The sequence below is a fragment of the Amblyomma maculatum genome, chromosome 2 (assembly GCF_055883805.1).
Source record: "Amblyomma maculatum isolate TAMU_Amacu chromosome 2, ASM5588380v1, whole genome shotgun sequence".
Taxonomy (NCBI): domain Eukaryota; kingdom Metazoa; phylum Arthropoda; class Arachnida; order Ixodida; family Ixodidae; genus Amblyomma; species Amblyomma maculatum.
This window is the reverse complement of record NC_139345.1, coordinates 134,370,002-134,442,090: the sequence shown is the minus strand read 5'-3', so window position 1 is coordinate 134,442,090 and position 72,089 is coordinate 134,370,002. Positions and strand designations below refer to the sequence as shown.

At 44.5% G+C, this 72,089-nt stretch overlaps 1 protein-coding gene across 1 annotated transcript; it reads left to right on the top strand.

The window, feature by feature from the left end:
* The first annotated feature begins 18,840 nt into the window (after positions 1-18,840).
* LOC146199930 (carbohydrate sulfotransferase 5-like) lies at positions 18,841-41,687 on the top strand. The gene is made up of 4 exons (XM_084592831.1): positions 18,841-18,937; positions 33,278-33,378; positions 37,350-37,882; positions 41,111-41,687. The coding sequence occupies exons 1-4, from the start codon at positions 18,897-18,899 to the stop codon at positions 41,669-41,671; spliced, it is 1,236 nt and encodes a 411-aa protein (XP_084448957.1). The 5' UTR covers positions 18,841-18,896; the 3' UTR covers positions 41,672-41,687.
* Positions 41,688-72,089: the final 30,402 nt, after the last annotated feature.

The window sequence follows — 72,089 nt, the reverse complement described above, 5'->3', positions numbered from 1 at the left end:
ATTATTTTTCTTTACGAATGAAGCAACCAAAAACTTTTGCATTCGAAGACTCTGCCTGCTGGAATGTAGTTGCTGCATATGGTAACTTGACGAAACCTTTAGGCGTAAATCCCGCATAAGGGATTAAAACTGACTACTGTATTCAGGGTGGAGATGTACTTCACTCCGTAGTTGTGCTTGACTCCATCGGGCCGAATAACGCTTTAAAATACGTAAATAATACGTAAATAATATTCATTCTTATCTTTTATATAGCACTTGCAGATTAGCTGTACTGCCATGTTGGCAATCATTAGCTTTATCCCGCACTCACGGACGGGGAACGTGTTGACGGCCAATGCGGAAACCATCCTCCTCACTTTCAGGTGCTCTGTTTTGCCACCTCTACGCACTGGTACCGCAAATCAGGTCGTTCCCAACATCAACGGAGTTTCTAAGCGGCTCTCCCCTGTCGCTGTCATCAACCAGGTTCCTGCTTCTTTCCTGGAAGGGATTATGAGGACTGCCCTCTTATCGTGGATGGCTTGGTGCTGTTCTCCTCTGGTCACGCGACTGCTGTCCTTGTTGCCCCGGGGTTGAATGGTTTTCGTTCCTCTAGGCTGAAGTTCCCTGGCAGCTTTACCGCCGAGGCACTCACCAGTCTCCATCTGGTGAATGACGTCTTTGGAGACCATCGCTGCACATGGACCATTTGTGGTTCTGTGTGACTATAGGCCTGCTTTTCAGCTTTAGGTTGACCCTCATTCCTCTCAGCTGTCGGTACTGCTCCTTCGAGCTCGCTTTCACTCAGTGAAGGATGCAGGCTTCCAGCTGTCGATGCTCTGGATACCAGGACACTCACCTATTCTAAGAAATGATGAAGTCAACTCCTTAGAAAAGGCGGCTCATAACAGTGGGTTGCCTGTACTGATAAGTTGACATCTTTTTTGCAAACTCAGCCTTCAAGATGGCAGCCAAGGCCTACCATCCAAACCGATGCAATAATGCCAGCCAAGCCTTCCGCTGCTTCTAGTAAAATATCCCCCATCGAGCTGGAACCATCCTCCTGCGCCTCCGTTGAGGCAGCCTTGGATTCCCTCTCGGAAAGTTCATTCTAGGCCTCGCCCCCTCTTCTTGCCCCTCATCCAGCGAGAAGGGCGCCTTGGACTACTTCTGGTGTGCTGATCAGATGCTTGACTGCCATCGCTGATATCACCAGACCGGGTATGTAGTTCACGAGCTTCCTGTTGTTACGGACGGTCATTTGCTCTTCCCTACCAGAAATCACTAATCCGCCCACAGTCCCTTGCTGATGTCCTTGAAGGAGACAGGCCTCTGCGCCATTCACTAGGCCTACTTTTACCGGGTCGGGTCATGCGGCAGATTGCTTTAAAAGCGACTACACAGCACACTAACATCCCATCACATTGCTATGGATGCCAAGGTTAATGTCATCACTACTGGCCGGCATAAAAAGCGCCCCCCCCCCCAAGTACAACCCACCAAAATATTTTACGGCTACAAATTAGCAACAGCTGTCAGGTGTCAATGAAAAATTCCTGTTTCTTGCAGGAGGCAACTTGGTTATAGTGAAGTCCGGATTTTGCACGTTTTCTTCGTTTTCTCCACTTCATGAGTGGCACACTGGTGAATACCAAGTTCGCAGGTTCTAAAATGGTCAGTTTGAAAAACTGAGCGTAATAAAGCTGCTCATTAGTAGGTGTGCGCTGACATCAAAAACATTTTCGAGGTTGCGAAGTTGTGACCAGCTAACCGCATGCGCACAATGTGCTTTGAAGACTTTTCCTTCCACCCAGTACACAAAACGAAGGGTCTGTGTGGTCGTTTTTATATTTATTTATTTATTCCGGTTACCCCTAAAGGCACTCCAAAGGAGGGTATTACATAGGGGGGGGGATATAATTGTAAAAAACACGATGCAATTAGCAACAATTACGATAGGAAACATTAGATATAACATCAATAGAGGAAAGAAAAACAACAGAAAAATATATCCTACACATTTCCGTCACAGCAAAGTAGCTCTTGGAACTTTTTATGTTAGTTTCTCTAGCGATGTGCGATGACAAGTCATTCCATTCAATGATAGTGCGAGGTATGAATGAATCGGCATAAGATGATAAATGACACTTTGCGCGTCTAACTTTGAAGACATGATCAGGTCGTGAAAAAATGACATAAAGCGACTGAAACAAATCACTGCGCAGTAGTGGATGGTGATAAAGCTTCTGGAAAGTATTAACCGAGCGTGTTTACGACTACATGAAACGTCTTCCTGTTCAGCACGTTGTTTTAATGCTCTGATGCTAGTGAGAGCTAAGTAGTCTGAAAGAATAAAACGCGCAGCACGGTTCTGCAAGGATTCAATGTTGGTCATAACATAGGTTTGATCAGGGTCCCAGATAGCCGCGACATTTTCAATTTTAGGGCGTATTAGAGTGATATAAGTAAGTTTTTTACCATGGATAGGAGCGTGTTTGAGAGTACATTTAAGAAGACCAAGTGAACGGTAAGCAGCAGCTAGGGTGAGGTCGATATGGTGATGCCATGTTAGATCAAACTGAAGGTGCACGCCGAGGTATTTGTAAGTGTTTGTTAGTTCAAATGCATTGTCATTGAGCATGTAAGTGGTTGAAATGCGATCTGTAAGACAAGTGAAAGATATCTGTTTAGCTTTAGAAACGTTTAAAGTCATTAACCAGGATGAGCACCATGAGCTTACTGCGTTCAGGTCAGATTGTAAGAATTGGCGGTCTCTGTCATTAATAATGTTACGGTAAATTACGCAGTCATCTGCGAAAAGACGAACTCTAGATGTTGCACAGGCAAGTAAATCATTAATATAGATTAGAAAAAGCAAAGGACCAAGCTCGTTTTCTTGGAGTACACCAGATGTCACATAAGTCGAAGAAGAGTTGGAATTATTAACTGAAGTATACTGAGATTTAGAAGAAAGTCCTTAATCCAGGCAAGCACATTAGGGTGGATATTAAGCTATGCTAGTTTTAGTAAAAGTCTATGATGAGGGACCCAATCGAATGCTTTTGAAAAATTCAGAAAAACTGCATCGACCTGAAAGCCTGCGTTAAGTGATGACTGTAAGTCATAAACAAAGCCAGCTACTTGAGTGTCACATGAAAACCCCTTGCGAAAACCGTGCTGATATTTGAAAATATTTTTATGATCTTCGAGGTAGTTAATGACTTGGCTATGAATGATATGCTCTAGAAGTTTGAAAAGGTTGCTGGTTAACGAGATGGGTCAATAGCTAAGTGGGGATAAAGGTTCACCTGATTTGAATACAGGTATTACCTTTGCTACACGCCAGTCATTAGGAATTAGTCCGTTCGATAACGACTGCGAGAATAAACAGGACAAGATAGCGGAGATGCTTCTGGATATATTTTCAGCACCTTATAGTTAAAGCCAAGGTGATCCGAGCTACTTGTATTTTGAGGTTGTTTAATAAAGCTTAAATACTTGCTTCGTTAATAACTATGTCAGGCATGCAGATGTCATGAAATGTATTTAAGATTGGAGATGAGCTAATGTCTTCGTTGGTAAAAACTGATGAGAAGCACAATCGAATTCATTGATTATGACGCCGCTACTGTCGGAAAGTAAAATGTCAGGATGAAAGGTAGGATTTATGATGCGCCAAAATTTACGAGGGTTATTGGTTAACAGACAGGACAAGTCATGATTGAAAATTTGCTGTCGAGTGGATTTTATTACTTACTGGTATTCTCGGTCGCATTTCTTATACTTTTGCCACGTGCCTAAACTACAATTTTTTGGCCTGCCGGTAAAGTCGCTTTTTTTGTTATTCATACGCCGCAGCTTGTGATTAAACCATGGTGTATTGCTGCTACATCTAATGGACGTAAGAGACACAAGGTTGTCGATAACGTTACTTAGGGTAGTTTTGAATAAATCCCAATTTTGCTCAACAGTGCGCAATAAATATTGATTTTTGAACTGGACAACGAAATAATCTAATTCAGTGTTAATTCTTTCATAATTATAGCTCTGCTGTAACATCTGATTTGTTTAACAGTAGTTCTCTTTTCGTTAAAGGAACCGGTAATGCCGTTAAATAAATTATGTCTGAACAAATATCAGGATTATTTGCTAGTAATAAATCAAGAATGTTGGTGGTGCTCGATGTGCGACGTGTGGGATTGGTGATAAGTTGCGACAGCAAAAAATCAAAACGTGATTAAAGAAACATATGAGCTTCGGTTTCACTCGCTGTGACGGATTGTGTAAACCAGTTTATGCTATTGAAGTTGAAGTCTCCAAATATGAGCAGTGTAGAGTTAGGAAAACGCGTACAAATTTCCCACAGGATTCGATTATATTCAGCAGAAAATCAAACAGTCATATTCGGAGGGCGGTAGATAGCACCAATTATTATATCAATTGAAAAGCACTTTAAGCAAAGATACACATACACGTTCAAGAAAAGAACTAACCATCACAGGTACAACCAACAAATCGTCTTTTACCGCCAAGAGTACATCACCTCCTCTACGATTTTATCTGTCATTTCGAAAAATACTTAAACGTGTTTCGGTGACAAAAATGCTGTTATCAGGAGCTAAGTCAGTGAGCCATATTTCAGTTAGTGCTATTACTGATGCGGAGCATGAGTAGATCAGCGAAGATATTTCAAAAACCCGCGATAGAACACTTGTGATGTTAGGGTAAAAAAAGAAATGGTTTCATTGTTATTACATGATGAGCTCTGTGAAGAATGGGAAGCTGGTGCTTTATATGGGATAACAGAAAAACGTCACTCTTCCGTGGATTGGCGAAAAACGCAGACTACGCTGGCAGCCTGAGTGTCCCACACATAGACGCCATTACTGATGTGCAGCTTATTAAAAGCGAGACGAATGCGGTCACCTTTCTTTTTTACAGATTTGGCGTACTGTCAGAGATTACGGCGCTTTTGTCGGACGGCCTCAGAGTAATCACAAGAGATGCTGTAATCAGTGTCCTTCAACTTGGAACTGTTGCTCAGCACCAATTCTACGTCTTTATCGTTATACAAGTTAGCAATGATAGGTCGCGTCTTTTGTGTCGAAAAACGACCTAAACGACGTGCTCTCACCATAAGAGTTGGCACCACACCAAGCTTAATCGAGCAGAATTCACCTATGAGTTGCTCCGAAGTAGCCCTCCTTTCATCGTATCTTCGGTGCCGTAAAAAAGAACATTTGACCGCCAAGATCGGTTTTCGAAGTCATAAATTTTGTCTTGCATTCTAGATATTTTTTAGGGGCTAACGAGGACAGTGCAGACGGCACCAGTTCGATTTTGTATTCCAAATCAACCACACGCTTTTTTAGTGCATCCAAGTCATTCTTCAGGCTGATGTGAATGTTAAGGACTTTATTTAAAGATTCCAAGGTAGTATGGCTAGTTTGCATACGTTGGATCGCAAGAGCAACGTTGTTAAACTTTTCTTCTCGTGCTTTATTCATGGGCCCAGTGTTGGGTTCAACGTCGCCACCAATAAGTAAGAGGCGCCAAAGGTACATCAATGCAGCACGAGCACTTTTGAAGCAATTGGGTGGCCACGACACGGCGAAAAGACAAACAGCATCGCTACGGCAACGGTATGTTTTGTACTAACCTGGAAGAACATCAGCGGTGAGCGTGACATCGTAACTGCGGTGCCGTCGCTCGGTGCATCCGAGAAATGTGCGCGTTTTTCAGCTGTTTGGTCAGCTGACGCCGTTCCAGGTTGCCGGACTTCAAACGCCGTAGCGTCCAGACATGGCGGCGGCAGTAAAGGAGGCGATGATGCGGTGCACTTGACAGACGATTCGGTCGCACAATTCCTTGATGCATCAGGTCACCAGAAGGGTTGTGGCTTGACCAGTCGTAGTGGTGCCAGGTGACAGGTGACAGCTGGCCCAAGAACGAAAGCAGCAGCACCTGGAAGAACATCAGCAGTGAGCGTGACATCGTAACTGCGGTGCCGGGGCCTATGGCTATGCAGTGCATGTTCAGTGACACCGTTCATTACAAACTGCGCAAATATGACAAACGCAGACGCCACAAAGAGCAATAGTAGTAACGCCCCGCCGTGTTGTCATGGTTATCCCTCTTCGGGAAGGAATCACGATTGTTCCGCTTTGCCGGGGCATATCTACAAAGGCTCCAATTCTTTCTTGATATTTCGTGTTTCTAGAAATTGGTTCACAGGAAGGGAAAGGCGCAGTATCTGTCACACTTGCTCTTTGGATACGTGAACCGTGCCGTAAGGGAAGGGAGGAAGGTGGGAGTGAAAGTGGAAAGAGAAATATTGTCTATTCTAGAAAAAGAGCGCTCTTCGGCACTTTCGTCAAAGCCCCTATTTTGGAGTCCAGGAGGCGTATTACTATTCCCTGAAAACTGCACCAACGGATATGTGATAACAACTTTATTTTCCTACCAGATAAGGAGGCCCCCAATCCCAGCCCAGGCACGCAGGCCCAGACCTCCGCGATCAGAAGCTGGCAAAGAGGTAGTAGTTGTAGTAGTAGTAGTAGTAGTAGTAGTAGTAGTAGTAGTAGTAGTAGTAGTAGTAGTAGTAGTAGTAGTAGTAGTAGTAAAAAATCATTTATCTTGGCTCTTCGCGGCTTCTTTCGCCAGGCGGATGGCTGGTTGCTGTTGAGCAGGGACCTCGCTCCGTAGCAGGGCTTCCCAGGCTTCTCTACAATTTATATTTGGTTTATCCCTGGGGAGCTAGCACATGCCCAGATTATATGGTCAAGGTCCCTCTCTCCCCACAGTGCTTGCATTTATCGTTTTTTCTATCGTTCATCTGGACATAATATGCCCAGATCGGGTTTACAAAGTTCCCAGCTTGCGACAGCCTCCCTGGTGTTTAAACTTTTATCCGGTGGTGGCACCAGTCTTGTGCTTAGCCTGTAATTTTGAAGAATCTCTATGAAATCGCGTAGACGTTCATCCCTGTTGCGGCAGTTGGGTGGCTCCACAGTTACCCGGAAGTTCCTGGCAACGAAGCTGCAGCAATGAGTGTTGTCACTAAAAAATAAAACGCAAGAAAAAGGAAGTAAAAAAAGCTATGCGTTTTTTAGTATACATTGGACTGCGTTAACTAAAATGCATACGCAATAAAATTGTTTGCTGGATGAGAATTGCTTGTAGTAATCCTCTGATCATGCAAGTTGCGCCACTTGCGCCATCTTTAGAGCGTTGAATCAAAATACATAAGCTGCACGCTACTAGCCACAGTGGTCGCAGGTACTGGTCCGCAACTGAACTCGAATTAACAGCCATCGACGAGGTCCTTAAACACTGCACCAAAGGAACAGATCGTTTCATCCACATCTACACCGACAGTCAAGAGGCTATAAAAACCCTGCAAGCCCGTTCTTACAAGGCCTCAGTACAACACAGCATAAAGAGCGCTGCCGATACCTGCGAGAGACCTCACAAGTCTCGGTACGAATTCATTGGACACCTGGACATCACGCACAAGGAACTGGGAACAGATTGGCCCACGAGGCCGCTGGCGCGCAGCTAGAGGAAGACCGCCGGCATAGCCTTGATGTGGGCCCGTCCAACTCGGACCACCCTTACTGTTCTCCCGTCTCCTTCATCATACCGGACTCTGTCATCACGCGGCTTAAATATGAGAGGAGGGGTTTGTTGCGGGACCTTGTCCCCGGTATTACTCCTCGCATCCCTTCCGGCCTCTCTTGTCCAGCCCAAGTTCTAACTCACAAGGCGCGAGCCGGTACAGCGTACACACCGGACATCTTGAGTCAATGGCGCCGAACCAAGATCAGCTGCCCCAACTGCCCTGCTGACTCCGTTGACCTGCAGCACTTGGTCTGGACCTGTCCTGGCGCGGCTGACCTCCGCGCACGCTGCACATCTGCTCACCACATTCAGAGTTACGAAGACTGGATAGCCCCCAATACCAACGCCAAGCGCAAGCTTAGTGCCCTGCTAGACTTCATGTCGGAGTCTGGCGCCCTCAACCTCACCTAACCCACCCCCTTCCCCTCTAGGCCTCAGGTCATACTCATGAATAAAGGTTTACGAATGATGAATAAAGACCGCACGATGCTCCGCGCACGCTACAGATCTGCTCACCACATAAGACTTACTAAGAATGGACAGCCCCAATATCAACGCCAAGCGCAAGCTTAGTGCCCTGCTAGACTTCATGTCGGAGTCTGGCGCCCTCAAATTCACCTAACCCACCCCTTCCCCTCTAGGCCTTAGGTCATCCTTATGAATAAAGGTTTATGAAGGAATGAGTAAGACTGGACTACCCGTCGCTTCTGTGGCGCAATGGATTTTTTTCCAGCATTGTATTTATTATACGCCTTTAAAAATGGATTCAGACCACGTACTTGATTGTAAGACATGTGTTTGATTCCTGTAGGTCCAATTTGTTCTTTTTTTATTCACAAAATTCCAACAAATTAAGACCATATTTTTTGTGGCATATTCTTTTTTAGGTTGCATAATAAAAGGCCTTTTATTCTTAACAGCACCAAAACACGCCACGAACGCAGTCAGGGTGTGACGGTATGAAGACGCTTACACTAGAAAATTAGCGTCACAGTAATCACTTCCTCTTTCCAATGAGTGTGTGTTACCTATAGGTTGCTTTCAGAGACAGCTCTCAGCAACAATCGCCTTTTAATATGCTATAAACGTTTTCTAACGGATTTACGCCGCGGCGAGTTTTCAGGCTGGCTTATTCAATGTCGCAAAGATGGCGTTACGGACGCCACCGATGTAATACGCTCTTTCCAGTAAGTAATTTTAATCCATAAAGTCATTTTATTAATAATTCATATAAGTTTCCGTACTGCGCTTCATGCTCCAGCAAAATGTAAGGTTGTGTTTTATTTTTGAGTGATGCACCCGCCTCTTCCGTTGCTGCAGTTTTCGGGGAACAACTATACGGAAATAATAGTGTCGAGGGGCAGACAAACATACTTATACATGATATCTGCATACTTACTCCGGACGTTTCCTGCTATCCACTTATGTGCGAGATCTTTGATTATATTTTTATCCGAAAGATCCACAGGCAATATCAGTTGGTACCATATTAGCATAGATGGGAGCGCAGATTTGTTCACTCTCAGCGCTGTCATCATTAGGCAGCTGTGGCACTTCACCATACTCTGGAGCATGACCAGCGAACGCCACTAGTAGAACTAACCCCCTCGGGAAAAGCACATTCCCGGTGCTTTAATTCTATATTAGTGATATAGAACGTGAATTATAGGGCTTGATACGGGACACATGCACAGTTTCGGAGGATGGCACTACGGACGAGGACTTCGGATGCACAGGTTCAACTTCGTATCTGACATCGGTTACAGGGCGCAAACACAGTACAAAGGTGTTTGAAATGCAAAAGTAACGGGGCAAAAGTTTTTCGCATAACCCCTCTGGACGGCACGGGAGCCACAGCAAGACGGGAGTGCAGGAGTAAAGTACACATCACTGTGGTCACTGTTGTACTACCATTTCTGAAAGTCTCGGGATTCAGAGAGCCTGGCATGAGCAATACGGCGGGCATCATGAGCGCGGATGACGGTATCGCTGGCGTAAGTACTGGTGGCGTCTGCCACAGGCAGTGCGGTATCGAACGAATAGCAGGTAAAATGGAGAGTATCCAGCAGTAGAATGGAGAGACGAGTTGTAGGCGAACGTCAGAAAGGGTAGATGTACGTCCCAATCTTGGTGGTCGTCAGAGACATACATGAACAGCATGTCTGTAAGTATAGGATTTAGACGTTCCGTGAGGCCATTGGCCTGGAGGTGATAAGCGGTAGTAAAGTTATGGGGAATGGAGCACGAACGAAGAATTTAATCGACTACTCGTTACAGGAAGCAGCGACCCAGGGCAGTTAGTTGTTTACAAGGGGCGAATCACGTTTTCTAGAAGGTAGTCAGCAAGGTCTTGCGCAGCTGGTTGGGATGGCTCGGGTAATAGCGTAGTGCGTAGCGTAATTGGGGGCGACGGCGATCCATTTGTTCCCCGAGGTGGGCACTGTAAAGTGCCGAAGAAGGTCAACACCACCACGAAAAACGGGTCAGTCGGTATGGGGATCGGTTGCAAGTGATCTGAAGGCAAAATTGTAGGTTTCTTCAGATGCTGACACAGCTCACATGTGGCAGCGTAGTGATGGACGGAGCGGTAGAGCCCTGGTCAGTAGAAACGTTGGCGCAGGATGTCGTATGTGAGGGAGACATGCAGGTATCCAGCCATAGGAGTATCATGGAACTGTTCCAGAATGATAGAACGGAGATCTTAGGGAGCGACAAGCAAAAGCTCTGCGCCATCTGGTCGCATATTACCATCGGTATAAGGTGTTCCCATGGAGTACAAATAAGGCGACGGATGGATCACGGCGGTCGGAGGTAAGCCAGAGGATAAGGGAATGTAGCGACGAATCCAGGTGCTGTTCGTCAACATTACTAGAAAAGGCCGATACAGGCAAGACACAGGCGTCATAGTCGAAGTCGGAAGGGCTAGGAGAGTCGACGGGATGACGGGATAAGCAGTGTGCATCTTGATGAAGCCGACTGGACTTGTAGATGACAAAAATGTATTTTGTCTGCAATCGGAGCGCCCAGCGTCTAAAACGGCCAGTAGGATGTTTGAGGAAGGAAAGCCCACACAGTGCATGATGGTCTGTTACAACAGTAAAGAGGCGGCCAGACACTCTCGTTCTGTGATGGAATAATTTTGTTCGGGGTAGATAGGAGGCGGCTGGCATACGCAATCACTCTTGTGCAACCGTGTTGCTGAGCGTATATATATATATATATATATATATATATATATATATGGCCACTTGCTTCGCTGCGTAGTTCAGTAGCGGCATATGGGTTGAAATAGTCCAATACGGGTGGATTAGTGAGAGCCGCAGTAAGCTCCGAGCAAGCTGCAACTTGATCCGGCCCCAAGAAGATGAAACCTCTTTCTTCGGGAGGTGAGTTATAGGACAAGCAAGGCCTGCGAAGTTCAGTAGGAATCGTCGGAAATAGGAACATAGCATATAAAGCTTCAGATATCGCTGGATGAACGCAGAGTCAGAAAATCTCTGACAGCGTGAATCTTGTCACTGTCACGCTGAAGGCCGACAGCATAAACGAAGTGACCAAGGTCATTGATTTCTCGGCCACCGAAGCTGCACTTCTTGGAGTTTAGTTAAAGTCAGGCTCGACTAAAAAGCTCGATAATTGCAGAATGGAGATGATGGTGGCAGCTAAATGCAGAGGAGAAAACAGTTACGTCCTGAACATACCACAAGCAAGCGGTGCACTTGAAGCCTCGGATCGAAGAGCCCGTTATGCATTCGAAGTTTGCTATTGCCTTGCAAAAGGCCAAAAAGTGTGACATTAAATTGGTAGAGGCCGTCAGGTGTTATGAGCGCTATTTTTCCGTGGTCCCTTTCGTCAACACAGATCTGCCAATAGCCGGAATGAAGGTCGGTGGATGAGATGTAGCTGGCTTCGTGAAATCCATCGCACGTCGTGGATACACGGAAAAGAATACAGATCTTTTTTGGTTATCGTATTCAAACAGCGGTAGTCAGCCCATAATCCCCAACTGTTATCTTTCTTCCTGACCAAAATCCTCGCCGGGGTGGCGCAGTGGTAAGACGCTCGACTATTGTGCCGGAGTACCCGGGTTCGAACCCGACCTCGGCGGCTACGTTTCGATGGAGGCGAAACGAAGTGACGTCCGTGTGCTGTGCGATGTCAGCGCACGTTAAAGATCCCCAGGTGGTCGAAATTACTCCGTAGCCCTCCCTATGGCTCCCTTTTCTCTCTTTCCACTTACACTCCCACCTTCCTCCCTTCCCTTACGGCGCGGTTCAGGTGTCCACCGAGCAAGTGTGACAGATACTGCGCCTTTCCCTGCCTGTGAACCAACCAACCAACCAACCAATCCTGACCAAAACGACAGTGGATGCCCAGGGGCTACTGGAGGGCTTAATTATGTTAAAAGCTTCTCGACATCTATTTTAATGAGCTTAAAACGATAGGGCCACCTGTGAATGAGACTGGCGTCAGTGGTGTCAATGAAGTGAGTAACAACTGTAGTGTGACTGCGTGGGCGGGTACCGAAATCAAAAAGGTAACTATAGATGAGCAATAGCTTATGTAACTCCATGGCGAATTGAGGTTGAAGATCAGCTGATTCATGCTGTTTGCAGGATGCGGACGCGATGTGGTGGATGAGGGACGGGCTGCAGGGACGGCAGTTGAGTGATCTGTAGTCAGAGCTGAAATGACACAATAGGTCAGCGGGGGCAGCGAAGGTTGTGAAATGCCCTCAGCCAGGGTGAGTGGTCCGATTCTGAGAGATCTGCACAGTTTGATGAAGCAGGTTGACATGGCGCTGCAGGATGACATCAGTAACTGGATATGCGAGATAGCAGCCATCTGGGGCGGGTGGGAATGGTGACATAGGAATGTAAACGGCAGCTTCAAGAGGAAGGCGGCAGAACGGTTCTAAACAAAATTGAGGTCAGCAAGCGGATCAGAGGATCAGCTTCAATATTCTGTAAATTCTAAATTAACTGTGGCTCACTGGAATATGTATACCTGTACTGCAAAAAATATTTGGTCAGTAATATAACTTTATATGACAGCGTCTGATGTTTCTTGTGTGTAGATTTTGTGCGTATGCTTTTCTGATACTACTTGAATAGTATTTTAATTGTCGCTACATGCTGCTCTGATATCTTATGTTCACTGCTGTCATCGTTTATGGAAGGTGGTGCATGTGAAGTTACGCAATTGTGGGCTTTTCCCCGAAACCTTACCACCGTCTTTTGCATTTTAAAAGATTACAAAATAGTGCGTAACTACATGATTGTAATAAATATATACCGATCCAATGCAATGCATTAGCGGTGGGGCATGTCCTGCACTAAGTCAAGAAAGGTTTATAGTAGTCGGCATAGCTCTCGTTTAATTTTGTCATTTAACTTCTTTCATGAGACTCGGAATTAACCTAAACCATTCTCGAATAAAGCAGTAGCAGCTGCCAGCGCCAATAACTTTTATGTTAATTTTACCCCATCGGTCGCGAACAACCCATTGGCTATTGCGCTTGCCGAGTGCTTTAAAAGCAGACAGAGTAAGGTTGCACTTGCTTGTGCAAAATTTCTGTTCGTAAATAAGAATCCAAGGTATGCTTCATAATTGAAGAACATATAGCCACAGTATACACCAGCCAGAAATTCATTAGCATGCATCACAAACAGTTACAAGGCAGAGGATATGCACCCTCACAAAACGACACCACGCTTATTGCGGTTTCAGTGGCGCCACATGCCCACCTTATGAAGAGCGTTGAACTTATTCGATACGAGTGGCTCATGTGAAAAGATTGTACTGTCTAGTTCGTTCATTTGATGAAGTTTTTGCAAGTTTGCATGACGCTGCGTCAGGTTTCTGGAATATTTCGGCGGCAGATTGTTGTCTGAACCTGACTATGCCAGCTGGCTTACGCTGTCGGTCGCGACGCAGTAGATTGCCTTTTCATGGTCAATGCATTCTTAATCCTTAATAGTAGGCAGGCAAGCCGTCTGGCTCCTGGTCTAAGCTTGAGTAGGCGGCAATGCTGAGGCTCACTTCTTCAGTGAACTTTGGGATCGCGGCGTAAAGCGTGAATGGCACTCTGGATGGTGGAGGAGCAATAGCTTTTTTTATTTTTTATTTGATGGACCTTCTATGTGGCATGACTGGGGCTTTTTACTTAACATAATTCGTATATTTTATTGTCATTGATAAACCAGAGCAGGCTCCAGCTCTTAATGTTGTCCATTAGCCACAAGTGAAGGTCTTGCTCCCTTGTAGCCGAGAATCCGAGTTCATATAGTCGCCTTGTTCTTGACGGCTGCATTCCTGGGCATGTCCATAACATGTGGCGAAGCTCCACCTCGGCGGCCGGCCTTGAACACATAACACATGTGCTCGGCACTGCGTCTTCTTCAGAATCCCATCGATACGTCGCTGATGGGGTAAGGGCCACCAAAGCCCTAATCCTTGTAAGGGGCTCATCCTCAATGCTCGTTAGCTTATGAGGGAGGGGTATGGGAGAATCAGGGCGCGCGCATTTTTCTTTACAGGAGATGCCGATAGGGAATTGGGGATTAAGTGGGGAGCCTTGTGGGTGCAGAACCTATGTTAGGAGCTTGGTGTTTTAAGATTGTCTGTATTTCATAATCAATGTTCTTAGTGTCATCTTGTATCCAATGTACCTAAATGCGTGTAGTTTTTCATATTTATACCATGTATCTTCTGAGGGATTCTTAGGCATTTTGTAACTGTCGTGTTATTTAACAGCTTTACAGAGTCGGTGTAAATGTGAGCTTGGCTTATAAGCGGTATGAAATTTATAGCCTTCATTGCATCACCTATAGCATACAGCTCCATTCCAATTGAGCCTGGTGGTCCGTTAGGTACTACTGATATGTGAATAACTCATCATGTGTGGGGTTATGCCGTTCTTCCACCACTTTGAATAACTGATGCATCTGCATAAGCTATAGATATTCCAGGACTTATATCAACCACCGCACGTGTTGTCGCTTGAGCTTTAGGATGGAGCTTAGTAATTTTGTTCGTCATGTTTTGTAGGTCCACTATTTATTTTCGCTGTCTGCGCTGTCACATCCCTGTATATGGCTGCAACAGGCGCAACATATTTTACTTTAAATTTCTTGTTTCTTATCCCTGTTGAATAATTTCCGTCAGAAGATTCAACTATGCATATTCCTGAAGTATAAAAATGGGTGTATATTTTGGGAAACCCGTGTTAGTGCACAATGTGTTTTTTTTATTGTTTCTTGCTCCGCGCACTCTTGATTCGTCCGTGTATGAAACTGAACTTGGTGCACTATCCTAGGTTCAAGTGCTGAACATGCAAGTTATCTAGCTGTATCTGTTTTGACCTCCTCTCCTCTAGAAAAAGATTCCTTTGACCAAATGTAACTTAGTTCCTGCTGCCTTTTTCGTACTATGTTCCACTGTACTACGTGATATTTACTCTGTACTATGTTTTGTAGTTCCTTTGCCAGACTTATATGTGTTTAGCCCAAGGACCCTCATCCGGTTCATTTCCTATATAGTGTAGTTACGAATATTCAATGTCAAGTTATTATCTTGAAATTTCTTTCTCCTCTTCTGGTTTCCCACTAGATGTACCTGGACTTTTGGCGGGATATTTCCTGGTCTGCTTCTCGTACTTACCCATCCAAAGTCTTTAAAGCCGTTTTTTGAATGAACGTTCTGTTTCTAGATGTTCATGAGTTGACCATATTGATATGAGGCAACAAGCGAGCAGAAGGCACAACATGGTTACGCGGTGATGATTTATTGGCTAACCTATAGCATGAGGGCTCCTTGCGCCACTGCCGATCTTCTTCCAACAATCTCCGCGGCCACACAGCGGTCGTCCGGATCGGTTTGTTGAAGTCAATGAGGTGACGGCGAGGATGTTCAAGGAAAGACAGAACAGTATGATTTGGTTGCCACCGCGATATCTGATGCTTGGATGATCCCCCTCTCCTGCAGCTTTTCATCCATCCCCCAGCAAAGCAACCGCGGGGGCGATGGCTTGATGTCGCGTCGGGCGGCTTGGAAAGAGGTTGCGTGTTTCTGTTCTTCGGTTCCTTCGGGTATCTGATCCGGTCTAGTCTCTGGTGGTTTGGTCTGTGCCACTTGCCTTGAAATAAGGGCTGGAGGCGGAACATTGGTGGTTGAAGCTGGTTAGTTCTGAGCAGAAAGTGCTGGAGCTGAGCTGCGTGGCGTCATCTGCGGTCTCTTTGTCGATGGCTCCTGCGTACGGATAGCGTCGAAGCTTCAAGGTGAAGATGTGGATGACATACAACAGCACCTCCCAGCAAAACGATAAGCGCAGAAAAACGAGAAGACGGCGCAACATGGCAACATGGTGAATGATGATTTAATGTCTGCCCTAAAGCACAAGGGCTTCTCTCCCGCCTCTGCCGATCTTCGAAACATTTCCCGGGGACACCGAGCAATCGTCCCGATCAGTAACGTAGGTTCGGTGTAACGTAATCAGCATAAAATAAGACCTCTATATTTTGTTTTTCACCTAGTTCACAAGCCAGTGGTATAAAGTCTAAATTAACCAATAAAGCGGCTTTTTGGAACTGCGCGATTTGATGTGTAATTAGCGACTTGTTCTCCATTGTGCCTAACGGAGAATGTCCGGTCTTGAAGCAAGTTACGTACAACGTTTGTAATGTGCAAACGAAATCCCAAATTTTCCATCTCCTTAGTTCTCTTAGAGTACGACACATTGTCATGTGCATTTTAACATCTGTAGCCACCACCCTGCGTAGAAGGTGGCTTTGAGGTGACATCTGTAGAACCTCTTCAGCTTGTACTGACAACCAGATTTTTGTGTCAAGGTTTGATTTAGTCCAATTTACCGTGGAGAACACTTTAGCCATCAACCATCTCTTCTAATTTTTACACATTGTTGGAGTTAAATATATAGGGCGCAATGACTGTATGCTGGTTGGAGGATTTCCGGCCTTTTTAATCACAACGAGGACCGAACGTTTCCATTCTTTTCAAATTTCTCCGTTCTTTTCAGACGTCGTTTATGACAGCCAAAATGGCAACAAGATGTTCGGCTAAGTTTTTAAGCTTTTCGTATGGGATCTCGTCATATCCTGGCGATGTTGTTTCGCTCGAATCTTCTATGTCAGAAATAATCTGCAATATAATCAATGAAATTGCTAACTCTGAATTATCTACCATGTCTTTTGTAGGCAGTAGGGTGGAAGACTGCGCATGATTTAAAAAAAAACAGAGGAGTGCCGCCTGATCGGCAAACACCTTCAGAGTTATCTTTAGGGCAAGTCGGACACTTTCACATTGATCTTTAATCTGCTTCTCTGTTTCTACTACTCTGATAGGCCTTCGGAGCGCTCTGTTGTCCTTTTCTTGTGGCGAAACTACTGTACCAGTAATTCATCTTTCATGTGATCGTATTTGCAGTTCGCGAAGCTTTTGAGGCCGGAGAACATATCTACACGTGAGGCTTTTTCTTCACAAATAACAAAATGGGCTTTTCTGGAAGTACTCTCCGAGTTTGATAATCACATTTATTGCTTAAAGTGAACATTTAGTAATTAAGAAAAGAGAACGTTATTACCTAATAATTTTTTGCAGAAAACTTTCTTGCAGTGTGCAGGAATGCTGACAGTTTTATGCAACTTATTTTAATGGCCAACCTCAAATATTTAGTTTTAACCGTTGGCTCACATCAGATGCAACAGCCGGTGCTATGTTCGAGTGTTTTGAACTACTATTTTTAGGCCGGAGGCACGTTTGTTTATAGCCCTGTGCTTCAAAGTCTCTCTGCAACATCAAAAAGAAAAAAAACAATACCTTCCCCTTGCCTAGCACATAGCTGAGATGGAAACAGCGTAGAAAGCACTTCTTCCCTGTGAATCCATTATTATGCTCTTTTTGCAGTAGCCCATTGCACAAAATATTCATAACGGGGGATCAAACAGCTTAACGCACTTGAAGTTCAAGAGAATGAGCGGGTCGGACCGGTACATTAAAGTACCCCTTTAGGCTGAGTTGGTGATTACAAAACCAACTGTCCCTTCTGAACGTATGTCTACTAAACACATGACCTAACCGAGCACTCAAGTCTCTTGCGGGACTTCTGCAAGGCTGTTCAAGAAGACATGTGTCTGTTTAGGCACGACAATCCTACTTGCTTCGAATTATACTTTCAACAAAAGAGGACTATATCAGTGTTGCAGTATATTATTGCTTACGCACGTCTCGTGATTATAGCACGCGTGCCGTTTGTCCGTAGAAACGCCAGGAGAATGGGAGGATAGTACCGGCCGCTAAGCAACGTGCTGTCTTTAGTGGCACACACCAGTGTCCGCTATATCACCGCAGCACGGACGCACCGACGGAGTGCTATTCTTTCTGCTACCGTGGTTTGGAACTCGGTGTCTGGCCTTTTCGTTCTCAGCGCCTGTCAGGGCTTGGATATAGAGCACGCTGTGCGACCCTCCGAGACCCTTGGATTGGAGACGTTTTCGTACAGATTTTTTAAGCTGGGCTTTTATCTATGTCGGATTGTCTTTAAAATAATGCGGTAGCTTAGGACTCTACGTCACAATAAGATGAATGAGATGATAAAGGCAAATATTTGGGGATTACTTACAAGGCGACGTGTAGAGTGCATACATTCTAACGAGATTACGCAAAGGAAGTGCGAACTTGATGCTTTACCGCCCGCTGTTGGGCCATACACCTAATGGCGGAGCCAAAGTGTCACCTAGTATATCTCATTTGCTGGTCTTGCTTGAAACACGTAGTGCTGTCCACTAAAATATACCCTAACGCGCTCAAGAGCAATAGATGACGTACTGTTGCAGTTCGGTTTCTTAAGCACCACGGACAGCTACAAATAATGATAACATTGAATAGTGTTGAGTGATGGTATATAGAGTTTCAAATACACTGCTGGTGTAAGGAGCGCCAAGTGGAGCTTTTTGAGCCTAAACAAGGGTATAATTCACAAACTGACAAAATATGAGTTCCACTTCCGTTGAGTGCTCAGTCACGGCGTGCATGTTCCGTACGGTGCTTTTCTCCTTTTTATCTCGAGCGCAAGATAACGGAATACATCATACTGCCCCCGTCTACTCCTCAGACTCCTCGGAACACACTGGGTCTGTGTGTCGTAGCAATATTATCGCTGTCCGATAATGCAACAAGAAGGCCACTCGACGAGCAGTCTAGCATTTAGTATGTGCGTTTCAGGGATGTAGCTCACACAAGCATCGTATGTTACGAGTGAGGGAAGCACCGGATAAATGCACCACATTGGCAGTCATGCGTTTTCGAGGAACGCCAGGTAAGCATGTGATTCTCTGTAAGCTTTCTGCTTTGCGGACTTTCTTACACTAAAGTCCTCGCAATCAGTGATTAACTCACTGTTATCTTAATAGAATGATAGTTTCGAAACGGCTGCTGCCTAGTCACTGAGAATTTTGATTTTAAAAAGAAGGGAAAAAAAACCCTGATGTGTACTTGCCACGGGCTCCCGCGCACATTGTTCATTCCTTTAAATACGTCCCTCGATACTAATATGAATTTCTTGATACCAAGCGTGCTTAAATTTGAAGGCGTTGCATTCTTGGCTATTCTTCACTCGGAGTATGATTCGTCGAATGTAAAGAAATAAAAGGGGAACAAAAAATATTCGAGATCTCCAGCGATCTGTTCGAAGCTACCGCCATCGGTGGGGTCGCAAAATTATGCAATGAGGATGAAAAATTTCAGCGAATTTGTCAGGCACTCTGAGGTCATGACTGATATCGCAAATAGGAATTTACTATTTTGAATGAACATCTCCAGAACGAACGGAAATGATTCCATAGAAGGCGTGGTGATTTTCAACAACGACTGATTAAAACAACGAGAGAAAGGGAAAATTGCAGTGCAGAAAATGCGTTGTACAAAACTATGTAGGTTATAGCTGAGATAACAGCAGTACTATGCAGCAGTTAAAAAAATTCTACGCAACAGAAACTCGCAGGGTAACTGAATTAAATTGATAATAGAAACGTATGCTGTGGAAAGACGACGGGCAAACAGCAGTTGAGTAAACGCATTGACCTTGTTAGACTGGCAATCAACCATAGATAATTCACGTGGGGCATGCGAAAAGCACCTTATGTGTAAAAAGCAAGCATGTGGCTCTTAAAAATAACAGAGTGCACTAAGTGAAAAAAAAGCAACGCAATATAGGCGCGTGAAAGATCAGGTGTTCAACCGGTTAGACGGAGAACTAGCGGGATCATGGTTTAGCAGATTCTTTCGAATATACTGTTTTGGTGCCAAAGAAAGGTGTCTGTTTTCTGCTACGAATGTCACCGACTTCATCAAGTTGACACTGATAATATTGTGAGGCTTTCAAGTGGGATGCTCTTCGCACGAGAAAGCGGAGAAAAGCTGTCAGGTTCACGACAGTAATAACGGTATCTGGCTTAAACCTGTACCGCATGCTTTCGACGTTCTGGCCTGACAGCCTCTGAGACTAGCCAGAGGCAATTATGCATACAGCGAGTTAGGTTTTGTTAGCGCCAGCCCTGCACATTCTACTCTGGCATACCTACGGGTGCCTTATTCTGCAATAAATGCACACAAATGCACAGCTCAGGAATACCATGAAAGGTACCGTAGGAAAGACGGGATCACTTAGATTTTGGGAGGCAGAATAGCAAAGTGCAACTTTACTATGAGGGTATATAACAATATTGGCTAATTTCGACTTTCTGCGCTAAGCAGATCGAAAATGGAAAAAAAAAAATTATTCTGGATATTTAAATAGCCAAGGTTCGTGCTTTACAAAATTTTAGAAATCGGAAAACCGAAAACGTGCGCCTCGATGGCATTGATAAATCTCTGCAGTCTTAATCGCTTTCCGTATTTGTAAAGCATGCGACAATCTGGCGTATGAAAGTACTTCATGTGACAATTTCAGACTGGTTAGCGCCGTCAATGAACGAAGAAGGTTACATACAATAAGCTACATATTACTCAAAGCAGTGATTTCTGAACGACAACATAATAAATTTTCGCTTGGAAAAGTGTGACTGAATCAGATGCCCCCCCCGGTACGTGAGAAATCTATTTTCTTCCATAACCGCCGCCACAAAGAAACTTCATAAAAAAAACGCGTCTTCAGGGAACCTGTTTATTTAGCAGTTAAGCGATGGCTTTAGTTGGGATGCTGGTGATGATTCTGGGTTTCTTAATGGTAGAAGTGTACACAAAGCCCGCAAATTACCACATTAAATAGGAAGCTGAAAGAGGCGAATGATACTCTTAATCATGGCTGTATACTGGCAAAAGGTCTGCACCTTCGCGAAGATAAATGTTCCGAGGAAGATAAGTTTACGCTTTTAAGATGACGAGAAACTGATCAGGCCGTGTCAAAAAGTCACCAATACTGCAGTAGTGATTCGACATTACGCTCTTCAAGCGAGCGTGCACACTGTCGTGAATTGCTTATATAACTTACGTTACCTTGACACACAAGGTCCTAATGTAATTATTATTTTTATTACTAATTATGAAACTGCAATACAATAGCTTGATAGACAATGGCTTGATAGGCTTCAAAGTCATTGCGATTTATATATGGGAAATATGCCAGGAAGGATTCGCTGTCCTCAATAACGTTACAAAATAGAATAGACACTGGAACTACGCAGAAAAAATATTCGTCTTGTACTGCTACCCCCCCCCCCCCCCCCCCCATACTACTCCTTCTGACAAAAATAACATGAAGCTACCAGCATCCGTATGTCGGCCTTCTACGAGGACAAAATGACACAGTCATGAGTACTTGCTTGCACAGATCTTCGCGAAAACAATCGCTTAAAAGTGCAGGTTTTTCCCTCGAACGGTGAACGAGTGGAACTCACTTCCCATTGGTGTATTTCTGTCCAACGATTTCATGGTTGAATTGCAAAAACCTTTTTGTTCAAGTTCGCGATGTTAACATTTCATTTGTCCTTCTTTTTGTACTTTATGTTCATTTCATGTTACAATTTATAAGTTTTTTTTGCCTTCTTTTTGTTTGTGAAGACCCCCTCCTGCTTGAGCCAACGTATTGGCCTGCAGTATGACTAAATAAAAAGTTGCACGTCGGGACAACATTTAAGCCGTGAAACCTACAGCATTTTTAATGCAAACCGTGGCTGTCTGCCCATCCGCTTTTTGCAACAGAACGTAACGAAAATGCGTTTAATAAACTTTAGATAGAAAAGAGAAAAAAGCTTAAGCTTTTCTCGTCAGCTGGAAAGCTAAAGTTAAAAATTATCTCTATCCCCTAAGATTTAAAACTTGACTGAATATAAATTTCAGTTTCGGGATGGTTTCCGCTGAGTCACATAAATCATTTTATAATTCAAATATGACTTTTTCCAGCACATGTGGGTGACAAAGTGATTAATGCGATGAAAACTCCTAAATATTCCGTTGCGTGTGCGCAAAATTGTTCACACACTTAGGACGTCGTGCATTACCTACATATTCACACACTATCACGGATTCGGGGAGGCTCGTGTGGGGAGAAAATGCAGTAATATCTTATTGCTAGGTGATTGTATAAACTATTTTATATATAACGTTTGCTGTTGCCGGGTTTAGCTTATTCCCCCTCCCCCCCCCCCCCCCCAATGTCATTGTTATACATAGCTCTGCATGACATTCTGTTTAGGCACTATTCCTGCGGGTGCTTAAGCTTCGAGTTCCGGGTATTGCTTGGTGTAGCTTAGGAAATGAAAATACCTACAACTGCAAACATTTAATAGCTAATAGTAGACACACAAAGGCCACAAACATTCCCCTCCTAGCCATTTTGTTAGGTACTGAGAAATACCGCCAGTAACACGCTGCTTTCCTAATTAAAGGCGCTCACTCTTGCGAATAAATGGAACCTGGACACAATATAGAAAAAAATTTAAACAATAAATGAAAGACGCTTAACGTCTGTTATCAAGGGTATAACACATCATCGTTTCTTTGTGCCGCGGCTACCCTTGCCAATCATGTTTGCTAGCATCCAGTGTTCTACCGGCTTCATTACTAATCCTTGACTCCAGCAGCTATATCTAACCCATCTCATTAGTACACAACCTTAAGACACCATACCATGAGAAATACCAAACCGCAAATATAGACGACGACTAGGCGGAGGCGGTTTCCTGCTCGTACATACCGCTTTGTCATCTTCAGCATCAAATTTTGGCCACGACTATATTGAATATCTTTGTTTTAGGGAGGTCTTGCCTGATTCGACCACATCCTGTGAGGCCACTTTATCACCCACCAAATTCTGACTTGAGAGTTCAAAGTTCTTGTGCGACATACTTTTCGAGGAATCTGCTCACACGTTGCTACTTGGGAGTGATTTTAATCTTCCCGATTTGCTTTGGCACGATGGCTGATGCGTTAATGGAGCTGGGGGCGTGTTATCTCTGATATGAAAATAATAAATGGTACGTTGGGACTGCTGCAGTATGTAGATAAAAAAATACCCATGATAACCGTATCCTAGATCTTATGTTCTGCAATTAATATTGTTGCTCTGTGGACGTTATTCCGGGCATAAGTGACCACCTTGCTGTCGCCGCGAATATCAATTCTGAAGCGCACCACCAGAAAGCGTGTGCGCTTTCTTTCATCTTTTCGAAAGAGGTGATTATGTTAGTATGTCTGAAGAGCTCGTTCACTTGCATTCCTTTCTGAGGAAAATGATGCGCACGAGTTATGGCTTATGTTAAAAAAAAAGAAACATTACTCGAGGTCACAGATATATGTTTGCGCAAACATGAAATCCTCAAATTAAGGAAAGATAAATCCACACCCATGTTGACCGCACGAATCCTAAAGCTTATTCAAAAGAGAAGGCATGCACTCCCAGCATTCAAGAAAATAAAATCAGTTCTCCACCTTTCAGTACTTTTTTAGATTACAAATGAATACAAAGGGAGCCTAAAAGCGGCGAAAGATGAATACTTTTGCAGGCTAAATGCTAACAGGAAAGAAAACACCAAATTATTTTTGAAATATATTAGAGGGCAAGGATCTGAATCGTTAGGAATCTATGAATTAGTTCACAGAGGTTAGGTTCTCAACGATGATGAGCGTAAACTAACGCATCTAAATAACTACTTTCACTTTGTCTATTCACCTAACCCGACTTGAACTCTGTACCATCATTCAGCAATTCCCCTACTCTACAGCCAGTATATATTAGTGGAGGCGGTATTTAGTGGACAGCTGGAAAACGTCAATGAAATTAAAGCCATTGGGCCAGACGGTCTTTCACTACATATTTTAAAAAGATGTCTGGTACCAATTTCTCGTTATCTATATTTTATTTATAGTACACATTTAGCAGATGACAGTTTACCAGATGACTGGAAAATTGCACATGTAACTGCTATTCACAAGGGAGGTCCCAAAAAGATGCCAGTAATATAGAGTTATATTAGTAACACAAATTGCATGTCAAATCCTTGAACATTTTTTGCATACAGCGATTTGAGATACATTACCGAGAATAATTTGCTAATTTTAAAACAGCACGGATTCCGCAATGAGCTTATTTTGCACCACCCAACTGGTCGAATTCTTTCAAGACTTGGCATCCGGTGTCGATGAAGAAGAGCAAATTGACTGCACTTTTTTGGATTTTCAAAAACCTTTTGATACAGTTTCACACTCGCTCATTTTCAACAAGGTCCAAGAAATAAACATTCACTTCTCTATAAAAAGGATAGAAAATTGCTTGTTTCAGCGGCGATAGTGCGTTGCAATAATTGTGAAAAGCACAGGGTACATCAATGTTTCTTCAGGCGTAGCGCAAGGCTCGGTTTTGGGGCCACTCATGTTCTTGGCTTATATAAACAATATCTCTCAATGCATTGCATCCTCAGTTCAGTTATTTGCCAGCGACTGTGTTGTGTATCGAACAATTATCATGAGACAATAATGTTGTAAATTTACAACCAGATTTACCACGAATGCAGTCCTGGTGTTCCACTTGGAATATAAATTTAAATGCCAAAAAGTGCGTTCATGTCAGTTTTACCAAAAAGAAAAAAACGCTTACTGACTTCTGGTATGTGGCGAATGATGATCTAATGCGTAAGGAAGCTGCATATTAGTATTTAGGAGTAACGCTCTCATCGGATTGTTCATGGAAAGCACATGTTCACCACTCTGTACATAGGGCTATTAGGGCACCAAATTTTATTCAAAGGAATTTGAGATTTTCTCATACCAATTTAAGAAATAAGGCATATATGAGTTGCATAAAGCCTATTTTGGAGTACGCTTGTGCAATTTGGGACCCTTCGAAGAAGGCGCTCATTGAGCACATTGAAGAAATTCCAAACCGCGCAGTCAGATTCGTCTTGGGATGATTCGGAAGAAAGGACACAGTAAGTGCCATCAAGAATGAGCTCAGATGAGACCTGCTTGCCTCCGGAAGAACATTAAGGCTTAAACCGTTGTGTATGATTTACAACAATAACATCGACATTAAGGAAGAGATCTTTTTTATAGGGCCACACTATGTCACCAGGCGCGTAGATCACACTTATCAAATTTGAGAATATTAATCCCTGACTGGTACTTGCGCAAATGTATTTTTGTTGCATCTATTAGAGAGTGGAATCGCCTAACTGAAATGCAAGTCTGCTGTGTGAATGAAGGTGTCCTTTTTTCTATGCTGCAAACCTCCATCCTGTAACGTGTTGGGGCGCTGCGGGGTAGTCTCTGAGAAAAGGGTAAAGGATAACGCGCGACATATGAATAAATTTCTGCTTTATCTAAGCTGAACAAACAGCCTGCTTGACCTAGAAGTAGCACTATTGATTCTTGATGATAACGCTTGGCAGGTTCATGCCAGATCTGAATTGAGTCAAGTGAGTTGGCTGTTACAGCAATCTTACGCGGTCTCTTGACGTCGTAAATTGCCTTGTGCCGACACTGTGCGGCCTTAACATTGGCCAAGTAACACTTGCGAGATTGGTACTCTTAATGTTCCGTTAACAATCCTTACGTGGACGAAAGAGTGATTTCTAAAACAAAGGCGCCTCTCACGCTGCCCCATTAAAAATGATCGAGGCAGATATCACTATTATTTTTGTATGCGGACACTGATATTGGGACATCTTTTAAGCATCACCGTCACATCTTTATAAAATATCACGCTCAAGAGCACTTAAATTGCTCAGAGACCATTTTGCTATCAGTAAAGCTTTGGCATTCTACCAGTGTATAATAAGAGAAAGTGGCGCTCACACACTGAAAAAACGTTGCATACATGAGAACTCATTCTTGAAATAAGCAAAGAGAAGACTAAAAGCGCCGTCCTGCGCTGAGGCGTGCGCTGCTTCGGTCATGTTTCTGGATAAGCCTGGTGAATTCCAGGCTCGAAAAGGTAGCTCTCTTTAACACACCACTCACAGTATCTCTTCTAAACAAGAAATAGTCAACAGCGAATAAATTGAATGGTCCTTTTAACCGTTTTTTTTTTTCTAGTCATGAACATTTATGCGCCGCTTTGAGCCAAGTGTATTTTCACGATATATAAAAGCTGTGCAGAGCCGCTTAGTCGACTCTCCACTTAGTCTCTAGAGTTGTTTGCAGATAAAGACGTACTGCGAGATGGCGAAAGTTGAGATAGCGGCAAAACATGACAAGAGCCGTCCATATTCTGAGGAACCGCCACTTGCGTTCGTGCTTGGTTTAAGGCTGACGGATAACGTCGAGATATCGCACGACGAAGAACTGCTGACGCTTTTCAGCATTGTAGAGACAGTCGTGCGTAGCCAAATCTTTCCGAACAAATGTGGTCGCCTCTCACTGCACAAAATCATAAGGATGCGTGCAAGGGGTTTCAAGCAGAGCAAGCACCGCAGAGGGATGTCGCCAATAGTTCCTCCAAAATAAGTATAATTGAATGATGGAAACAAAATTCGGGGTAGGAGACATTGAAGCACAGACTTTCAGAGTTGGATGGGACAACCTTAATAGATCCCGTCTGCCGGGTGTCATAGTGGATCGTGATTCACGTACGAGTATTTCTGTACTCATTTTATATCGCCGTAATGTTTAGGCGCTCAATCCAGGATTGCCCGTCGTAGCCTTTGTTGGCGTAAAATTTCACCAGCCATTCGTGAGAGGTTTGCGCAGGTCAAAATTATTGGGACACTTCAACACCATCTCGACGCTATGGCGAAATAGAGGTTTTGGAGTTCTCTGAGCTTCATCGGTATGGAAACATCGTCGAAGACGGTCCACGCCACTTTTAAACGTAGAGCCCGGAGGCGTCACCTGTCACGGCAACAACATATCAGGTGTCTATGTAATTCCGATGGCCGCCGAATGGCGCCACCCTAAAATTTTTCCGTGGGTTTGTTTAGGCAATATCTTAATTCTTAGTTACGGCGACGGATAGAAGGGAAGCCTCAGTTTCCAAGCGCAGCCAACGTTTCGACAAGTGGACTTGTCTTCATCTGGACCCAGACAAAGACGTGTCCACTTGTCGAAACTTTGGCTGGGCTTGCAAACCGAGGCTCCCTCTACCCTTGTTCAATGCTATTTTATATGGTGCAGGCATTACCATTAATCGTTCTACCTTGGATTCTAAACACTACAAGCAACAAACTTCGCCAATATCCCGCTTTTTTATAACCAAAATGATCCACCGCCGTAAAAGTGGTTTATGAAAATTGGATTACGTCACCGCATCGTCACCGCATAGGATGACATCACCGCATGGCAACCTGTTTGCCGTTATCGAGACAACACACACTTTGGGATTTTGCGAAGCGATCGCTCATGTTCATAGTGTGCAATGCGATTTTCGGCAATAATTATTTGGAGGAGCATTCAAGATGATGTAAAGCAGTCGCTGTGACAGAAGACGACCAATGATCTTGATTCAGTGTTTGTACTGCAGTACATATTTTGGGGGAGTGGGCTGCAGTATTCTTGGACTAAAATGCGATCCTCTGAAAGTTTTGTCTCAACGACATTGAACAAAACAAAAACCCGTCATTAAATCTCCATATTGGTGGCATCTTGAGTCGTACATGACAGTTGCTTTTGGTTACTTCAGTCATGAGTTAGCCTGTTCAAAGCATATCGGTAGCAGAAGACAAAGGATGCCAAATGCCTGTTTTTATCTTCAAGAAAGCTATCGTCACGCCATTTGTAGCCTGTTTCTATTTGATGTTTGATGGCACCGAACGCGTGGTGAATGCGGCCATACTGCCCATCGTCGACGACATCGATACTGTGGAAGTGAAACAGCCCTCTTAAAACCAGCAGGGTGGGTCTGCAAACAATTCCTGAATATGGCTCCAGGCACGCACTATACCTTGCGGAGATTCATTTCTCGCGTGTGAAGTGCGCAGTCGAGTGAATTCGAGTCCTTCAACATACCCGAAAATAATCAACGATCTATCAGGAACATTTTCAGACCTCATTCTTAAGCTTAACATGACAGCCACCATTTCCTGGGCACCTGCGCACGCAAGCATTGAAAACAACAAATCGGCCAACGTTGAGACTCGAACAGCTGCACGCAAAACACCAGCCGCACCGAACAAACCTTGCACCATTTCGGGTAACAAAACCTTCTTGTTGGTTCCCTCCGCCTTCAAAGATATCACGAGGTAGCGAAACCGCTAAGCACTTAAGAACCTCCGCACTGGAAGAGTGAAACGCACCGAGCCGAAGAATAGGTACGCCCTTTTCGCCCTATGCCAGAGCAGCTATAAAGGCCCCATAGAGGTAAACCCGCCGGCTCACGATCAACACTGCATCAATATCTTGTTTTTATTAGGACACAAGTCATTCATCAAAGACCGCGACGAAGAGATGCGCCGGATCACAGCGATTGCTACCCATGTCGTATACTAATGTCAATATTATTCTGATATTCGATAAAGGTCTCTCGCAGAAATAATCGTTGCCATCCCTCTGGCCGACTACATCGTCTAAGTACTCCCACTGTCATTCGATGGAGCGGCCGTCACTAGGTTATGGGAAAAGCTAGAGGAGTTTGTCAATGCAGGCACAAAAGCCAGGCCTACGGCAGTCTACCTCATATGAACCAGCTCCTGTCTCGGTCGCCGTGATTGTGGTAGTTACAGGTGCACGCAGAGATACTTAAAGCAAAAGTGCGTACTAAGAGCTTCAAATACAAGACGAGTTTCAATCAGTAAGTCACTCAATTAATTAATCAATCAATCTACTCGTTTATTGCGTTTACTGTGAGCATCTGATCTTTTTCATTTCTGAAATGAGCAATCTCTCCTGTTAATCTCTAGCTTTGGTCCACAATGACCCATGCTTTTAGTCGCGGTACACATGGAATACGTTGTTGTTCTTATTACTGTCGTTTAAACTCATGTCAAATACCAACGCATGAGCTTCGGCCGATAATGGGGTTGCACAGATGTGGTTAGAGGTGTGCTTTGCCAAAATAAAATGATTATGTAAGGCAGAGATAGGGAAACGAAAAGATGAAACGCCAAAATAAAAAAGCAGAAATGATAACGCATGGAGGAGATGAACACTGAGTAGAGAATAACACCTGAACAGGCACGAACGTTAACGTTCTCATCGCTTACACAAGAAGGAGGAGGAAGATGAGGAAAGGAAGGGAGGTTACCCAGTAAAAGCAACCGCTTTGCTACCCTAGGGCATCATGATTCTCCAGGGTTGTCTTGAAATGTATCGTTTCGTGCGGCGCCAGTTTGATTAGCTATATTTATCAGTCAGTTTACTTCTTTCGTTCAGTTGTGTCTGGCTCTTTGTGAATCTATAAACCATATCACGCCAAGGTGTTTGGTCGCTAACTACGTTTCGATAATCACACAGATTCAGCTGCAATGCCTCGATGATGCCATTTAACTCTCACTGTCAATATACGCTTTTTTTAGTGAGAAAGTCATGTTTAATTTGCCACTTAGAGTGCATATTTTGTAAAATCGTTCCTTGAAGGCTGAAAATTTCCAATATGCCTCAGCCGCGATGCCATAGGATCGTTCGTTCCTCCTCGTACCTTAACCCAGCGATCAATGTTGTTACCAACATTATTTAATAGGGCATTTATCTCCTTTAAACGGTGGTTGCATGAAGATTCTGACATTAAATTTTCAATATACGCCGATGGCTTCACGGTGTGGAGCCCACACAACGACCTACTGACTAAATCCGCTTCCTTGCATTCAGCTTTAGATATTACCTCCATATATGTTTCTTTCATTGGGATTATTAAAATTTCCACCAGTAAACCTACGGTCATGTCAGTTGCGAGCGGCGCTTCGCCGTATACTGGCTGTAACATCTATATATCTATCTCAGTCCGGATTCCCACTTCAGAAAAGTACAAAAGTAAAATATTGGCTTTAACAATTCATGAGTCAGGAGTTATAACTACATGGCTGTCTCGCGCTAAGAGAACAGGCGTTACAGACACTGGGCCTGATCAGACGCACCGCTCCAAAAACGGCCGGCTCCCACTCAAATGTTGCACGACAGTTGGTCCGGGCAGTTGTGCAACCGCGCCTTACTTATCAAGCCCAATTTAAACATTTGACAAGAGCACAATGGGATCTGCTTGAAGATATAAATCGAGAGGCAATAAGGGTTATCACCTGAGTTCCTTGCATAACACCAGTCTTGGCACTCCGATAAAACGCACAGCTGAACACGATAGATGAACTGGTGCAGCAAAGGCCTGATGCTCGCAGGATTAAGGCCACCTTCTCTCACGCAACGTGCGCTCTCAGGGCTTATGCTCCATCGCATTCAATTGTACCACCGCCAGTTCCAAGTCTTCCTTCTTGGCGTTTTGTAGAGCTTAGTGATAACAAACCAACGAATTTACGATGACAAAGAACACAGGACTCAGCTTCGTCACTTCGCGACCGAATTATAGATAAAGACACCTGCGTGCCACAAGGTGCCATTGTAATTTACGGGGACACCCTGCGAAGTGACATCCGCAGTTTACTGTCCTTGCATGTCTGGCCTAAACAAGACATCAACGTTTCAATTACCGGAACCTCCATCTTCATTTTGTGGGAATCTGCTTACTTTGCAAGAGGCGCTTCGCACTGTGACCTCCATTCCGATGGTTCCCGCGACCCCTATTGTTATACGCACTGATTCCCTCCAGTTGACAAAGCTGCTTATACGCATCAGTAGCAGCCCACAAATCTTCAAAGATATACACAGTCTAGCGGCAGGCGTACCGCAGCCAATTCGGATTGAATATATTTAGTGTTATTTGTTTTCGGGTTTTATATTTTTTTTTTTCAAATTCGGGATGGTAATCATCGGGCATTATTTTTCGACTTGATAATAGAAAAGAAATCGGGTTTTTCATGGAAGCAGTCCGAAATTCGGGTTTTATCGGGTTCAATTTTCAAACTAATAATTTCTTCATTTATTCGAGTTCTCCTAATCAGTACGTAACGATTATGGTTGTTTTCGCTTATTGTCAAGAAAGTGTTTCATAAGTCGGCGTTTCTGTCGTATTAATTACTCTCAGCGATGTGCAGCTGTCAGTTTTTAGGCAAGAAACATTTTATTCACTTCAGCTGGTCATGAATGTTTTCGACGCCCTAATTAGCATACATAATGATTAGCATGCGCAAAGGTTCAGGTTCCATCCGAGACCTGTCTGGGCTCTGGAGGTATCTCAGCTGAGAAAACTTTCGCTCTACGTCACAGCTGCCATTAGCTGGACACAACGATGTCAGCAATGCATGTTCTAGCCGATAATAACGCACAGTTGTGTCGTACGAGTAGTCCATCAGTTCAACACTTTCTTTCATTTGTGGGGCTTGCTTCCACCAAGTACTGGTTAAACTCCTTTCGAAGCGAGTCTATATCTCATGTCACGGAATAAAAAGAGGTCGGTTGTCATCAAACGACTCATTCAGTTTCAAACCAGTTTCCACATTGTCACCTGGTTTTCTTTCTTTCTCTGAGAAGTTATGTTTCAGAGTTCGGACCCATATTCTGGAGATTTTCGCGCAAACCTCTTCACAACAAGTTTTTACTAATGTGGCACTGCTCTTAGGTGACAAAGACAAAACACCTTTTGCTCGAGTGATTTTATTTATCACCGTGCAAAGCTCCTTGACAGCTTGACACTTACGAGGGGATCGAAGCCTAGCATCAGAAGTGTTCCGCTTTCAAGCGTTTTCTGGATATCTGAACCTACCTCGAGTGCCTCTCTCATTAAGACTGTTTCCTCGTAAAGAACCTCTTTATAAATGAGTATACTTTCTTATAAAGCACCAAAGCAGAAGCTATTAGAGCGATATATCGCTCGAATAGCTTTTGCTTTGGTGCTTTCATACAGGCTTTCAACACGTTACTTAGGCACATTTGTTCCAGAAACATGAAAAAATCGAACTTAACTCGATTTAAAAAAAATGTTTGTTGTGCAAAAACTGGGTAAAAATTAACAACCCTAACATATATTCCGAGTTATCTTGTAACTTCGCAAAGCCGTGCAGACTCTGCGGCCCGCCTTAACACATCAATCTCGTCATCGCCAAGCCTCTTAAAATTGGATAATGCTACCATTCTTTTAACAAGAAAGGAGCACCTTCGACGCATTACACGTGCTACCATGCCTCCATGTACGGTAAACCTTCCCGGAGGTTTAACCTATACACAGGAGGTGGTGCTTTAGGAGATTCGAGGTGGGGTTATCCTGACACCTGCAGTGACTCAAGAGTGGCCTCAATTTCGAGATTTGTATCGCCACCCTGGTTGCCCTGGCTTCAAGACATGAGATCCAGAAGCCGGTATCCGCCACCTGCCTTGGGAATGTCCAGCGCTGAAGCCGATGAGGATCCGGCACCTGGCGGCAGCTGGCCTCTCCCCCATAATACGTCGTCATATGCCACTTGTACGCGCGGATCGCATCATCGTTCACTTCTAGACTTCACTACAGCAGCCAACATTTTTTCGTCTATTTGACCGTACCTATCATCAATCGCAAAAAAATCGAGGCCTTAATGGTAGCATGGCGAGAGAAAAATGTCAAATGTGTTCAAAACATGATCGTAAAGACAAAGTAATGATGCTTTCACTAACTTGGCTCGGTGTAGCACGTGAGCAGGCACGATAATTAAGATAATGAAAAGAGGGGCAAGTACCTGGCCCGAAGTACGCCTTCCGCGACTTCACTTTGTGGGTCCTTGGACACTAGTCACGGTGCATTGTAAATGAATCCGATAACAGGCAGTGGTCAAAGTTAACGAAGCGCAAAGCATGCTTGGTACTCCGACGTCCGGTTCGCTCGGCGACGAGCAAGTCTATGGGGCAGCGCTTGAAAGGCGGCACTGTCCAGCTTTAATTCAACTTATCCATCGCATTTTGAGCACTAATAAAATTGTAAAACAGGTCAGCATAATCTGTGTGCATTATTGTACCCACGTTCAGCGTTGTATACCTGAAAAAAAGAACGAGAAGGCGTTGTATGTTCGACCGTTTCAGCCAGTGTCGTCTGCCCGCGTAGAAATTTAGCAACACTCGGATCACTTCCTAAAGTTTGTTGGTTGCTACTTTTGCACAGCTTGCAAGGTTGCACAGATTGCACAGCTGTTCCTGTTACACGTCTTCTGCTTTTCAGTCATCCTACGCTGACCCGGAGGCGCTTCATTTTAGTTGTGGTCGGCCTGGTCCTGTTTTATCTCATTTGCACAACGGTTTTCAACAACAAGCCTAAGCACGGTGAGCGGATGTATTTGTTGATCTGCTGAAGGAAACTGTGTGAGCAGTTTTGATAACACAATTGCATTTTTCAAAACAATATATACGAAGAAAACTGCAATTTAAGAATACATTTTCCTCTAATAGGCTCTGACATTTCTCTGGCGCTCTTTTTTTTTTGTTGCATTAAGCGCCTTTTAAATGGGCAGATTATACGTACTCATTTTGATTGTTACTCTCTGCTATGGAGAGACCGAAGTTGCTTACGGAAATAATATCAGCATATACAGGCAAATATACAGTTAACACAATTATTATTTAAAATGTTTCTAAGCTAACTACAAATTAATAAAATTACAACGTATCAGTTAATTTAGAGCGCTTGCATTGGACGTCAATCAAATACCCAAAAGGTGGGAACAGACTTCCTTAACATCCTGTAAAACATATTCCACTACATAGAGTGCGAACTTGACGCTGCCTGAGGCAGCACAACATTGACCCAGAAAAAGCTAGTCTAATTTATTACAGCGGGTACTACATTAGTGAGGAGGCTCTTTTGGCTGAATTTTGTACAAGGGAAAAGCTGTTCCAGCAAAACAATTCAAACTCGGAAGAGGCGGGTGCACTAATTAAACGGGTTAGCGGTCTAAAATTGTGCTCGGATGGAAGCGAACAAATAGTTGCTGGCACGCATCTGCTGGAACTGCCGGCGGAGGAGCTAAAAGGCGGCGCTACCAGTACCACCCCATATGTTGCCGCGGAGACGGCACGCTAGACAAGGAGAGAGGATTTGTTTACCACAAGTCCAGGCTGAAGGAAGGGGTTTATTTCTTGGACGTGCTAGAAAGCAATAATAAAGAATTACCGCTGCCTTTGTATGGAATTAGATATTGGCCTACAGATAATGAAGATATGGTTGTTCTTTTGAGTTAGGTTTGCTCGTCGGCCTCCATTGTATACGGCGCCCAGGAATGGCCGGGTATAACTGTGATATGGCCGGGTATAACTGTGGCCGGGTATAACTGCGATGACCGGCTGGAACGAATGTACTTTCGTGGAAGTATTCACAAGTTTATTGGAGCCATTAAATCTCAAACATGTGTCCCGGACTGGTTAATAATCTTAGAGCCCTTAGTTGCGTCTAGATAATTTTAGTATGTCAAAACCATACTCGTAGGCATTGGTTTGGTTTATTTTTTTCTCTCCAATGCATTTTGATGTGCGGTAAAGCCTGGCAATAAATAAAGTCCGCCCTGGAGCAACGGTTATCGCGATCGGTTGGGGGTCGAAAGGATAGTGGCTCGATTCCTAATGGACATTGTTTTTTCCCAGGTGCCACAAGGTCGACCCTTTCTGCGCAGATCATATGATCACGTCTCTCATAAATGAAATTTAACTGAATAGATGCCGCGATGTAAACAAGAGACGTTATCCAAAGGATCGAAAGCGGCAACTAGAAATGTGTGATCACTACCTCGTTGGATATATAAATGTCATATAGAAAAATTGCACCCCTAATTTACTCACATGTGGAACCCAAAATTTAAGGGAAATCAAAAGACCCAGGAATAAGCTTAAAGAATTACAGCCAGCGATGCCACGGAGAGGGATGAAGGCGACGTTAAATATAGGGAGTAGGGGTGCGGTATTTTGTGCCGTAATCGCATGCCAACTATTCGTAAATCGAAACCAATAAGAATAAATAAACATAGGAAGAGTAATTTATTGCCGTCCAAAACAGTAACTACTGGTCTCTCAGTAGAATGTACTGCATTTAAAGACAGCACGCCTATACCGACGGCAGGCAAATGGTATAAAATATACTTGCTACAGGAGAATAGAAGCATGGATTACCTGCAGGTACCCAGGAAAGGATAACGCAAGGCAGGTCCCTCTGGCAAGGTGAATCTTGTAGCGCTCATATTACAGGTTATAACGATGAATTCTACCGCAGAAACTGCTTTTAACCCTCCTCCCCTTTGTCAAGTCAACCTCAATTGTTCGCCCAATTTCGAGGACTACATATTTTTACTTTGCTAACGCCTTGAAGCGAGCGTAGTAGTTGTAGTAGTAGTGGTTATTTATTATATATACAGAAGGAAGGAAAAGATGTTTGTCTGCCCCGGTATCTGCTATCTGATATCTGAAGCACCTGAACTTTAGCGGCAGAAATCAAGGGAAAGCGACGAAGGGGTAGAGGAAATTAAAGAGGTGAGTGATAGGGAGAAAGGGCAGGGCAAGTAAAAATTAAAATAAATAAATACACTGTACACTAATATACAGTAGTTTGCTTGAGGTCCACCCGCAAACTTCTTAGGTCTAAGCGGGCGTTTTTCTTTTGCCTTTTTGTGATGGGTACTGAACGTTCCCATCTGATGTGTGCTCTCAGTTGCCATATCACTCGTATATTGCGACGTAATGCAACTAGCAACTAGCAACACGTACCCGATATGCATCACTGACTAACCTAGTGTAGCTTTCGCTGCAAGCAATTTTAGTTCAAATAACGATTGACCGGTGAGTTTATAACGTCGGCATGTGCGCAGAAGGCATGAAATAGCTTAGTCTTTACAGCAATCATTGAATGGCGTTTTGTTTACCGGTTGTTCTGAACTCTGACGACTGCGCATAGCATAGCGAGTGGTAAAAAATGTACTTATATTGAAAGGACTACCAGGCGGAGAATATACTTTAGAAGAGGTCGTTTGTAATGCGATAGATCTCGATATTTTCATTGGCACGCAGATTAGATGTCGGTCTTCATATTGCGCAAAACCATTCTATACAGAGTAGGTGCCCTTCGTGTAAATATGGACGAGCAGCGCGAACGCATTTGCCTGTGCTCCTGTGTGGCCGTTTATGTGTTAGAGTAACCCTGTGATGATGGAACATAAGAGCGCACAGTCGCGGAAAGGAGTTTATAGCGTTGCATCATTCTGTCCTACATTATATCATCGATCGTGCCTACAATCCACAAAACACAATTTTGATGTCGCACGAGGTATTCGGCTATGCATTTTCGAACATACTACAGGCCTTCATAGCCTTCCTTGCATGTGCACTGTCAACATGTTGGATATTGTGCAAAACAAGTATCTAGCCTAAAATCCTAAACTACGCTCTTAATCTCGTTTTACATAGGTTCCAGTTAGAAGTGGAACTTCAAAAAAAGTTCCGCCTAATAAGTGGAACTTTTTTAAAAGTTCCACTTATAAGCGGAACGTATGTGGAACCAGATTAAGAGTGCATACTTGAACACTTTGAGTTCTATTTCGGGGGGCAGAGGTGTCACGAAAATGCCAAGCATTTCGCACTCCTCAAGCTTTAAACAACTTATTTTTGTCGTTGTGCTCCTCATAAAGATGGCGCATACCCATAAGGGGGATCGGCCTCGACCAGGCAATGATTGTTTGAAAGTGTGGGCGGCTCGCGCAGCTAGTGTACTTGTTCCCGTTCGGCACAAAAATAAAAGGAAGCCGCTTGGTTTCAGTGGTCTATCACTGTTTCTTGAGTGCCTTAAGCTGCATATTATGAAAGCTACAGAGATCTCGAATCATAGGTGTCCCTTTTCTTGCTTGGACTTGATAGGGGTAAAGGGCACCGCACGTAGAAGATGTCACATGGCTGCTGGGCTTAGCCCACTGGTGCCCCAATTATAGGTGCCCATTTTCTTGCTTGGACCTGATAGGGGTAAAAGGCACCGCACGTAGAAGATATCACATGGCTGCTGAGCTTAGCCTACCGGTGCCCCTCAAATGGTTTATGATTTGCATAAGTGAAGGCGGCTGACATCCTCTCATTACAAGGGGCCATTTTCTTGCTCGGCCGTAACAGAGATAAGGGGCGCCGCTTTTCTTAGAAACAAGTCGGTTTTGGCGGGGTCGGATAAAAAGAACCCTTTGCCACAAAATGGACGTATGACAAGTTGCGTGTTTAAGATTGGTTCTTATATGCTGATTTTTTTTTTTCATTTTCCGCTCCGTGAACAGAGCAAAGAGACAGTGGAAGGGCTGAGAGGGGTGAACTCGTCAATGCCTCCAACGTCGCTATCTACAAGTTGTCCGACGCAGAATTCATCGACTCTACATTAGAAGGGCAGCTGCCAGCTGCGTTCAGCGCCATTCTCAAAGACTACTCCACCGTGTCTCAAGCCGATGTTAAAATAGTGTTTGTAGTCACCTACTACCGAGCTGGTTCATCTTTCCTCGGCGAACTGCTGTCTCAGGGACCCAGAACATTCTTTCACTTCGAGCCGCTTATCCCGTTCACAGTGAGCGGCCGTATCCGGCGTGGCAGGGAGCGTCACGCCTTTCAGCTCATCGAGCACTTGCTCCGATGCCAGCTGGAGGCAGTTCCGCTGTACACGGTGTGGCTTGAGAATCATGGCTATTACAAGTTCAACCACTTCTTGGCCAACATCTGTGAAGGAGGTCAGTCGTGCTCGTCTCCGAGTCACCTTTCAGCACTGTGCAAACGAGCCAGCACTCAAGTTTTTAAATTCACCAGGCTATACATGAGGCAGGTGAGTTCCATTACCATCTATTTATTTACTCAGCACTTCGGTATTGGCTTCTGAAGAAAATAATTATTATATGTTACCACAACCAGAGCATGTATATGAGTATTCATGCCTAAAGGGAGCTTACATGCGATTTTTAGATTATAATATTTAAGTCCGAGCGAATGTTTTATTGCAATATGAGCAAGTTTTGAGTGCGGTAAACGAAGATAAAAAACTAAATTCACATTTATGATTACAGTACGCAATTTTAAAAATGTCAATTTTTCTAGCGTGCATGAAACGCTTACTGAAGCAGAGGCCTGCAGTGAGCTTCAGGCAACACCTCTCTTCTTCACCATTTGAAGGTATGTGCGCAAAAAAGGACGATCACGAGAGAAGAGTAGACAGGACGAGAGGAGCGCAAACGTGAACTGATGTTCATTCGAAAGGGAGGCGGGATTACATAGTTGGCTACAGATTTTCCCTATGTCCACAAAACTGCTCACATCCTGAAGAAAGTAGGGAATAAATACGGTGTCTAGCTGTCGTTTTCACCGCCTTGTAGGCTCAGCCGCCTTTGTGCCCGAATCGGCCGAACTTCCAACAAGAAGAAACGCAATGGTTGCAGCGTAGAACACAAAAACCCATATGAGAACCGCCAAATGGGCGTAGTGTATCAGATTTTTGTAAGATATACGGGCAGACTGGCCACTGCATCAAATTCGCTTAGCTGAACATGAAGGGTCAATTCGGGAACTAGATTAATATCACCTGATAAAACATTGCCTGGAAAGCAAGCCGTTACTAAAAGAAAGCATGGTTCTGCGGAAGTGCAGCGATAAAAAAGCACAAGAACTTGTTGAAGCCTATTAAATCCATATAGGAAATCAGTGATACGTCCATCAAACTTTACGGTAGTGAAAAGCGTTTCTTAGAAGCCACTATTCATCACTTGTCACTCCCCCCCCCCTCCATTATTATGGTCATATATTACGGTCTAGGCTCTTATACCCTTTGGAGCCTCTACTGGCAAACTGTGTAAGCCTGCCTCCTTTTCGAATAAACATCATCTGAAGTTCGCGCTCGTCCCTTCCTGTCGCCTCTTCTCTCGTGATCGTCCTTTTTTGCGCACATACCTTCCCGTCGTCATGAACCAACTCGCCCAACAACGTATCCTGCTGTTTGATTGACGCTGTGGGTGGGCTTCATAGTCTACACGCGAATTTTGCGGTGCCATGCCACCATTTGGAACACTGCATTACACGGGGGCTCAGTGGTATCGCCACGTCAAATGACTCTCTTTAGCTTGATTACCAAATGTGCAGTTCGTTGATTACTAAGAATTTGCTTATTGAGACTGCGTAATCAGCGTGTGAGTCCATCACATTGCTACATGTGAGCCTACCATTCGGTCTAAAAAGAAGCGGCCGAGGAAGTAGCGCTTGTTCCTTTTTCCCTGGCACAGGCTGGTCAAGCAAAACAAACAGGGCCGAAACAACCACAATTAGATGGTGTCTCCTGAGCCTAGGAATTCTGACGTATTTAATAAAAGCGCTTTATAATTTATCATCAATATAAGAAAAATCTCAACTAGGATTTTCAAGATTTGATGTGAGAACAACTATCCTGTGCAGTAGCGCTGGTAACAGTGACACAAAATAGACAACTGCGCACTTTCGTGGCGCGCGGACAGTTACCAAAAACGGTAGCCTTATCCGTTCTTGGCCTTAGTAGAACCCCCATAGAAGGCAAACGGCTGCTGTTTGCAGCCGTTTTGTTATTGTTTTTAGAAATTTATGACGGCCCTCTACGCTAAGAAATACAAATAATTTCTTCAAACGGTAGTGATCAGAAATATGTACTGAAACTGGCCTTCATTGAAGAACTTTAAATTCCCTATAAAAGTTTGCATGAATTTAGTTTTGGCTTTGGTGCTTAAAACAGCAATTTTTCTAACCGTTCTGATTGCAGTATTTTGTAATATAATAGATAGATGCCAATAGTACTGTTGAAAATTATGTATGGCGTGTGATTATTTAGCAACATGAGTTTAAAAATGCATATAGCAATCACAGCATCACCTATCTAGTGTTCTGTTGTAGAAAGATGTTTTCAAAATTAGTTTCCGGCAAGAAAACTTACAGTTTCAACGTCAATGAGGTGATGCTGCGAGACTGAAATCTTTTGGAGCTCAACAATGCAATAATGCGACAGGAACATGTACTTTGCCAGCATTTGGGTATGACCGAATTGCGGTGGCTGTTTGTGTGGGTACAAAACATTTCTGACTTTCATGACTACCAGAAAAATTATTTTAAACGATCGCTGTTTTTTAATGTCGCGATCTTGATCGCTACAGCAAAAAATCCAAATTTTTGCAAATTGTGATGGTTCTCTCAGCCCCAAAAACAATTATTTTTCATGCATTCCTTGTGCATGTTGTCTGAATAGTTGAGTGGATACTTTGCTTACCTGTGGTTCCCAAATTCGTACAATAACGGAGTGACCGGAATTTCTTAGAAACTCAAGAGTGGAGAATGCGATTTGGAAACGGTTTAAATTTGTTTCGCTGTAAATATATAAATTCCGCCTATAATAACTGACAATATAGCAGAACTTGTCATCTTTCGCAAACAGCCAACACGAGGAAGGCACCCTCATAGCTTCAATGTCTGCAGATATGTTCTCCTTTGTGGTATAAGAGCTAATGAAATCTGGAAAATCCTTTCCTTTAGTAAACGCAGTACTTTTCCCGTGGCTATAAAACCTGATAGCACCGACCGAAACCCAGGTTCGAGAACCCTTATATACTGAAAAGCAATATAAAAAAAGGATATACCCCCTAAATATGTGTATAGGTCCTATTACAGCTCAGGAAAAGATATTTGCAGCGTTGTTTTAACACCATACGCTGTTCACAATATATTCAGAGCTATACCCTTCCCAAGTGTGATTAGGATGCCTGAAGATATTTATAATTTTCCTCAATTGACTAATAGCAGGGCGATGCAATAAACAAGGCCATTCAACCCTGCACAGAAACATTGGTGCGAAGTCGTCAAAATGTCTTCTCATTCTGGAAATTGCTTGTGCTACATATTTTGTCAGTTTAGAGCCAAATGCGCTCGACTGTCCTGTTTTCTATACTGATACCTCAGTACAGGATGCGAAAACTTTTGAGATGTCTAGTGAAAGCTCGAACTTCCAACGTCGCGTAATCAAGTAAGCTAGGTATACCTCACAATGCAGGTGGCGGTTTGGCTGAAACGGAACCCAGACATCGCTCGATCGGTACGAGTGCTTCATCTCGTGCGAGACCCTCGCGCCATCTACAGTTCTCGCCGTGGCTTAGGGTGGTGCACACGAAATATCGACTGTGACAAACCTAGCGCCCTCTGCAATCAAATGCGTATGGACATCGAGGCATTCGGAGAGCTCACGGGATTCCTGCCAGCCACTCGAATGCAAAGGCTTCGATTCGAAGATCTTGCCTGGGACGCAATGAACGAGACTCAGCGTCTCTACGCCCGTCTTGGTCTCGATTACACGACCTCCGTAGCACAGTATGTTGCTAACCACACAAAGGCCACGTTTGAAGATATCAAAGACGCACACTCAACGAAACGCAACACTCAAAATGTCCCTGATGAGTGGAAAACTAAACTTTCGCGAAAGACCATTGGCGTGATTGAAGAAGAGTGCAGGGATGTGCTACAGAGCCTTGGTTACGAGTTATTGGTGCGCGGTAGGGACATAACTAAAACAAAAAGTCTGATTCTGGAGGACAGAAGTGGAGGTTGGTTACTCTGAATAAAGTGAGAACGTATTTTAAATGTTCACAATAGGAAATATTGTCAACATCAAGTACAACTCCATTGTTTTCTTTTATACTGTAGAGCTGAATCTGTCAGGCAAAGTCGACTAAAAAGTCGACTGCAAAATTATCCCAAGAACAGGTAATGGACACTATTTTAGGGCGAAAACCTTTTAATGCTTATGCAGTCGTCCTCAGGTCACCCAGGCAGGCCACCCTAGGTCACTTGATGGTATCCAAGATGAGGGTCGTCGTAGATCAAGGTGAATCATTATCATCATCATCAGCAGCAGCAGCAGCAGCCTGACTATGCCCACTGCAGTGCGAATTAAGGCCTCTCCCATATTTCTCCAATTAACCCGGTTTTGTGCTAGGTGCATCCACTTGACCCCTGCCAACTTCTTAACCTCATCCACCCACCTAACTTTCTGCAGCCCCCTGCTATGCTTTCCTTCCCTTAAAATCCAGTTTGCTACCCTAAGCGAACATCGGTTATCCTCTCTTCACACTACATGTCCTGCCCATTCTCATTTCTTTTTCTTGATTTCCGCTAGAATGTCAGTAACGAGTTATTTCTCTGACCCAATCTGCGCGCTTCCCATCTCTTAATGATAAACCTGCCATTTTTCGTTCCATAGCCCTCTGCGTTGCCCTCAACGTATTTAGGTCCAAATCAGCTGATTCAAGACTGCTGTGTGTTGGGTGCTAGTGGGTGCTTATTAATGCAAATAATGGATCAAGGGATGTGGTACGATGCATCTCCGCGTCTCCCTTGAGGACAGAAGCTAGTCATTTGTCTATTAAGGTAGTCTCTTTACGTAGACATGAATAACAGGAATCTGGCCCCATCCCGGCTGCAATGCTGAATTTCCCCTCAGCTTGTGCAGATGTCTGCGGCTCTTCATCCTCTAGGGGCGACGATGTTACCGGTGTGTTTGCATGAAGAAGCCCGCCCGCTTTCTTCAAAATCCTCAGGCTACTGTTCATCACTCGATATAAATGCATTGCTATCAGACCAGTTATCCCTATTGCTACTGCAATATATAAAACTGCACTAAACGCCCAACTTAAGATAGAACACCTACACGGAATGCTGGTTATTTTTTTCATTCTCTTAACTGCAAAGCATTTCAAATACTGTCACCGGCTTACTTTCTGCTTTGAAGATATATTAAACAAAATCACAGGCACTGTTAGCCTACCAAGCTGAGGTTTTGATCTCGGTCGGTGGGGTTTAACGTCCCAAATCAACTCAGCCTATGAGAGACGCCATAGTGGAAGATTCCGGAAATTTCCACCACCTGGGGTTCTTTAATTAGCACTGACATCGCACAGCACACGGGCGCCTTGCTTTTCGCTACCATAGAAAAGCGGGCGCTATGGCCGGGGTTCGATTCCGAATACTTGGGCACAGATGTCGAGCGTCCTAACCGCTGCACCTCTGCGGCGGGTCTGACCAAGGTAATGAAATGCTTCATGTGAATATGGCGATATCATTCATGCAGCAAACAAAATCCAAAATTCTGGAATCTTTTTGAGAAATACATTGCCCGTGATCAGGAACCACAACGTTATTCAGAAGAAACTTTCCTATTGAATGTTTTAATAAAAACTTTCAATTGAAGCCACCGCACTACAGTACCATGCATGGTATCCTTTTAAGTAATGGATGACCACATTCTTGACCTATCCTCCTGCATCTTATGCTAGCCTTAGTAGTCAGTAGAGAATAATGAATTATGGAATCGCCAGAAGGAAAAAAGTTATCGTTAACCCACATCTTCATTCCTTGATGTGGAATATCTGCCAAGCCCAGTAGTGATAATGCAATGATGTCGAGAGCTTGATCTCCTGATATACAAAAGGAATTGGTGTTTGTAATATTCTGCTTGCTTTTTAATGCGCGGCTGCGTTCAGAAGTGAGAGCTACGCCGCGAATAATGAAAGATGCGGAAAAGCACAAAACTCCCATGTGTCAAGTTCATACTATCGGCCTAAATCGAGCGTGGGAGAATTCTGGAACTATTGTGACGACAATGACGACGAAACGTATTGGATGGCAGAACAGAAGAAAGAGGCACATGTTGCAGTAAAACCGCCTCTTTCCATCTGCAACTGCGCATCAAGGGTCGCTTTTCCTGCTGCACTCAGTAATCTGACGACACGGGATGGCCCGAATTGGCATCACTGATTGGGGCCGTGAGTTCACCTCTGATGTTGTGGAATAGCTCATACGTTTGTGCGCTGCAACTTGCGGACGCTCAATTCCATACCCTCTCCAGACAAATGGCTTGACTGAGCGCGTTAACAGGACGCTTACCAACATGCTAGCCATGTATGTATTCAGCGCATAAGAACTAGGACACCATACTACCCTTGATAACGTACTCGTTTAATAGCGCCACGTGTGAGACGACTGGGTATGGCCCATTCTTCCTGCTGTATACCAGATCAGCACGTTACTTCTTGGATACTACCCTGCCTTTGTCAAACTGTGATGAACCCTACCTGGCTGAGATCCTCTGTCTCGTCGAAGAAGCTAGTAGAATTGCCCGCTCACAGTCTGGTGCTTCGCAGGACCGCTTCAAAGTATGATACGATGGCAGTCAAGTTCCGACGCGCGACGCCAGCGCCGCGCCTCCTCTCGAGACGAACCGTCGAGGCCACTGGGCAGGGGATCGTGCGGCTGGCGCTACCGGCTTGACAGCGGCGGTATCAGCAGCACGACGCGCTCGTAAGCGCCTTTAGTCCGAAGAGAGCGGCGCACGCGCTTTCTCAGTTGATGCCTTTGTAAGGAAAGGAACAGATTTGAAGATTTGTTTTCGCTCAAGAATGCTGGTCTCCTTGCTTATTACGAAGAATGAGTGTTCTAGAATTGCGAAGAGTGCGGTGTGCCTCTGGCGAGCTGGTCGTTTCAGCGATGATCGCTCCGTGCGGCATGAAAGGGCGCTGTGTGTAAGAGGACCGCAATGAGCGCCGAGCAGACAGCTGGGTGAACGGCCTTCGTCAACTCTAGTTCATCGGACCCCGAAGACGCGCAACAATAAATTGTGTCGTTATAGCTCCCACACACTTGCTATGTTCATTAAACCGGTGCTGTGCATGAATAAAAGAACTAATTCCATATAAAAGCGGCCGTCATCGGGGAAAAAGTATATAAGCCGCAAGACATATCCAATGCAATCTATACACAGAATACCGATTTCCTGAACGTATTGCTATACTTATATTCTCGAACGTTAAGGGGTATTCACACGGGGGAGAAACCCACCCCTCTGGAAGGCGATGTTGTGAAAGCGAGCCGCCTTTGGGCACTTGAACCGGTTTCCCGGGGGCCCCTCGGGGATGGGGGGGCTTTTTATCGGCTAGCACAAAACCTCCCCCCGGAGGAGGGGTGCCCGCGGCCTTTTCTTCGCTCTCCTGGCAAATTCGCGGGTTGCGCTCGGCGGGAAGCGCATTTTTGTAGCCGGTTGTGGTATGGTGGGGTGCTCCTTTGCTGTGACAGAGGTTATTGTGACCTACCAAGAAACATATTTCATTTTCACTGGCTGAAGAGTACCCACTATGTCGGTCGGTATGTCGGCCGCGATCCGGAGTGCAATAAAGCAATCTCGAGTATGTTTGTGTGGAAGATCATAGCGAAGTCGACGGTCGTACGCCACTCTTTCTGTTTGAGGGACGAATAATTAGTATAGAGTGTTCGTAGTAAATAAAATAAAATGGCTGGCATGCAATGTCAGTCCCCGCAGTCTTCCAACAACAGTGACAATTCTAATCTACAGTGTTTCCCTTCAACCAATTATCACGTACAGCCTTCGCGTCTGTAGTGCGATAATCAAACATATATCTGTACCACAAAAACTCATAGCGCAAATTATTGCTAACATGCCGTCGCATGTGCACATAGATGCATACGTACTTAATAACTTACCATTGTCAGGTCAGTGACTTTATTCACTCTCATACTTTTACGCTTGTATGACTGCTTGTCTGGTAACGTTGACTGTATGCTTAAAGTGCTCTATTTAATTTGGTACAAGCCTGCTTATCCAGTGCACGACCGCAACTTTTGGTCCTTTCCACTCTGCCGCACCACTAATCACACGCTGTCATTGTGCTGTAACTTCCCGAAGCAACTGAACAGTCTTGCGAAACATGGCATGACCACAGAAAAGCATGCAAAATAATTTGCTCTAATGCCTTACCTTTCGGTGTAACGTTTTTCTTGGTGTTTTTGCGTCTTTTGTTTCGCGCTCAACGTTTTTTTGCAACAAGTTTCATGTAACAATTTTTTTTCCTGCCACGTTCAGCGCCTATGATTAGTAAAATGATACTAACATATGCGGTATGTAATTATTTTGTTCTAATACATTGCTTTTTGTGTACAAACTAGAAATCTCATACTACCTCCCCGGGTGCTCAAGCCTGGTCGCCGTGTGAAGAATAGGTACTGGGGGTTTTCCAAGCTGTTGTTGGCAGCCTTTTATTCTTTGTCGTGCGTTGTATTATTGAGCAAAGTAAATACAATACTTTGTTTTCTATTAATTTTGCAAGTAACTGCACTCCTCATCTAGGGACCTAGTGGTAATAGAAAAAAATACTGAGGGTATGGGTCCTCATCTATTCCTGTCGTCGATCTGATGCCTACATTGTCCCTATGCTCTTATTTTGAATTTGAACTGATGTGATATTTTATATAAAATATCCTCGCTATTTCATCGTGAACTTGTCTACGGCTGCCTTATGCATTCTCCGCCTCATCCACACTACCAGAGTTCAAAATTTCAGCAATGCACATTGAACCTTACTGCGGCGAAGGAGCGAGGCAGGTAGCGCAGACACCGCTCTCCTCTTGTACTTCGTCGCCGGTGTGAATGCGGGAGCAAGGGAGGGCAGGGCGTTCAGCTGGCCGACGTTACCCCCGCACCCTCTCCCCGAAAGGCTCCCCCGTGTGAATACCGCTTTAACGGCAGACCAAGAACGAATTTTTAATATGTATTTATGACCGCAAATAGTTATTAACTGACGCGTCACTTTATGCGGGCTAAGTTGAAGTCCTTCATCGATGCTCGCTCGGACTGGAAATGCCACAGAGGCTGTTTTAGGCTATGCTAGCGTACCTTGCTTGCGCCACCTATAAATAGGGGTTAATGAAGATTGCTTGGAGATAGAAATTATTTCAGGCGCTCTTGAATATTTTATTTAAATGTGTGGGCGTTTAGATATTAACAGGCGATTCTGTATAAACTAAATAAATCAGCAAGAGCTCATAAAATGCATGAAACTGTACAGCGGACGACCTCCAAAACCAGCAGATAAACAATTCGCGACCTAACATAGATCAAGGATCAAGGATGCTACCAACATATAAAACACTGCAGAACAATATGAAAATGTCATAGAACTAGAAGAACGTGAATGAATTAAGCTGCTAAATTTGAAAACACACAAGACACAGACAGAATTATTAAATAGAGCCCTGAAAGACAATTATTTACAACTCCGCAGCTTCCGGTGCTTTATCTATTCTGCTTTAGAGCTCTGCTCTCCGTTTAGTGACCTCTCACAGGAACGGAATCGCATGAGGACGTAGAACTTCGCTTTGAGAAGTCTAAATTCCCTGTCATGAATAGGAATATCCACGCTTGGACATATTTGCGCTTTGCAAAAACATCGCAAGTTCACGCATATGCCGCTTGTATTACTTTTCACTGAACTGACAAAAAATTCTTCAAGGCCCTTCCAGCGTATTTACCACATAAGCACCGCATGCGGATAAAGAAGACCCCCACGGTCGAAGTTTGAAATGAATTCATTTTCTTATTTTTGTGCAGAGCAAATTTGCTCGAAATGAGATGCGCAAAATACTGCATTTTTATTTCTGCATCAACTTTCGATCCACATATAGTGCACAATACAAGCTCTACGACTGCTAAACTGTGGTGTAGTGACGTGCTTATGATCATCTGGAGGAAGGGCATTCAATGTACCTTAGACGTCCTCGAATCTGTGAACCAAGCGGTCAAGCTCATCAGTTGGTCTTAAAGAAGCAGGGTGGGTTCCTCGCTTATACGGTTAACGTGATTCCCCCACCTCACGGAGATAGTGTACCTCGCGAAGAGAGGGCTCGAATGGGGAACACATCAGAAAGAGAGCACGATAAGCAAAAACAAACGAAAACGACAGCGTTCAGGAAGGGGGGGGGGGGGGATGAAAGCCCTAGCGAGACGGAGTTGAACTGTGGTAGCGCACTCTGCAGACACATATTTTCCTGCTTGATCAATCGTCAACAAAGTATCGCCGTACGACAGAGAAGCAACGCGACGCGACGGAATCAACACAGAATACGAGCCGCAGTAGCAGATGCCGCGAATGTTTCCTCTGCGGCGCGCGCGCTTCTGATGCGCACCTGCGACTGACAGCACCACCTATGCTTTTCATCGCACTGGTGGCCACCTAGCTCTCTTTGCCGCGTACCTAAATGATAAATCAAGAAGTTTAACCTGCCCAATAAATGAAACATGAACAGTTGCTCACCGGAACGCATTTCACGGTTGTTCAGAAATGACACAATGACTTTACCGAAGCACTGCCTTATAGAACATGAATGTTTTTCCAACTCACGGGCGAAGAGGTCGAAACATTGGCTATTGCCTCATTGGTGCATGAGTTTACTACTTACTAAGGATTAATAAACAAATGTGAGCTCGCGATGATTTTCACCGCTGTCTTAAAGGTGCTGCTAGCTCCTCAAAATTTCCTCATGAAATGCTAACCTTGTTTGCATACTTGCTCCAATCTCCGGCAGCGGATAAAAAATAATGAATGAATAAAACTTCTTTTAAGCTTTCTCACCTTCCGAGGCTTTTCACTGGAGAGATCCCCCTGCTACAGAGCAATGTTTCTTGCCCGTCATAAACTTTGATCCCTAAGAGAACACGATTGCTTATACAAGGGTGCTATATTTGAAAACAAATGAAGCGCGCTCTTCCTATATCACTGCGCTGAACATTGATTGGGCCGCAATTGAATGCTTCGATTCGTAGTGCTTATAGAGCATTTTACTTGAAGCATATGCCAAAAAAGATGGACAATTAACCTACGCCGTTAACGGTGTGACGCGATAAAGTTTCACACCGAAACACACACTTCACGAATTCTTGCGCTTTAGTTTTAAAGTTTCGCTTTATATATATATATATATATATATATATATATATATATATATATATATATATATATATATATATATATATATATATATATATATATACCCCCTTGTCACCACCTTGGCCTTGTCACCACGTAGTTGTGACAAGGCCGTTGACACCAAAAGAAGACACAGGCTTGATGGTACTGACATGAACTCTATTGGGCTGACTTGCGCCCGCAAAAGAACTAAGCAACTCGGCGGCAGCGATAGCAACAAACGTGCTGGTCGATCGTCGAACAAAGAATGCCTGTCGCACTCGTCAATGCTCAATTTAAAGGCTGCTCAGAACAAGCTGGATGACGTCGCAAACAGCTATCAGCACGGGATGGAACATTGTGGAAAGACACACGAGTGGCCGGAAACTTTGAGACAGATCTCGGTGTACAACGAAACTGATAAAGGTGCGACTAGCGACATCGAGCATCAACAAAGATTACGGAACTGATCCAGAATCAGAGTGATAAGCCTTTATGCCGGCGGTTGTTAAAAAACAACAAATACAGTTTTGAAGGTTTCGCGGCATTACTCCCCCCTAAAAAAAAAACAACATCGCCTCGATGTTCCAAAACAAAGCAACCTAAACATAAACACTGCAGAGTTTAAACACTACAGATTATTTAACGCGCGTAATGTGGCTTCAGTCGTACAACACGTACAATTTGTGGGCGTGCGCTTCGCCGTTGAGATGCTGACATTCCGTCGGAAATGACTCCATAGTCCAGTGGACCGACGTGGCGAATGATTTTGTACGGCCCAAAGTATCGACGCAACAACTTTTCACTTAATCAGCGCCGGGGAACCGGTCTCCAAACCCACACTTGGTCTCCTCGATTGTACTCTGCGTCGCGTCGTCGTAAGTTGTATCGTCGGCTGTCGGTGCGCTTTTCGTCTTTAATACGAAGCTGTGCGAGTCGTCGGGCTTCCTCTGCACGCTGCAGGTAGGCGGCGACGTCAAGGGCGTCCTCGTTGGTTACGTGCGACAGCATTGCGTCGAGCGCCGTCGTGGGCTCCCTGCCGTACACAAGCTTAAACGATGTCGCTCTGGTCGTCTCCTGGACTGCCGTGTTATACGCGAAGATCACGTACGGCAAGATTGAGTCCCAGGTCTTGTGTTCAGCGTCGACGTACATGGCGATCATGACCGCTATCGTTTTGTTCAGGCGCTCCGTAAGGCCATTGGTCTGGGGATGGTACGCGGTTGTTCTTCAATGGCTTGTATGACTGTATTCCAGGAGGACTTGCGTCAACTCTGCCGTAAACGCCATTCCCCTGTCCGTGCTGAGTACTTCTGGGGCGCCTTGTCGCAAGAGAATGTGTTCGACAAAAAATATGGCGACGTCTGCCGCGGTTCCCTCTGGAAGGGCTTTTGCTTTTGCGTAACGGGTAAGGTAGTCAGTGGCCACGATGATCCACTTGTTACCTGCATATGAAGATGAAAAGGGGCCGAGGAGATCCATCCCAATTTGTTGAAAGAGCAGGTCAGGGGGCGGAATCGGATTTAGTTGTCCTGCTGGACTGATAGGCGGCGTCTTGCGTCGTTGGCACTCACGACATGTCTTCACGTAGTGGGCAACTTCTGCAGGCAGTCGCGGCCAGTAGTACTTTTCCTGGACTCGACGCAACGTGCGTGCAAATCAGAGATGGCCTGCTTTGGGTTCATCATACAACGCCTGCAGAATTTCCTGCCGGAGGTTTTTAGGCACTACAAGAAGTTGCGCAGTCCTGTTGGGTGCGAAGTTCTTCTTCACGAGGAGGCCATTGCTTAACGCGAACGAAGATAAATGTCGCCTGAACACACCGGGAGGGGAAGTGGTCTTTCCTTCTAATTAATCGGCTAGCGCTTTCAGCTCAGGGTCTGATCGCAGTTGTTCTGCGAAACTGCTTGCGCTTACCGGTCCCAAAAAGGCGTCGTCGTCATCGACCTTCGGGGGAGCGTCGACGGGAGCGCGTGACGAGCAGTCTGCGTCGGAATGCTTCTGGCCCGACTTATAGACTACAGTCAAGTCAAATTCTTGAAGTCGTAGGCTCCACCTGGCAAGGCGGCCGAAGGGATGTTTTCAAATTAGCCAGCCAGCAGAGCACGTGATGGTCGCTTACCACCTTGAATGGTCGGCCGTATAGGCATGGACGAAACTTAGAAGTGGCCCAGATGATCGCAAGGCACTCCTTCTCGGTCGTCGAGTAATTGACTTCGGCTTTTGTGAGGGACCTGCTAGCGTAAGCGATTTCTTTCTCCTCTCCGGCCCTCTTCTGGACAAGAACGGTTCCTAGGCCCACACTGCTCGCGTCGGTGTGAATTTCGGTCTCTGCGGTTTCATCAAAGTGGCCAAGTATAGGCGGGAATTGCAGGCAGCGCTTAAGTTCGTCAAAGGCTTCTCCTTGCGGCGCTTTCCTTTTAAAAGGTAAGTCAGCCTTTGTAAGCTGCGTCAACGGTTCGGCGATCCGCGAAAAGTTTCTGACAAATCTTCGATAATAAGCGCACAGCCCAAGGAATCGGCGCACAGCTTTTTTGTCGGCAGGTGGTGGGAATTGTGCGATTGCAGCTGTTTTCTCCGGGTATGAACGAATACAGTCCTTGCTAACGATGTGACCTAGGAACCGGAGTTCTTCGTAGGCGAAGTGACACTTCTCTGCTTTTAGCGTTAGTCCCGATGACTTGATGGCTTCCAGCACTGTCTGTAATCGTTTTAGGTGGTCTTCAAAGTTTGACGAGAAGACAACAACGTCATCCAAATATACCAAACGAATTTGCCACTTCAAGCCTGCCAGGACTGTGTCCATTACTCGTCGAAATGTGGCTGGTGCGGAGCAGAGGCCAAATGGCATCACCTTGAACTCAAAAAGACCGTTCGGTGTGATGAATGCGGTCTTCTCGCGATCTCTTTCGTCGACCTCAATTTGCCAATATCCGCTCTTCAGGTCCATCGATGAGACGTACCTTGCATTGCAGAGCCGATCGAGAGTGTCGTCGATGCGGGGAAGCGGGTAGACATCCTTCTTCGTTATGCTATTCATGCGGTGGTAGTCAAGGCAGAAGCGAAGTGTGTAGTCTTCCTTCTTCACCAAAACGACTGGTGCCGCCCAGGGGCTGTTCGATGGCTGGATTAAGTCATCACGCAGCATTTCCTCAACTTGATCGCGAATGGCCTGGCGTTCTCGCGGCGATACACGATAAGGGCTTTGTCGCAGAGGTCGGGCGTGTTCGTCCGTTATAATGCGGTGCTTGGCCAGTGGTGTTTGTCGTACCTTCGATGATGACGAGAAGCACTCCCCGTAGCTTCGAAGAAGACTGAGAATCTGGTCTTTCCTGCTGTGGGTCAATGACCGGTTGATGTCGAATTTGGGCTGACGGAATTGGTCCGGTGCGTCTTCCAGTGTTTGGTCGTGGAGGGCGAATACATCTTTGAGGTCGGCTAATTCTTCGAGAAAAGCTATCGTCGTGCCCTTGTTGAGGTGCCGGTATTCTTCGGTGAAGTTTGTTACCAGCGCCTGAGCTTGACCTCTCCGGAATTTCGCGATGCCTCTTGCGATGCAGACACCTCGTTCTAAGAGCCGGGAGTAGCATGCTAGGCTTACCACCAGGCAGACATCTCCTGTTGCCATTAAAATATATCTCTCTCTCTCTCGTTCTAAGAGCGATTGGATATTTCCTTCAACGATGCCTTCAGCGGTTTCGATGTTTGCGCAACCTACGCAGACTTTGCTGGTTGATCGGGACGGGATGGTCAATTCTTCATCGAGGACGTTTAGAGCGACGTGTTGCATCGACGTCGTTGTCGTAGCAGGAATGGCTTTGTCTGCAGAGAGCTTGATGAGCTTGGATCGCAGGTCGATGATAGCCCTATGTTTATTTAGGAAGTCCACGCCTAAAATCACGTCGCGGGAGCACTGCTGCAAGACCACAAAGCTGGTGGGGTAAATACGCCCATTTACGGTTATTCTTGCAGTGCATCGTCCCGATAAAGTAATCAGGTTGCCACCAGCGGTGCGAATCAGCGGGCCATACCAAGTGCTGGTAACTTTCCTAAGCTGATAGGCTAACGGTCTACTGATGACTGAATAGTCAGCTCCGGTGTCTACTAGGGCAGTGACTCTGTGACCGTCGACATCAAATTCAAGGTCACTTGTTCGCGTCCTCGCATTGCACGTGGGCCTTGGTGTTCGATCTCGGCTCCGTCGTTTCTTCAGGTCATGGCCGGGGCATGCCGTTGTTACTTCGCTGGGCGGCGGTGTCGGCTTGCACTCTGGTCGTGTTGTCGTTGATGTTGTGTGGAGCCGCGGTGAAATGGCTGCGTCGTCGTTAGTGGTCGTCGGCGGCGGAGGATGTTCGTCTTTTCGCCGTTGAGCAACCTCACCTCCAAAGGTTGCTCTATTTAGTTTCCCATGCGCGGGCTTAGAGATTTTTCGCGCACACTTTCATCGTAGTTACGGCCTGACGACGCAAAACGGGCCCTGTACGGCGATGGAGACCTGAACCGACGGCTTGGTGGCGCAATCTCCCCGCTACGCAAATAGTTGTTGATCTCTTGCGGTCGTTCACCTGGGCGTGGTCGTGGAGCGTCGACTGCAAATCCGCGGAGACCGATTCGTCGGTACGGGCAGTGGCGCAGACTGTGTCCGGCCTCACCGCAGTGGAAGCATAATGGCCGGTTGTCCTCCAGGCGTCGCACTTCCTGGGGCTTAGGGGTAGTTGGTAGGCTTGGCGGGTGGGGGCCAAGGGGCGGTTTTCAGGAACAGGATGGTAGTGGCGAGGGCTCGGAAAGTCATCACGTCGGGGCGGAGAGCGATATATTGCAGCAGCGTAGTTCATCGCTGTTGCTTCTTGTGCTGGAACAGTCGCAGCCGTCGCTTGAGGAACGCCCAGCGCCTGCTGGACGACGTCCGCGAGCGTCGCCACCTGGGGTTGTAGATGAAGGCATCAATCGGCGGAGCTCCTCTCGCACGATCTCCCGTATGAGATCCCGAAGGTTCTCTCCGCTCGCAGATGCGCTGGTGTAGTGGCTTGAATAGCCCGGCTGAAGTGGTCGCTCGTAGTGGCGCATCCGGGTGTCCAACGTCTTCTCGATGGCAGACGCTTCCATTTCAAATTCCGCCACAATTTTTGGCGAATTTCGGACAAAACTTGCAAAAAGCGATTCTTTAACTCCTCGCTTTGAACTTTGCCTCTCTCGCTTTCGGTCATGTTAGGGTCGACGCGGCGAAAGAGGCGCTTCATCTCCTCAACGTACGCCAGGACAGGCTCGTTAGGAAGTTTAAGTCTTGACTGAAGGAGGGCCTGGGCTCTTTTCTTTCGGGCGACGCTTGAAAAGGCAGTCAAAAACGCTTCCTTGAAAAACTCCCAATCCTTCATAGCTGCCTCATGATTTTCGAACCAAACTCGAGAATGTCCTTGAAGAACAAAGTAGACTTGCCTGAGTTTCGCGCCGTCGTTCAAGCCGTTGAATTCTGCCACACGGTCGAAAAGGTCCATCCAGTCTTCTGCATCTTCGTCCGGTCATACATGGAAGCAGGGGGGCTCACGGGGTTGAACGAATACAACCGGTGATATAGGCTGGGCCATTGTCAGCGTCGATGCCTTCTGAGGTCGAATGGGGTCCGGCAGCAACCGTGTTCAGGTTGGAGCCCTTGAAGCCGGCGACTGGTTGGGTGGCCTGTTGGCTGTTCCTCGAGGGTAACGGTAACAAGGCTGGGATCTTCGCTTGAAGAATCAAAGGCAGCACCTCCACCAGATGTCACGTAGTGGTGGCGAGGCCGTTTACACCAAAAGAAGACACAGGCTTCATGGTACTGAAATTGACTCTTTATTGGGCTGACTTGCGCCCGCAAAAGAACTAAGCAACTCGGCGGCTGCGATAGCAACCAAGGTGCTGGTCGATCGTCGAACAAAGAATGCCTGTCGCACTCGTCAATGCTCAATTTAAAGGCTGCTTAGAACAATCTGGATGACGTCGCAAACAGCTACTGGCATGGGCTGGAACATTGTGGAAAGACACACGAGTGGTCAGAATCTTCGAGGTAGATATCGCTGCATCCTGCTCTACAGCGAAACTGATAAAGATGTGACTAGCGACATCGAGCATTAACAAACAAAGATTACGAACTGATACGCGATCCAGAATGAGATTGATAAGCCTTATGCCGGCGGCTGCTAAAAAACAACAAATAAAGTTTTGAAGGTTTCTAGGCAGTATATACACTGCCGCTTGGTGACTATGTTCTTGCTGTGCCCGGAAGAGGACACTGAAGTCGCCTCGCGCGCTGCATTCGGGACGCTGCCTGCTGCTACAGCTTAGCCCTGTCGTTCACGTCTTGCCCTTTTGCAACGACATATTTTGGTGTAGGTACTGGGTAAACCCCTCACCTACGGCATCACCTCGGCGCGGAGCCTCATCCACCTCCGTATTGGCTGATCTAACTTTACGAACGAACCCCGTCATCTTTTCCGCCATACCACAATCGCATTCTCCGACTCCTTAGCGGACGTTTCTGAATGTTTTACGTTCGGAGAAGTTTAAAATGAGCGTCTATCCCTGGATAATCTTGATATTAGTACAGATATCTGGGAAACACAGCAGCGCGAACTGCATTCTCTCCTCCTAGAAAGCAGTGCTTGTTTCGCGACCTCGTCGAAAATTCGGCAAACGTCTCTTGTGAAGCACCGCATATTTACTCCCGACGCTGCCCGCCCTCTACGCCACCAGCCGTACCTGATCTCAACGACGGAACGTGAAGCGATTCAGACACAGGTTCAGGAGATGCTTTGTGATGGTGTCATCCAACCCTCCAACAGTCCGTGGTCGTCCCATGTCATACTGGTAAAGAAAAAGGATGGCACACTTCCATGTTGATTATCGAAAGTTCACCGACATCACTAAAAAAGACGTCTGCCCGCTGCCCCGTATCGACGATTGGCTCGACAAGCTTCCTCGCGCCCAGTACTTCTCCTCCACTGACTTGAAGAGCGGGTACTGGCAGACTGTACGAGTTTAAAGCGCTGCCATTCGGCCTATTTTCAGCGCCAGCTACTTTTCTTCAGCCCATCATGGATACCATTCTTGCCGGCCTCAAATGGCAAATCTATGTAGTTTATCTCGAAGACGTTGTCTTGTTTTCTGACGTGACGCTCAAGCCCGAGAATTGCCACTTTGGCTACAAAATTTTAAAGCTTCTCGGTCATGTTGTGAGTGCCGCAGGCGTTAGGCCAGACCCCGACAAATTTGCTGCTGTCGCCAAATTTCCCGATCCTGCCACGAAGAAGAGTTTGATTGTTTCCTGGTTTTGTGTGCCTACTAAACCGCTTCATCGCCGACTTTTCCAAGATAGCCGCACCCCTGGCCCGCATCACACGGGATGATACACAGTTCGTGTGGGCCGCCGTGCAACAGGAGGCTTTTGCGGAGCTGCGCAAACAATTGCAAACTACCCCTCTTCTTGCGCACTTTTATGAAGACGCTGCCACAAATATACACACCGACGCTAGCAACATCGGCTTTGGCGCTGTACTCGTTCAACACCAAGCTGACATGGAAAGGGTCATTGCGCATGGCAGTCGCACGCTCTCCCGCGCTGAAACAAATTATTCCACTGCGGAAAAGGAATGCCTCGTGGTTGTGTAGGCAATTATAAAATTTTGACCTTACCTCTATGGCCGCGCGTTTAAAGTCGTTACTGACCACAATTTTTTTTTGCTGGCCGGCCAATCTTCGCTACCCATCGGGGCGCTAAGCATGATGGAGCCTTCACCTCAAAGAATTTGATTACTCCATTGTGTACAAATCTGGTAAGAAACACGAAGATGCTAACGCGCTCTCGCGGGCACCCGTCGGATTTGTCGATAACGTCACGAATAACCGAGGTTTTCTTGAACTAGTGAATTCCTTAGACACAATGACCCGACAACGAGCAAACCCAGGCCTTCGATCTGTCATTGACCACCTGGAGGGTCGTGCTGCTGACGTCCTCCGCCAGTTTGGAAGGAACCTCTCTGAATTCTGTCTTCGGAATGTCGTTTTATTCAAGCAAAACTCCAGCACTGTTGACCGAGCACGCTTCCTCGTCGTTCCGGCTGACCTTAGCGCCGATATCCTTTTCGCTTGCCACGATGAGCCCACCTCCGGCCACTTGGGCTTTGCACGTACACTCGCTCGAGTTCGTGAAGCCTATTTTTGGCCTAAACTTTCTGAAGCCGTCCATCGATAGGTAAGAGGCTGCCGCGAGTGTCAACGTAAAAAGGTGCCTCCTCCATTGCCCGCGGCTTTGCTCCGACCTATTAATCCACCTCGGACGCCGTTTGACCAAGTCGGCACGGACCTTCAGGGCCCATTTCCGCTGTCATCGACAAATAACAAATGGTATATAGTCGCGACCGACTAACTCACACGGTATGCGGAAACCAAGACAGTGCAGCGTCGCACATCAATTGGGATCGCTCAGTTCTTTATGCACCAAATCGTATTGCGTCATGGCGCACCATCCCTAGTCATCACCTAACCGATCGAGGCACCGCGTTTACGGCGCAGCTCATGCACGACGTGTTCGAGCTTACTCACACCAGCTGCCGAAAAACTACTGCATATCACCCGCAGACGAATGGCCTCACGGAGAGACTCAACAAAACCATCGCCGACATGATCGCAATGTACATAGACTCGCAGCACAAAACCTAGGGATCGGATTCTTCCCTACATCACATATGCCGACAACACGGCCACCCAAGAGACGATGCGGTTTACACCATTTCGTCTAGTCAACGGACGTGACGTTCAGATGATGTTGGATCCCATGCTTCTGATCTGGACAGATGATCATCCACTCACGCAACGCCGAGCAGTTTGCTCAGCGCGCTCAGGAAGCGCGTCAACTTGCCCGCATTCACATTCAGCAACAGCAGGGCACGGATGCACGCCGCTACAGCTTCCCTCATCGACACGTCAAATACCATCCTGGAGAGAAAGTTTGGGTGTGGACCCCGGTGCGTCGGCCCGGCTTGTGTGACAAACTGATTTCCCGTTACTCGGATCTGACGAAGTTCTGCGCCATGTCACGGAAGTGACATACGAAGTTCTTCCAGCGGGTACTGTGCAGCCCACGCGTCGGCAACCACGCTCCGAGATCGTGCACGTTGTCCGCATGCAGCCATATTTGACGCGGTAATGTGCTATGCGCTTGTTTTGTTGTCGCGTAGGACACCTTACCCCGCCTCCGTTATCTATTCTGTCCATGTGCTGATCTTTGTTTTCGCTTGCATTGCCCATCGCTCGCACTCCGCCTCTGATTTCTTCTTTAAGAGGGATACAATTCCACCTGGTGTTGCTATGTTCTTGTTGCGCCTGGAAGAAGAGGACATTGAAGTCGGCTCGCGCTGTGTTCGGAACGCTGCCTGCTCCTACAGCTTAGCCCTGTCATTCACGTCTTGCCCTGTTGTCCGCGACATATATATATATATATATGTGTGTGTGTGTGTGTGTGTGTGTGTGTGTGTGTGTGTGTGTGTGTGTGTGTGTGTGTGTGTGTGTGTGTGTGTGTGTGTGTGTGTGTGTGTGTGTGTGTGTGTGTTTGTGTGTGTGTGTGTGTGTGTGTGTGTGTGTGTGTGTGTGTGTGTGTGTGTGTGTGTGTGTGTGTAGACATATGCTTAGGATCCCGCGCTTTCCACCGTGGCCAGCAGGACACTTCTGCGAGTATATTTCATTTTCCCTGTCATTTGATGCAATGACTTGGTGAATTACAAGCTTGTAATTGTGTTAATTAGAATAATCAAGCATTGCCGTTTCACACCCCAATCAATCAATCGCTACAGCCCCCCAAAGTTATTCGTTTCTTTACGCAACACACGGTTAATTCCAACACACAGGTCGGTAGCGCTGCTACTGTTACTACGTCGGCGGCTTTTCGAGCTAGCGAGCTGTATAAGCTATAGCTTAAAATGTCTAACTAATACTAAGAATTCGGTGTATGAAATGTGATCGCGGACTTCCGAAGCGCGAGCATGGCATCTATTCTTGTATCGTAAATTGTTCACCGTCTGCATCAAGGAGAACATGATTACAACAAACTTTTAAACCTTATTCAAGTTCGATTTACCGACAATGAAAGTCAGGCGAGCAGAGTTTTTTGAATCCGCGCCTCTGACGGTACACTGCGACGCGCTGCAGATGCAGCGCGAGAGCTCTGCACATGCGCGCAAGGAAGCGGGAATGTGGCAATGAAAGCAGAACGCGCGGCCCCTAATTCCCAGTTTCTATTTTTCTGCCGTATATGACGCTTCCCGTCAGGAGCAGCAGGGCCGCCGAGCAACGCTTGTGAGCCTATAGATGATTTAGTCCGGCTGTGTCATCAAATGAGGCGCCGCGGCGTACATCAAAATGCATAGCTCACTATGAGGGCTATGACGACCCATATGTGGTGGTAAAACGAATCAGAGAATTACCCTATGAAAAATTTACCCTAACCGCATCCGGATGTCGGTCTGCGGAGACCGAATCGTGTCAAGTTGCATGTTTGAAGCAATATCAGCCTCGCGCTACTCATGAATACAATCAGAGGGCGTCGGCTTAGTAGGGAGAAAGCGTGACTCTACTGACGACGACGTATTAGGTGGCAGAAGGAAAGATAATGACAGTGTTGTTTTGATGACCGTAGGCCTCACCTTGTCCCGTTTCCATCACAACTGTAAATAAACACCCCTTTTTGTTTATTCTTCATAAGAATATACGGGAAGAAAAGAAATACCAAATCAACTATTCAGGTTAGGTTACTGCCAAACGGGTAACCATAATGCCGAGAGAAAGCTACATTTAAAATTTCATGCGTATTTATAGTCCGCTTTATCACAATCTGTAAACACTTTCAACCCTTCACGACGCTCTTTCCTCCTCTGAAATGTGAAGCATGTATAGTTTGTCGATTATTGACATATGCTTACTAAACAAACAGAATGTCAACTCCACGTCTAGCGCAAACGTGATATGGAATTTCATCCTTACATAGTGTGCTTTGGGTATTGCTAGATTTTAGTACTGCTATGTGAAACTTTCGTTTAACTTGAAGTCTTACCCACCGACTGGAAAAATGCAAATATAACTCCACTCTATAAAAGCTGTGATGAAACAAAAGCACCTAAGCACTGGCCCATTTCATTGTAAAGGTAATCGTGAAAACATTTGAGCATGACATTTAACCTAGACTAAGTAATCTCTTACGGAAAAATAACTTCTTCGCTCCAACACAGCATGGTTTTACAGGGCCAGGACGTCTTTATTGATGCATAATATGAAGTATTTAAAGGGTGATATTATTTAGCTATTTGCATTGCCTTGTGAAACAAGGTGGAATAAATAATTAGCAGACATAATGGTTTTTACAGCTACATCGACGATAACATTTGAATTATAGCAACTTGTAAGAAATGGACAAAGAATAATTTCTTGATGCACACCCCTCCTTAATGGTACTAATTACATAATTTATTTGGTTTTTTTAGACAGATTGATACGTAGGTATATTTAGGATACTATAATGTTTCTGCATGTTTAGGCTGGCGTTGTCGTCGCCCTAAATCTGCTTTCATTACAATGACAGAGCCATTCATGAAATTGGCGCCGGGATTTAGAATTTAATTTTTGGAAAGTTATTTAGTCTTCTTTAACCAATAGGGCTGGAAGGTCACTAAAATTATTTTAACAAATTGAATTTCCTTCGTTTTCACGCTCAACTTACTCGCAACAGTTGTCTCATAAATAAAGATAGAATTTCAACCGTGGACAATACTATTATTGTAATATATAAACTAAAGCATTTTGTGCCAAACAAAAATATTTAACAGTAAATATTATTTTGCAGGGGTTGACATTTTCTTGTAACTACGTTTTCTGAAAGTAAATAAACATAGACCAATCAGCAGACATCTTACTGACCTTCGCGACATGAGGAGGGCCTAATTTCCTAAAACCACAATGACAAGCATTTCGAATTTTTACTAGAATACCCGTCAACTATGTATAACATTTTAACTGGCTCATTTTCTGTTTAACAGCTGGTAGCCTCAAGAAAAAAGCAAACAAGGCGTCGAAATAACCACGAATTCTAAAGTGGTTATTGCTGCAAGCTCCGCCATACTACGAGAAGCATTAGATGAAGAAAATCTATTTGCCGCTTATTACTTATGAAAACAAACTGCTGAGCTCCCATGCTGTCTCACTGCAACAACATATATGCTGCGCAGAATTCAAAACACTGAATATTGGTACACTTCGGAATAAGCCTTTACAGTTTTTTTTCGTAGGGTTATTAGTTTCTTCATAATTGTGAGCACGTTTGATACGCGTAAATATTTACTAGGAAAACAGGATATGTACTGTATATATTTGCTTCCTGCTTCCATAAAAATTATATACATCGATCGGAAGTTTGAATGATTTATGGGTACGTTAACAAGGCAACTTCTACCTTGTTACTATTCATGATATATTGTACCGCTTAATACTTGTCAGGTTGTATGAATTTGCGTGCTCTTTGGATGTGGTACAGGTCGGTGCGGTAAACCAAATAGGATGAGCGCGCGCAGGCCTGTCATGAGCATCTTTTTCGAACTATGGAGGAAAGGTGTCCCCGAACACGTGCTTTCTCGGCATTTGTTGCAAAAGTTTTGAAATCAATGGAACCGACATCCCGCAGTCCATACGGCAATTACCAGAGATCTGAACGCCCCAATAAAGGAGATTTTATATTATCATTACTGTGATAGAGCGACATCTGTCTCATATTTCTAAACATTGCGGCTATTATTTTGCATCTCTCATAAAATGTCCCAATGTTGCTCCGTGTCATATTATTTAGGTCACACAAAGAGAACTGCTGCCACAGTTGACAGAAAAACCAAGCTGCAATTTGTAGTGCTTTCAGCGTTCTGTTTTAGTTGCAGGGAAAGAGTCAGTCTCGGCAACACTAATTTATTTGATTTACAAACAACATACCACCTTTTCCAAAACTAATCAGGCTGCATGGCTTGCTTCTCACTTATATTCTAAAGCCAACATGGATTCCCAGACAACCATAACTTGCAAAAAATGCAGCCTTGTTACTTTTGGCAAAAACGGTACATTTACATCTGTTTTGATGTGCATCACTGCTCTTTCTGGTAAATATAAATAATTACAAAAACAAAAGCACCTCGCCTAACAACGTATGCTCTTCGGTGAATGCCTAAAATGATCTTCGAAATTTCATCTTATTGGCAAATAATGCTTTATAGCGCACTGTCGCTTGTTACTCCATTTATCATTTTGATAATACTAATGACAATAATAATACTTCGTCTTGTAATTAGTATTAATTAGTATATTTTCAGAAAAGTGGTTGGGGTTCTCATTGTTCCAATTTTTCTGGCGGGACCAGCTCAAGAGACCACACTCGGATTTATTCTTCATTTCTGCGCCTATTTTATTCTGGCGTGAAGACAGCGGAAAATGAAAGGAATCATTTCAAAATTCCTCCTTCAAGGAAACGAGCACTATCATTTGTTTGAGCGCTCAACCTTAAAGTCTCCGGTTAACACACATCGATCAGTAATCCAGGTAATGGCACAGAAACGAAATAATGATTCCGCGCAAACTACCGACGACATCAAAGTGAAGCTGAAATGCACATCACTTAAGACCATAAAATTATGACCTTTACTCTTTCCACTGCTGCATTACTCTTAGTGTACACTTATAGATTTTTGCAATTTTGCGGAAGAGCACAGGAACGGGTAATACATCCACGTCTGCAGTATATGTACAAGTAACGCTCACCCTTTATTATCCTGAAACAGAGAATACGAGCATAGCATTATAGCAAGTATTTTTTGATTGTATTAAATATATTTCTCACCACCAAGTCTTCGCACATGTTTTTGGCAAATATATATGATGTATAATATAGAAAAGCGCATTCTCAGAGCAATCCAACAAAATGAATTCGTCGGCGCGACTCACTGTAATAAGCGATGAAAGGCAACAAAATAACTGTAAGCTGTTTCCTCCACCGTGTGGGGTACTGCCAGTGTGTTGCCTGCGAAGCGTAAAACCGAAATAACACACTTCTCGCAAAATTTCTTCATATTTTTTTGTACTTGTTTGATTGGTCCGCCTGGAAACAATTTTTTAGCTATCTGCTTTTACAGCAAGTGTAAGGCGATTTAAAGCAGATTTTATATGAGCTAAAGTATTTAACCCGGAATTGTTAAGGACCCTTTTCAGCAAAAAAAAAAAAGAGAAATATCAGACGTCACCTTAGCGGGCTACGTTATATTGAAGAGAAATACTATCGTGGTGTAAAGCCAGTGAAAAAAACAACAACACAGTTTTGAACCTTTAATGTAGCACACTGGAGTATAAAGGACTGTGCGCGTAGTGGGACAGATTTCACAGATATTAAGGCTTATTTAAAAACATATGTGGCGCTGTGGTGGAGCAATTGCTGGCAGAATAAGCAAGGCTAATCCCACCTCTAGCTTACAACTGAACTCAACTGAATGCAAAATGTCCTTCCCTACATTCCCATTTGCCTTCTTGCGTATTAGGGAAGTCATAGTGCTCAGTGTTGCGAATTGGTGACCACGGCGTAAAATGCCTACAGAGTAAAACATGGAGGCAATGAATTCTTCGGTATATTTTGAGGAGCCGGCAATATCACGGCAAAATGTTTACATCTTCCTGAACAAACTGTGCGGAAAAACCAGAAGTTCGAATATACGGCTCCCATAGGAGAGCGCTCATAACTTTCTTGTTTACCACTCGTTGTAGATTTCCACATAAAACAACAAGGCATTTTCCCCGCGAAAAAAAAAAAAAAAAAGAAAGAACTTGCAAACCTCTTTCCAGCCAATGAAGCAGCTCAAAGTGCCGATTTCTGCCGGTGACGATATACTTACATTTAGAATCTCAAAGCCTTTAATGTAATTGAGAAGCTAAGTTTCGAACTCGTAGTGTTAGCCGGCAGGAATAGACGACGAATACTTTATATTTCCATAAAATCAAGCAATAACAGTTCTTCAAGCAGCGACAGGTGTACTCCTATATTGAGGCCTGCCAAAATGCACATCACAAGTTGCCACCAATGCGCGTTGGAAAAAACGCTGGAGAGGATATGCCACGCTGTTTCTCAGATGATGAGGCATATATACCTAGTTTTAAACTTTTAAAAAGGCCCAAAATAAAAAAATACCGGTGGTTTAATGCAGTTATTCACGGAATATCTTGCAGCAGCAGGGAGCTTTGAGAAGATTTTGTTTGCTATGCATCGATTTTAAAAGTTATTTTTCCGTGTTAATCAGACGACCATGATTTCAGACCACACGTGGCATGTTCTTCACAGAGACGATCTTCTTAAAGTAATGCCTATATTGGCGATGGCGTTGTATACGAATCACACTTTCTGCCGTAGTTTCGCAAACACAATTTCGTCTTAAGTGAAAAAGTTTGACTTGGCCTTAACGTCCTCCACAAGAGCAAAATTTTTAAATACAATGTCTCCACACCTTCTCTATTGCATTTTTTATCGGTTTCTTGCTGACTTTCTTCTCTACATACTGCCTCTGTGCATCCACTTTTTTCTACGAAAAACATAGACCTCCATTGATTCCTATACTGCCGCTGTCATCTTGTCCGCTGTTCCCGTTAAACACGCGACGATACTATTCGTCGGACAACCAAAACGGCCCCAATTACCCTTCACGCTTATCCGAGAAGCAGAGCTATGAAACAAATTAGTCAAGAGCGCCTAGAAGGTAATGCAATGCGAGCCCCCCTCTGCCCCCAGCGCAGCGGTTTTGGACCAGAAGCCTTTTCGCTTCGATTCTGAACCGGTTTCGCACTTGTTGAGCGTTCCCCAACCGCCTTTCTTTTTCCTCAGTATGCATTGCAGCCTTTCCTCTCCTCTCTGTACCAGACCGCAAACACAAGCAGTCTCTCTTAGTAACGGAGCTTTGTTCCTCCTCTTTTTCCTCCTCCTGCCGCCCGTCCTTAGGAAAGGGCAAAGCTGAAATTGGCTTCAGACATCAGGTGTTTACGAGAATGCAGGCAGTCGTGCTGCAGTAGCATAAAAACGCAAAGTAAGTGACTTTAGTATAATTTTTGGTGTTTAGCTTTATTGAGATGAAAAACAGCGACCCGGTAAGGGGCGCAAGGTTTTAATTAGTTACCTAAATATTTATAACGTTATTACTTTTTAAATCTTTATTCAGGGGTTATGTTGTGTTTGCATAATTGGAGCTCGTCCTCCAAAAAGTATGCCCGCGTAAACAAAATTTTAACGAATCAGCTGTAAAGCACAGCAAAATGCCCACAATGTCATCATCGTATACGCTTTCTCACAGTAACACAGCGCCACGGGCGCGTCTGATGTATATTGCTACCCAATGCGCACTTTGAGGCAAGACTGCAAGCGCAATGACTGGACGCGCTGGTATCGATTCAGGGAGTCCGCGGTCGAAGAGAATTTGACAACGAACCGCCGGGCGACAGGCTGGCTCTCGGGGGATGCCGGCATAATGACAAAATCTCTGACTCGAGCGAACTACGTTACAGGCGCTGTGTGGCGAAATTTCTGGGCCTCGTAACGCGCGCTACAATTTTTAAACAAAATGTGTTTTTATTGCTGTACTAAATGAAAGGCGAGATCCAATTCTGCAAATAAAAAATAGCAACTAAAATGAAAAATAAGAAGTTTATTAGCGTATTTACTTAATTAGCTATCTGACTGAAGCAGGTTGCCTCTTCACTAGTGTGTGCCGTAGCCCCATGGCTAATCATCAATCTGCGGCGAGTTGCATTTGTTACAAAGGTTTGAACTTTGTTAAAAAAAACATCCAGTCTATATCTTCCCCGCCTATCTCAGAAAGAAATTCCGCATTTTAACAACTTCACGTCTTGTATACGCACATACAGTCTTTGTCAAAAGTTTAGAGTCCATGAGGTCAACTTCTGGGACATACTATCTGGCTCGTAATGCATTCCCAGGTTTCCAAACTTGCTGAAGGCAAGAAGGTTTTTCGTCCTACTCTCTCCAATGGCTATTACTTCCACGATTGTTTACGAATCATAATATACGCCTAAAAGCAAACCCTCTGGGCTCTAAACTTTCGCCAACGGCTGTACCTGTATAAACGTTCCTGTACTGCCTGCCATTAGCGTTATATAAAGGCAAGTTTCGCCCGTTGCTCTGAGCATGTCAGCCTCCGTCTCCGTGACACCCACACATTACCCGGCACCCGCAAATGTCGACGGGCGCCTCGAAGAGAAACACGGAAGAAAGGAAGAACATCAAAGCTAACCTTCATTGTTTATTATCTGTAGTTAGACGAAAGAGTTCACTGAACGGACTACACGACTCAGTTCTTATTCCCACCTGAAGTTCATCGCATGCGAAAGCATGGTTCACTCGAAATGATTTCGCAATTGACAAGTTTTTGAAAAGGACTAGTCGATAACGTACGGAGTGTGGTAAAAATAATGAATACCTGCAGTTGAGGTGGCGTCCTTTACGTCACGGTGCAGTGCAGGTGTCATTCGATACCTGTGATAAATACTGTGCCTTTCCTCTTCTGATCAACCAAATGACAAATTAAGTGCCAGTTATCTTTGAAAAGTGAGACAGACCCTGCAGTGGTTATGGCGCTCGACAGCTGCATCCAAGGATGCGGGATTGAATCCCGGCTGCAGCGGCCACTTTTCGATGGAGGCGAGAAGCAAGGCGCCGGTTTGGTGTCAGCTGACTTGAAGACCCCCAGTTGGTCAAAACGTCCGCAGCCGTGCACTACGGCATCTAATAGCCGCAGTCACTTTGTGGCGTTAAGCACTACAAACCAAACCAAAATTCACACAGATACTGTATGTTCTCTTCCACAAAGACCAACTTAAATAAAAAGGTACCCAAAATATTTTGACTGAAAACACGGTGTTTTAAGGCGCTATCTTGTCTACTCGAAGCTTGAGCGCCCAACTAAGTTTTGCCTTTCCAGGTGTCATATCTTGGGACTTATTTGAAGCCTTGACCCCACTGGAAAAAATGGCGCTTCACTCATATACGCTCTCAAGTCGCGAAGTCGCTGGAACGGGAACTTACCCTTACCGTCGGCAACAACTCAAAGTCTCAACCATGCTTTGGCTAGTGAGGCTCAAGCGATAGTCTGCAGTATGTACTTTAACATGAAATTACAAATGTTTTGCATGCAAATTTCGCGCGTTTTTTGAGCAGCGAATAAAGCATAACACTTCCTTTCTTGTTATTTAGACACAAATAGCTTCAAAATGAGCACGTATTGGCCTCCTTCCGGGATACAAAATTGCGAATGCTGTAGTATGCCTACGTGCTTCATCGGTCGCAGTTATTTTAGAACTATCGTAACCTGATTGGTAATATATAGAAACTAGGAATCTCCATGAAACTGGCACGAACTACTTTATTCTTCATTTGTGACTTTCGACAACCGCCCGCATGTATATTTGTCTATTTGTAACGGACAGAATGATCTAGGATACAACAGCCTTTTACTTGCTTGCAGACGTCGAGAGCCGCAGGCTGCATGTTAGTCATTTTGTTTGTCTCACAAGTTGCACCCAGAGGTTCTCTTGTTGTTGTCAATTGTTCGCACCCCCCTTTGACATTTTGTCTAGATGTTTCTTCGGCGACATTCAAGCAAGAGGTGCCGAACTCAACGGGCATTCGCAGTTCGACAAAAGACGAGCACGCTTGCCGCTATTGTTGTAGCTGAATTGCTTTATTACTCAGTCCAGCAAAGAGCTTATTTCAGTGCATTCCCGGGCTATTTAGCGCGGACATCGGCCTTGTACGCACCACTTGACTTTGCAATCATAGCTACTACACCTATCCATGTTATATATATATATATATATATATATATATATATATATATATATATATATATATATATATATATATATAGAGAGAGAGAGAGAGAGAGAGAGAGAGAGAGAGAGAGAGGTCAACGATATCTTGACATAGTTAAGAGTGGGATGACAATCGATACGGAGAGTAGAGTGCAAGAGAGCCGCGCACTTCGCATTTGTCCCTCTACGTGCTGAAACACGTGGCATCCAGCCGCATCTCAAAGTCTGCGAACTACGACCTTTCTTTTTCTCCGTTACAAGCTGAGCACGTGATATGCAGTCGTACTGAAACACACAGAAATACAATCATACAATACATGCACACTGTTTTTTTTTTTTTTTTGTCAGAGTCATTTTCCGCTACTTTTTGCGCAGTTGCACGCATATGAAGAAATTTAGAACCGCTGCTCCATCAGGTCTTCACTCTTCTTTCCCATAAAGAAAATTTAACCCTGCAGACGTAGAGCTCCTGAGGAGCATATGTGCAACATAGCGGGACGATGAAAGTTCCACAATAGATAATTTCCTTATTAAAGAGCCCTGCAGTAGTTCTGAAGCGAGTTGATTTCTTGAATATTTCCGAAAATTTCTCATCGCATGCGATCATGGTCATTAAAGGTTTCCACATGGCAGAACAAAAACTGCTGTTGCAAAATAGTCTGTAAATCAAGTTGTTTATGTTGACAGCAAAAGCGGACTCCAGAAACTGCTCACATACGTTTGCTGTTGGTATCCATTTAGTGGCTCATAAAGCAATCAGTACCTAAGCCACAGCGTATCAGTTTGTAGACCTTGAATAAATAAAACATTTAACTTAGCAACAAAACTGTGCGACTAGCTTTCACGATAAGACCTGCGTGTCACTTTAATCGGCGCGCACTTTGCACCTAGCGTAGTTCTAGCTTCTCTAAAAAAGAGTTCAGATTTAAAGTCATAGTATATATCTTAACTGGCTGACATTCACAGAGTACGGTTTGAAGCAATCCCAAAGGTTGGCCAAAAGAATCGCGGTATGTCAGGCCGAGGATGAAATGTGTCATCAAACAAAAAGACAAAGCTTGTTTAAGTTGCCGCTGCTAAGTGAACAGTATGTTTCCCACACATCACTTAGTTCTTCCTCTGCCACAGAAATACACGGTCCTGGTCAACCTCCATCATCTGAGTTTGGTTCCATCAACAAAAAAAAATGTTTCTTTTTTGCGGTTATATTGATTAAAGTAAAATCATCAATTACGGCCATTGTTTGTTTATATATTATACAAGTCAGTATATTATTATATACTTTCTCCCGTACAAGAAACAGATATTGAGTTCATATTTATGCATTGCACTTCTATATATAGAAAAGTTTTTGCTACTACAGAAATTAAGAAGAGTCAAATATTAACGGCAGAAGATTGGTATTTATGCATTGTATGCTCTAGTAAGGCTCTGCACCAGCCACTTGGAAGAGTACATAATACAAAATAATATTCGTGACATTTTCCTTTGCATGCAACGATTTGTGTGTGTTGTATTTGAAACCTTCAATAGCTTCATTGAATTTATTACCTTTGTGATGAGATGGAACGCAGCTCTTCTGGAACAAAGTTAACGGTCAAAAAGAAGTCTTCAAGGTATAGCTTTCGCCTCTCTTCGATGAGCTTGGCTTCCAATATATCAACTGTAGTACCAAAACACAGTTCTGGCACACAAGTAAGCTCAAATCGAGCAATAATCATAGACAGCAATGAACCAACTTTTGAAGCCTTGATTCTTATACTAGAAATATTTATTCATTACTCTCATCAAAAACATACAACTCCCTGCTATCACCTATTGGCCAGGTATAGAAAATCTCCATTTATAAAAAAAATTGATAACGTACCTTTCTTGCCCAATGCCAACAAAAATAGTATTTTACATTGAAATATAATACTGACATCGCACATTTCACTGTTCTCGATCAGTCTCCACAGACTAATTTTCAGTTGATTTCCTGAAGGATACGACTGCCTTTATGACTTGCTTTGGCAGTGTTCCTTCCTTTAAAATCTATTGCATAATTTTCATACGAATTGTCCTCTGCAGTGAACCCAGTTATTTTTTTTTGCTGTGTCCCGCAAATCAGCCCCTATGAAATTGGTCAAGCTGCTTCATTTATAACTGAAATGTGATGTTCATGTGTTCCATCATTATTTTTATACAAGAAGTTTTAAGATAGATTTTCCAAATTTCGCTTTTCCTGCCCAAAGATCTCAATACATTTTTAACCTCCTGTCGCAACAAAAAGAGTCTTTAATTAGGTAACATTTTTTCTATATTGTTACAGCGTGTGGTAACTCGCAGCAGAGACGCTTATGCTCCCGTTTGTCGTATAGCAGCTGACTATATTATATCCTAAACTGGGGTTTCATTTTTTTCAGTACTGGATATATATATACCCTCTTCTGAAAAGTAGTATTGCGCTCTTGTTTTTCAAAAGAAGAAACAATAAACAGTAAAATGGTAAACAATTCACGGCTCAACTTGACTATATAGGCAATAGCATTGACCACTTACACTATTAATGTTTTATCTATTGGCATTATACCTGCATACTCCTCCCATCCAATCTTCTGCATAGCATCTTCCAGCATGTTGTGAATAATAGCAAGCAGGTGACACTCATGAGAGTGAATGACAATAAGCACAAAAAAAGTAGCGCCAATCAATAAACCTGAGCCTGGACATTAAATTCCCGCCGTAAAAAGAAATATTCACCAAAACTTACCATCAGGAACCATTAGCTTTCCATTCTGAGAAATTTGACATTATGAGCAATGTTTCGACTTTGAATAATTAAAATAGCCACATCTTCAATTAAACAGTAAATTTTCTTGATTAGAATATTGAAGAATTGCCTTTTCATAGTGAGCATGTCGAACAACTTTGATCCCTCTTTTTTAAAGTTTTCATTTCTTCAGCTATAACAAGTAACTGATCAATTAAACACTAAATTTTGTCTTTTAACATAATTAAGTATTGCCTTTTCATTCTGAACATTTTGGCAACTTGCAGGCTTTGAATACCACTTATAAATTATTTTATAAATCAATTAGACAGTACAAATATTCATGATTATCATCACCAATCATCGGCTTTTGATTTTGGGCATTTTGACACATTTGAACAACCCCTTTCAATCTGTTAATATTTTAATTTCCTTAATTATTTTATTGTTACGATTTCACTAAATCGTCATTGCATATCACACGACCATCAACCATTATTCAATACAAAGGTAAATTACTACGACACATTTTTTTCACCACAGCCCCCGGTTACTCCCGAAAAGTGTGCCGACAACTACAACGCCGCAGGCTATTCGGCCGGAAACGTATAACCTGTCGCTTATAAATTACTTCCCTCGCCTGGTAAAGTTCTATGCGCCACAGGCGTGTGTCCTCACAAAATACACCATCCCAAGGGCAATGCAGTATTTGTCAACAGCTCCACAGTGCATTTGAAGCCACATGCATGTGTGTTATTCAATGCAGCGGCCTCTTCCTTGCCCACTTATATCTATTACAACAGTTGACCAATATATTCCTTGAGTAATAATGTTAATATGACGGACTTTAACGACATATAAAACACAGCTGTGAAAATCTACATACCCACAACAACATGCACGCAAATAATATCTATTATCGACTAATATCCGGAGTTACCAAGGAGATGACGATTTGTACTCGAGTGGTATATGCATGACCAATTCAAGCAGCACATATTACGTGGCCCACCTGGGGCCCGTATTGGCAAGTTGGGCTTGGGCAACCACGATAACACCCATGAAGGCCCCCTTTAGGAATCAAGTGGGCAAGCCCAGTTTGGGCTTGCCCCTGCTTTTTCCATCTGGGCATCATATAGGCGTGGAAAGGGCTAACTGAGTACATTTCCCCACATCTGGCCCTCAAGGGTCCCGCTCAGGAAATATTAGGGCCGATGCATAGAAAATTTGGGCTTTGTGTGGAAAAAGCCTGGGCTAATCTAATTGGGGCTGCCCGCTCAAAAGCGCAATAGGTCCCGCATGGGCCGCGGCGGGGCTAAATACTGGTATACCCACGCATTTCCTACATGGGACCCTTGAGGGGTTCTCGAGGGAAGGTCAAACGGAAATGTGGGTTTCATGCAGAAAATTCCTGGGCTGTCCCTAATGGGGCTGCCCAACAAAAACCTGGATAATTTCCGCATGGCCTGTAGCGGGGCAGGAAAGTGCTCCTTCCCGCTTCTGCCCGCAACGGTCTCTTGCGGGACACTTTAGGGCACATCCGATAGAAATGTGGGCCTAAC

Bases quoted from the DNA above. Each gene is read 5' to 3' on its own strand.
- LOC146199930 (XM_084592831.1), top strand. From the start codon at position 18,897: ATGCACCACATTGGCAGTCATGCGTTTTCGAGGAACGCCAG. The intron at 18,938-33,277 runs GTAAGCATGTGA...TCTGCTTTTCAG, and splicing joins GCGTTTTCGAGGAACGCCAG to TCATCCTACGCTGACCCGGA. The intron at 33,379-37,349 runs GTGAGCGGATGT...CTCCGTGAACAG, and splicing joins CAACAACAAGCCTAAGCACG to AGCAAAGAGACAGTGGAAGG.